Source organism: Rhodamnia argentea, chromosome 2, assembly GCF_020921035.1.
Source record: "Rhodamnia argentea isolate NSW1041297 chromosome 2, ASM2092103v1, whole genome shotgun sequence".
Lineage (NCBI taxonomy): Eukaryota > Viridiplantae > Streptophyta > Magnoliopsida > Myrtales > Myrtaceae > Rhodamnia > Rhodamnia argentea.
Window position 1 is genome coordinate 16,877,070 of NC_063151.1, and position 72,089 is coordinate 16,949,158.

Genomic DNA, 72,089 nt, shown 5'->3' on the forward strand with positions numbered 1-72,089 from the left:
TTATCTAATAAGTTTAGGTTAGTTATAAATAAGTCATTTATTTAATTCTTTTAATTTTCTAATTTTTCATAATTTTTTTTATTTTTCTTTCTTTTCCTTTTGTTTTGTTGTGACAATCAACAAGGTTCACCACTGCCGATGAGGGTTGCCGGTCATGTAAGAGAAAAAATAGAAAGAAAGAAAAAAGGAAAATAAAAATATCAAAATTTGTTTTAAAAAATTATTAAAACTGCCCACACAATGTCTTTAGCAATATATGTATATTTTTGAAAAAATATAAGAAATAATTTTTCTAAAATTAATTTAATATTAAAGTATTTTAACAAATGGATAGTCTATAGAGTCGTATTGCAAGAAAACGAGTCAAAATAAATTAAACGGGTTAATATAAATCGAACCATTTTCGACTCGACCCAACCCAAACCACCTGATACTTTGGATGGGGTCCTCTGATTCTCGACAGGAATTGAAGAGGGAATAATTCATGGGGTTTTTTTATTTTTACTTTTTTTATATTATCAAAAGGTTTCTTTTATTGATTTAATTTCTTCCCACCGACCCACAATATGCCCCTACTTGTCCAGACACAGCACCAAAAAATGTGGCTCTCATGATCTGCAATCTAATATTGTATAAGGAAAGGAAGGTCCTTCCTAGGGACTCCAATCCTATTTTAAGATTATGGAAATTGTCCATTGAGAAGATGAAACACACATTGGTAACCCGCCATGACCATTAGCATAGATTAGCAACGTGTTTTCAGATTAGGGATCTGGATAAAAATTATGCCAAAGGCATGGTCGTCCTTCAATTTGCTTCAAATGAGTACTTATAATTACTTTTTGGAATGCAAAAAAAAAAAAAAAATTTGAACTATTTCCTATGCAACTAGATATTCTAAATTCGGGGGGTTTAATTACGACGCCTTTTCCGTAATTATGATCTAAGTGGTCATGCCTTGTTCTTATCATCTACGGTCGTAAATGTATCAAAAGCCGCTAAGTTTTCATGCATGTGTTTTTGCGGGGTTTATTAATTGATACCAAACTAGACCTAACCTATCCAGAAAAGAAATTAACAAAGCAAGCCATTGAAATAACTCAAAGGTAAACATTCAAGTATCGAAAGAATCTAACTAAAGGTACAAGAAATAAAAACCCGCAACTTGTCGGGGACAAGAAATACACATGAACCCCATAAACTTGAGTTTAAAGCCTAATCCTATCTAGGGTGAATCTAAACTTAAGTATATTATGAAAATGAAGCTAAACAACACTAATCTAACCACCTATTTGGAAAGTGATGCTAAGTCTACATGATTTTATTATTTAGAGGCTAAATTAATCAATGACAAATTATCAGGAACTTAGCCTAACTAAGCTAGATTAAGCTAACGTCACGTTGGACCACCATGGATTGCCTCGCTCACCGATCTTCGAGGTCTCATGGACTGATGGGTACCTGCAAAATAAGCGCAAATTGAATTTGTTAAAATACAATAATCAACAGGTCAAAGATGAAAGATTCAAGAAAGAATGAACAAACACGCAATCATAAGACCCAAAATATCCTATGGACGTTGATCCCTAGATCCTTTGTGGGTACCATATTGCGGACATGAGACTACATACATGAACATCAAGTCGGCTACGGCTTGACATTGCCCCCACAGTGACCAATCACCTCTTGAGTGCTCCTCTGCATTTAGCTCTATAGAACTTTCCATTAAATCTGCACATTTGCAATCTTGAAACAACCACAATCCGCTTTCTTACGTTAGATTAAATGTACAAACAGCATAATAGGCATTAGCTAGACGAGAGTAGACACTAATCCACCGAGAAGATTGAAAAGCCAGCTAAATACCACTCAAGTCTCAAGCAACTCAAAAACTTCCACATAGCTAATCACGAAAAAAAGCGTGCACCTTTTATGTATGGGTAAGCAGGTGGTGTCTGCAAAGAAATGAGCCAAAAATTGGAAGTTGGTCTCAGACTCCAAGTCCATAAGCGAAAACTCCTCCTAAGCCTTTTCATATCTAGCAATTCCAGACCACTATATACGACATATGCTAAAGAAAGGCAGAAAACAAGAACCACTCCTAAATCAACCCCAAATAAAATTGAAATATCATCATATGTACTAATCAATAATAACAGGGACCGAGCTATCCATTCGTCTCGGAGCTATACAATTATAATAGTTAAGTTCCATGGCAGAATTTACAGACACAATCAAATTGTCTCAACAAATGAAAACTCTACAAACCTAAGGATCTTGATGATGAACCAATCAATGTATCAGAAATCCCTTGTACCCGAGCCATTTAAACATAATCACTTGGTCTAAAAAGTCTATTTGCTGCAGCAAAAGGCTCTCGAAAAGACAGTCAATTCGTCCATGTCAAGAGTCTAAATTTCTACCCATTGGAGTACTTTTCTTCCTCGTACACATATCAGGACCCAACCCCACAATAACTACATCTCTATGGCTATAAAAATGAAATTACTCATTGGGTTATATTTCAGCCATCAATCCCATTAAGACAAAAGCAAGCACTTGATGTTGAAATTATCACATTTCAGCCATCAATCAAATTACACATTGTGTTATGTTTTACACTCCTTTAACGATTACTACCAAAAAGCTATTTCTATTCAAACTCAGTGGCATGGGAAGCAAGCAGCAAAAGACCATAACATCATTTGCATAGCAGCAAGATACTAAGGAAGTTTCACTCGCCCTAATTCCGACAGATTTACTGAAAGTAAATAGCGTCCCGTGGGAAATCATGTGATGCATAAAACCAAAAAAAAGTAACCCAATCTGGACAACTAGACTAGATAAGTTCCCCCAGGAAAAGGCAACCTATGTTTGTATAACATGACACTCCCCTAGGAAAAGGCAACCTATGTTCGTATAACATGACACAATCTCACTACCCAGAAAAAATGAAAAAAAATTGCCAATCCTGGGTTTACATCAATTAGGCTGCGTTTGGTCGTCCGTATAAAACTCGGGATATGATATGTTTTATCCTATCCCGTGTTTGGCGTGTGTCCCGGATAGTATAATGTAGGATATAGAGGGGATATAACCTGGATAAAAAAATCCGAGGGAAGGGGGTAGGATAAGGTCGGATAGGATTTCTCTTATCCGTCATGTAAAAACTAACTTTTAGAATGATGATAACTTTCTTGTCTCATTTGTTTCTATTTTCATTTTATTTATGTTTTTTTTTGCAAAGAGGTTTGAAAATCTAATAAAATGTGTATATTTTCAAGTTTTTTTGTGTATCAGAACGTTATTTTTATAGTAATAAGATCGGAATATTTCATGAGCATCACGTAGGGGCATATATGTCATTTATATTGATATACATTTTTTACCAAATGCATGATATGATAGGATATGAGAATGTCCGACTTTAAATCCATGATTCACCAAACAGTGGATAGGATATGACCAAATCCCTAGATTTTTTATCATATCCTATCCAATCCTATCCCGACCGGAAATTCCGACGACCAAACGCAACCTTAGTGGTTTGCATCCAGTGCAGTTGAAACTATAACACTATATTGCGTTTGTGAGATTTGCTAGGCCATTGTTTCTTCCATCATCTACCTAAGGCAACACAACCCTGGGAAGGAGAACAAATGGAAGATGAAAGCTCTGACTATTTCCTAAACGAGATAAGATAAAATAAGATACCGAAGCAAACATTAATTGTCGTTACAGAGGAAACCAGAACATGATACCATGGCATGTGCCGCTCCAAGTTGTCGACGTGTGGGCAAAGGGACACCAGGATGAGGCACTCCAGTTGCAGGGGAGGACTCATGCTGTTTCTCAATGCTTTTGCTGTTCCTCACCTTCACCACTTTCTGCATGTATTTTGTATTGAGGATCTAAAAGAAGTCCGATAAGTACAAAAGATATAAAGAATTTGATGCTTAATGGACACAGATGACAAAACTCGGGATATATCGCAAAGAAGATTTTTTCCCCATAGCTGTAGGCACCAACAACAAACAATTCCTCAGAAGACATCAATTTTAACCAGATTCAATCAAAGTAATACCAGACTTGTAAATACCAGACTTGTAGATGACCGATCCATCGGGGAACCATTTCAAAATTGTCTATACAAAAGGAAAAGCTTCGCGTTCGCCAAACTTAGAGCCCGCCAAAATAGAGTCTACTAAAGGAAGGTTTTTTTTTCTTACAACCCCTGGGGTAGGCAATCTGAACTCTAATTAAGGGAACGCGTGCGTGTGTCCGTGCATATGAGAAACATCAATCATTCTCTCGAGCTCAGTAAACACTCCACAATGTGCAATCATGAGAATTTTCTTCAACACTAGTTTGTGCAGCCAAAGTTACATCAAAGAAATAAGCTGCCCGTGAAAAATAATGCATTTTGCTTGACCAAAAGCCACTATGGTGTACAATTAAATATCAGCCAGGAAGCATATTTGAGAGAATAAAGCGGAAAGGGCAGTCTACTACTTGACTTGGAGCTTTACTATATTTCCATACTCCCACTGAGTTCCACTAAACAGATTACCAAATTCTATTGCCTCGAACTCTTAATATCATCAGTCATAAACCCTTTTAATAACAAAAGAAACGACATTCAGATGCAAATTTTTAGGGGAACATCTTAAACACAATGTACAAATCGTCAGTCAATCAACAAGACTTAATTTCGGGCCAATGGATCTGGATAATTGACAATATTGTTGCGGCCAACATACTTCCCACCTCTCATTAACAGTCTCATCGACGCCGATCCGGTCAAGTAAATTTAGCATTCAGAATACCATCCCAAATAACAGAGTCATTATAATTCGACAAAAAAGAAAAGGAGGAGAACCGTGGGAGGGAGCATTCTCGATTTTTAGAGGCATATTTTAGATAGAGGCCAATATATTCAGCAAATGTTTTGACAGGAACCCTTTTCCCATTCAGCTCGTCCATCACTGTCTTTCCGAGACACCCTGTCAAGTCGATCATGCTCTTTTTCATCAAAGCAACCGCATCGTCTTCAACTTGGCTCGTGTTAAACCTTCCAAGTCTGATTTGAATGAGCCCTTGGGTCCAGTTTTAGCCCGTCTTGCAGGCCTTAATGTCAGGTCCACCCTTAACTCCCATGTGCTTTGAGTAAACCTTTAAATCAGGGGAACAGATCAGCAAAGGAGTTCAACCAAATCGATTTCATTTACCCACTAAACATGGCAGAATATTCACTAGAGTCCAAAATGAGTCGCCCAATAGAAGTTTGGAACCTGCCAATCCCAAAGGCCAGTGTGAGTCCCAGTGCTGAGGAATGGACACTTCTCTGACTTGGATTTGAGGAACTGCATTTCCTGCAATGCTGTCGTGCACAATTCAGTACGCTGAGGAATGGTCACTTCTCCGATTTGGATTGCTCCCTCCTATATTGTATGCTGGGAAGCTTACAAAACAGTCTTGCAAAAAAGAAAAGAAAATAATTTCTTACATAATTTGACCCTTTCTCACACAGCACGAAACCAGCAAAAGAAACGGACATGTAAGATCCAATACACTATCTTGTTGGTTCTCGTTCACATACCTAAGCTATAAAAAATCATATGGAAAAAATTTCTTCGATATTTGATATTTTAACCCTCTCATTTCTATCACCCCATCATAACAACATTCTGAGCTTACTAGCTGAATCGCAGCATACCTTACGAGACTTAAGAACTTCGTTCTCCAACTCAGCTTTTGCACGCAGGTGCCACACGATGCCATGATATTTGTTTCGCATTGGCAAATACAGGGTCCTCAACTGCATCTGACGGCAACGGTACTCCGGCCCCGTGCAAACAACTTGTGGATGGTTTAAACGTTCCAATGCGTGAGCAATATCGAAGGGCCTCACATCACAGAATATGCTGCCTAGTACAATAAAGAAACGATTCCGGCAATTTCATATTCGAAAGCAATACACCATAGGGCTGCTGTGGGCACGACTATGCATAGGGAGCAAAGATGCTTCGATAAGAAGGGTCTGGGCGTGGGTAAGCAGGTGGTGTCTGCAAAGAAATGAGCCAAAAATTGGAAGTTGGTCTCTGATTCAAAGACCATAAGTGAAAACTACTACTAAGCCTTTTCATATCTAGCAATTCCAGATCATGATATAAGCAGTATGCTAAAGAAAGGCAGAAAATGAGACCCATTCTTTAGATCAACCCAAAAAACAAGAAATACCCTAAACATCAATAACGTGGACAGAGTTACCCATTTTTCTAGGGGCTACACAGTTATGATAGATAGGGGGTTCAAGGAAGAATTTGCAGACAATGTCAAAATTGCCTCAAGAAATGGAAACTGTGCATACCAAAGATGTTGATGATTAACCATTCAATGTATCAGAAATCCCCTGTACCTGAGCCATTGAACCATAATCACTCGCAAGAACCTCATAGTCGCGAATGCAAACCTACCTAACTCCTGTCATCATGTAGATAATTAGATGACCAAAGAACAATCATGACACTCAGCTGATGATTCTAAGTTCATTAAACGAAAATTGGTTCAGTACCATCGAGAGTAGACTAGAATCGGTGCAGCTTTATTTCATATGACTTTCTAGTGGATGTCAACGGAAGTAGGTTTATGCACAACATCCCTCTCACACTTGAACAACTGGCTTTGTGAGAGAACTCCAAAAGAAACATGGTTTTAAATTACAAAAGAAAGAAGAAGAAACCTTTGCTGCACGTCTAAGACTCTTGAGTGAGAGGTCAACGACAACAATCCTTCTCAGCGAGGTTGGATATAGTCCACCAGGTATTACAGCAAACTTCCGAAGTTACACCCAAAATCAACCTGTAAAAGCAAGCTCGGAAGCTAAATATCTACTGTCATCCCAAAATTAGACAATTTTGAGCTGAGACAAGGTGAAATAAACAGATGCCAAAGTAGTTGCACCAAATTTCTTATTGTGTTCCATAGCATCAACCCGTTGCTTTGACAGAGGAAGGCTAAAAAGGGCCTGCTCAATCCTGTCCTCCAGGTGCTCGTTTCCTTTTACTGGTTAAAAACAGCTCAATAATGAAGCTGCAATAAAATTCACCGTGCAACTAAAGTCACGGCTCCAAGATCGAATGGTTGTCATCTTCTAATTAGCTTGTTTGAGGCACTAATGCATCCTTGAAAGGTTACAAACCCCATTTGAGAATAAATATGCAACTCGACAAACTAAATTTTCCCCTGCATCACGTATATTTGGATTGTGCATTAAAAGGATGAATGCCAAGCTGCAGAACAAGACACAAATTAATTAGAAAGAAGTTCAGAAAAGAAGAGGCTGATTTGAATAGCAGTGAATCTCGATCAGGGCACGCAAAACAAAGAGGAAAGAAACTTAGACCTTCCTCATCCCACTTATATGAAAACTTTGGCCGAAACCATGGCTCTCAAATATGTGTATAGGACCCTCCACTACAACCCGAACAACACATCATTGGCAAGCCCATTCCCAATGCCCCTGCTACACTCAACTCAACTTTGAAAGACAAGAGTTAGCAAACTTCATGATCACTCTTAGACAACTAGTCAGATGATGTTGCATAAATTTCACAAGACAAATTAATTTGACAGATGGCAACTAAATTGTTGGTTGGCCACTAATCAACTGTTTCGGTTAATGTTCCAAAGAAAGCATCTCTCTCCCAATGAGGATCAGTGCGAACACTAATTTTAGTTTCATGTCTGAGTTTAAAAATAATCAATGATTCCAAGGTATTCAAGCTCCTCTGTTTAATAAACACACTTAACACCCGGCTATTGACATCCTGAGAACGATGATTAACTCAGTCAGATGCAATGAGGAGTCCTTTACTCTGTCTTTGGATTCCAGTATCTTCCTGGGCCCATGTATCCAGACCATAGTCTGTGAAAATAATCACATCCTTAGACTGTAATTTAAATCCCATTATAGATATAGAAAACCAAAAAGTTTGTGCCAGAATCATTCCCAGCGGAAATCATATTGTACTTTGTAATGCTTCTTATGATTATATATCTCCAGACAAAATACTAAATAGTACAGAACAGAGGGTACTCACAAAAATCTATGGGAACATCTTAAAACACAACCAAAATTCGGTCAATGAACATGACTTAATTTCACCCCAATGTATCTGGATAATTTGTGAGTTACGACATCAAATAGAGTGGAAGGGCATCACAGTATTGTTGCAGCCAACGTCACAAATTAAAATGGATATGTTTGATGTGCATCTTGTGAATGGGCAATCAATAATGAGGGAGCATAATGGGGGAATATCACAATCACAAAGGCGAATGAAGGGAGCAACAGGACTTAACGCAATCCACCTATGGAGACGTATTTAGTATGCACTTTAACAACTAACATGAAACCCGAAAGATGTCACAGAAATGATTTATTACGCCCAAGAGGAACTTGACACAAAAGAATCTCCGAAAGAATAAATTTTACCAGCATGATACCACACCCTTCAGCAACTTTGTATCCAGAAATTAGCAAAGTAATCCTTATGAGCCTGTAAAAAGAAAAATAAATAGCAAATCAATAGTCAAATTGCATAATAGAACACTCAGCAAAACCAGCAGTACAGCATACAAGTTGCTCACTCCAGTCATGCTGCATTCATTGACTGCGAGAGAATGACCAGAAACCAAAACTCCATCTGCGATGCCTAAGAATGATCAAGATAAAGTCAGGTCAATGACTTCCAAACACCGAGTAGAAATCTCAAAGAAGATGAAGCAGCTTACCTGATTGCCAATATTAAGGGGTACAATGTTCGATCACCTCTGCAACCTACAATTATGTTCCGCCATATTGAAACCAAGAGAAAAAAGCTATGTTCACAAACAGCGAACAAAGTGTAGGAAGCATAGCTCCATGTGAATGTTTCTCTTTTCTTCATTTAGGTTCAGAAATCGAAGGGACTGTCTATATTCATTTATAGCTGCAAAGTATTCACAAAAATATCAAAGATCCTTTCAGATCAACTCCTACTTTTTTTGTATCAATCAGCTGCTACATGCAAAAAATAGTTTAAATGATCGACATAGTTTAATTATCCCTACCTTGACAATTGGAGGGTTGAATTCAACTAGAAAAGTGGAACTTTCGAGCAAGGATGACTAGAATGAATGAATGAAATTAATTAAAAAGCAGTTACTGTGGGACTCAGCATGATCCTGCAAATGCACATCCAGAAAGCAATGTATACTTATTTGCAATACTAAGGGAAGCATTAACAGTAGTGGCACATGCTCGACAAAAAAAATTATACAGAACAAAATCTATAGAATAGCGAAACCTGGTTTTGTCATTACCGTCAAATGACAATAAGTTAAAGAGTTGACATTGTCATAATCCTTATTTTGCTGCAACCCAAGTATATGCATGATTTATTGCATCTCTTTGTTTTCCATTGCATGACTATGGCCGGGTTTCCTCATGTTGAGTAACTTAGCTCTGTAAAGAAACAAACCATAACGATCTCCGCCAAAGCTCCAATGTCATACATCTGCATCAACTCAGTTTAGTAGGACAACCTCTAAATTTGCCTGATACCAGTAGAAAGTATTCAAAGTACCTGTTGAAACTGTCCCTCACTTAGCCTTACACAGACTACCGACCTATCATTCACAGTCTCCTAAATCCTGATCCAGTTAAGTAAATTCAGCATTTAGAATACCATCCCAAACTAACTAAAAATTTAATAATCCGATAAAAAGAAAAGGAGAGAACCTTGGGAGGGAGCATACTGGTCTATTTTAGAGGCAGATTTTAGATAGAGGCCCACATATTCGATAAATATTTTGACAGGAACCCTTCTCCCATTTAGCTCGATCTTCACTGTCTTTCCGAGACACAGCCAAGTCCACCACGCGTTCATCAAAACGACCACATCATCTCTAAGGTGGGTTATGTTAACCTTGCCAAGCCTGGTTTGACTGAGACCTTGGTCCAGTTTTTGCTTGCGTTGCAAGTCTTAATACTAGGAGCACCTTTATCTCCGATGTTCTTTCGGAAGACCTTTAAATCAGCGGAACAGATAAGTATCAGAGTTCAACCAAATCGATCGCACAGACCAATATAATAAATCACTATCTAACTTCGGGGTTAATCATAGGCCTCTAAGTCAACTTGAAGCCCTAGTGTCATACACTTACGAGAACAATAACAAAGCCTGGAGTTGCAGCAACTCAACGCACGTCTCATCAAACAATGATAGAATTTCTAAAATGAATTTGATCATTTCTCACAATATAAGAAACCAGCACAAGAAAAACGGAACATGCAAGACCTAAAGAGTCATCGCAATCTATCAACAGACACGATATCTTGTTGGTACGAAACCAGCATAGAAAAAACGAATTTGATCATTTCTCACAATATACGAAACCAGCACAAGAAAAAGGGAACATGAAAGACCTGAATGAGTCATCGCAATTTATCAACTAACACGATATCTTGTAGGTACTCCTTCACATTCCTGCGCTACAAAAATTTTTGTGCCACTAATTCCTTCAAGATTTGATAATTTAACCCTCTCATATCTGTCATCCAATCAGAACAACATTCCGAGCTTACTACCTGAATTGCAACATACCTTGCGAGATCTAAGAACTTTTCTCTCTAACTCAGCCTTTGCACGAGACTGTCGACGCCGCGAGATGGCATGATATTGTTTTGCATCGGCAAATACAGGTTCCGCAATTGCATATGATGGCAAGGGCACTTCAGCTTGTTGAATTCACATTAATTGCGGATGGACCTGTGGAAACAATGTTTGGATGATTGAAACGTTCCAAATTCACGAGAAATCAAGGGTCGTCACATAACGGAATATGCTGCTTCATACAATGAACAGACCAATCCTGCAGTTTGTAATTCAAAGGCATTATACCACAGGCTGCGCACCATAGGCCTGCTGTGGGTATGACAGCAATCACAGGGAGCAAAGATGCTTCGATAAATAGGGTCTGCATATGGATAAGCAGGTGGTGTCTGCAAAGAAATGAGCCAAAAATGGAAGTTGGTCTCAGACTCCAAATCCATAAGTTAAAACTACTCCTAAGCCTTTTCATATCCAGCAAAACCAGACCATTATACAAGATATATGCTAAAGAAAGGCAGAAAATAAGAACCACTCCTAGATCAATATTTGGAGGAAATTGATGAAGCCTAGAGCTGTGATTATACCTCTGCTTACATATGCTCCTGGGGATGGCAGAAAAACTTTCCTCATTGAGTAGTTTATGATGCTGGTGTTCTTGCAAGTGGTGAATGGAATTGGCCTGCTATTTTCTTTTTTTTTTTTTTTGCCCATCTTTACTCTCCTTTCTCACTATTTTAAAAGGAGAATGCTTCCCCGACAGCCTGACAAGATCGCCGGTTATTTCAAAACATAGATCCACACCATCACCACATATTTTGCGTAAAGTGCTCATTAATTGGAACATCGTGGAGTCAAAAGTAATGACAGTATTTATATCAGGCTAGCGGCTTCCTATATATGCCTCTTTTTCCCCAAGTGTATATTTTTAAAGAGGGTATGAATTCTCAACTTAGGAGTTAAAATTGTATATTTGTTCGGGTGCCTACACCTACGAGAGCCCCGTCATAACTTGTGTTTGTACTTCTGATTAAAATACAAAGTATTAATTATAAAAAACTTGGAAAAAATAGGTATGGAGTTTTTTTTTTTTTTTGACATCATCAATGTAGTTAACGATAATCTTATAAAAAGTCACGCCTCTAATGTTTGAAGTTTCAAATGTCAGTGGGTTAATTAAGATCTTCAACTAATGGTTCATGGGAAAATTGTCCAAAAAGTTCTAAACCTTTTACACTATTGCCAATTCAGTCCTAAACCTTTTAAGTTTAATCCACCTTCCTTCGGACTAGCAAAAATCAAAATCTCCCTCCTCAAAGCGGATCGATGTCACTATGTTGCTAATTCAATCATTTCGGCCAATTTTTCCAAAATTCACCGACCTGGCGCAATCAACATCGATGTGGACAATTTTTTTTTTATAACATTTCAATATAATGTTTAAATTTTTTTATTACTTGTTTTATTTTTTTCCCTTTTTTTCTTCTAGTTTTTACTTCAACAACCGGCAAGGGTCGTGATCTAGGCGACGCTTGCCTTGCCCGTGGCTATGTTGGCCTCTCCAAAGACAAAGTAAAACCCACAAGAGAAAAAAGCAAAAAAAGAAATATTAATAAGAAAAATTGAAAAGTACATTTAAATACCATTAAAAATTATCCATGTTGGCGTTGGTCACGCCACATCGGCGAATTTCGGCCAATTGGACTAAATTGGCATAAAATGAAAAGTTTTAAAACTGAATTGGCAAAAGTGCAATAAGTTTATGACTTTTTTTTGAAAATTTTCAACATGATTCGACCTCGATATTTAATCCAGTGAAGTTTTATGTTGGGTAATACTTTCCTTAATTAATGTTAATTCCCAAAGATAAATAGTTTATGATTCGTCCAAGTAAGGTATTTCCTTTTCAGATTCAAATGATTATGGACCTGACAGCTTCAAAGCCCAATGGGTTGGCTTATGCAAGCAATTCCTTTCTGGAGATTGCCTGCTTGGACCTGCCTAGCCCGATCAATTTTTTTTTTTTTTCCAAGTAGAAAATAAAATAGACATTAAACGCCATCCTTGTTCTTTGAAATTACAAACTGAAATCCCTTCCATATAGTTTTTAGGCTAAAGCACATTATGAGTGCCAAAACTTGTGTACGGCTCTCACTTTAGTATCAAAACTTTTAAAATGATTATTTGCTGCCAAATTTTTTGAAAAAACGCTCATTGAAATGCCAACTTCAGTTTGAACCGACATAACTCGTCGGAAATCCGACGTGACCTGAAGTGATCGTTCTAAAAAAAAAAAATTAGTACTTATATGATCATTTTGAAAGTTTTGACACAAAAGTGAGCGTCATACATAAGTTTTGACACTTATATAGTGTACTTAAGCTTGTTTTTTAGGAAGTGAGTGCACATTGTAATAGCAACCGGTACTCGAGTAGCAAGAGGGGGATATACTAGTACGACATGCAAAAAAGGGAGCATAATCGGTATAACTTGCTACCAATTCTTGAAATGCGATTGATTGTACGCGGCGATGGGGATTCAGACAAGAATATTTCTCCGCGTATGAAAGATGCATCTTGGAGATTCTTTTTTTCTTTTTTTTTTGACATACACCTTGGAGAGTTTTATGCAAACAACTTGCAAGCAAGAATACTGTAAAGGCAAAGACACTTTCCCAAGTGCTTTTAATAAAGAGCTAATACCATGAAAAATCCCAAATTGGTACACATGTAACTAATTTATGCTAAATTATTTTTTTAACCAGAAAAAAATCCTAAACTGGTATAGTTATGATAAATTTACCACAAACTATTTTTTTTACCACAAAAAAGCCTAAAATGATACACCAGTGACGGATTTACCATAAACTATTTTTTTTACCATAGAAAACCCTAAAATGGTATATATGTGACAAATTTACCATTTGTTAAATTGTGTTAATATCACAAAAAATTTCAAACTAATACATATGTGACAAACAGAGGGCAAAAATCTCAAGCTAGTACACCCATCAATTGCCACGTGTCATACAACTTAGCACTTTAACTATTAGATTTAACGAAAACTAACGAATGGTAAATTTGTCACATATGTACTAGTTTGGGATAACATTGTCATAAGTGTACCAATTTCGGATTTTTTGTGATTAAAAAAATAATTTTGAATAAATTTATCACATGTGTATCAATTTAAGATTTTTTGTGGTATTAACCCTTTAATAAATCGGAAAAACCAACAAATAGATCTTGGCCTTTGCCCTATTTTTTGCTGCTCATCCCCATCGACTCAACCACCACATTTCGCTTCACCCAATCATCATCACTTTGCCTCTGCTTCTCTGATTTCTCTCACATCCCTTTTGTCTCTTCTCATCTCCTTCCCAAGCAAAAAACCAAAACAAATTCACAAATATTTATCAATAAATTAAAAACAAATTTAAAAAAGAGGAGAGTCGGTTCTTTCTCACCAAAACCAACCGGAACCGGACCCCACCTCACTTTCCAACACGTACAGAACAAAAAACAAAAAATTTCAGAAATTCACAACTTTGATTCCCTTGCGACGTTCCAATCCATTCTCTTCAAATTACCCATTTGAATTATATTGCGCATGTTTTTCTTTTTATTACAAAAAAAAGTTGAGATTCAATTGCATTCTGTAATTAGGATTTATCCATTTTGAGCGCGATAATCCGTTTGGCATTGCAAAAGTAATTGCCGACGAGCGCGACGTGATTGATAATGAAGACTAAATTTTCAATGAATAATAATATCAACAAATCTCAAACCCCATGTTACTCAAACATCTAAACCCACTATGGTAATAATAACATAATACGAGTGTAATGCTCGCATCTCGAGGCATTACGACTGGGCCGGGCAGAAAGTGATCAGATAGTCCGACCCGGTGCACGTGCACGTGCTCGTGGCGTCGTCGTACGCGTAGCTGTACGCCGTCGGGCACGCCCTCTTGAACGTCTCCGAGTACTGCGACGGCCCGCACGTCTGCGGCGTCCCGTGGTCGCCGGTGCAGCAGTACTCCGGCGCGTTGAACGCCTCGCACGCGCTCTTGCACGCCACCACCCGCCCCGACGTGTCGGCGACCCGCAGCTCCGCCGGGCAGTCGTCGTTGATGTCCGCCACGCAGCCCGCGTACTGGCAGCCGCCGGTGCCGCCCGTCGCCCGCACCCCCATCCCCACGTTGTACCCGTCCACCAGGCTCACGTCGTAGAAGTCCTGACCGCTGGCGTTCGGAGCGCCGATGGTGAACTCCACCAGGGTCACCGGCGGGGCGCCTCCGCCGGTGCACTTGAGCCCGCCGGGGCAGTCGCCTGTGGCGCAGGTCCCGGCGCCGGACCCGTCGAAGCTGCAGCCGGTGCGACCCCAGAAGCGGCCGGACCAGCCCGGCGGGGCTGGGAACTGGACGGAGCTCCCTGGGGGCAGGATGAAGCCGCCGTCGCCGAGGAGGGCGGCGCCGTTGCCGGAGAGAGAGCCGGGCCACACGGTGTAGCTGCATTGGTTCTGGAGGGTGAAGACCGTCGCCGATACAATAGCACTGCCTGCCAAAAAAAAAAAAAAAAACCAAAGAAATCAGCACAAATCTTTTCGGTCAAGTCTTGAACTTTTCGAGCGAATGAAATCTCTCCATCTTTCACAAATCACAAATTTTGCCAAGATTGAGGGGTTAGATCTTGCTTAACTCAACACTAATCAAATTTACACAACTCACGCAAACAGTAGATTTTGCACGAACAGGGCAAAAGCGCAGAGATGGAAAGCTTCCTAATTGTAATTAAATAACTAAAACTAAGTGAAAATAAGAGTGCCTACCTATTGAGAGGATGCAGAGGAGGAGGAGGAGGAGATGAGATTTGGAGGTGACGACCGCCATTGATGAATGCTCTGTGGAGGAAGCAGAACAGGGGCAGAGACAGAGAAAGAGACGAGGAGACAGAGCTGGGGATCGGTGGGGGTTAGAGCGGTTGTTGAAGGAGGTCGTGGGAGGCGAAGCGAGGGGTGTGCGTGGGTGTTGGTATTTACATGAGGATGACGATGGGTGAGATTCACACACACACACACAGAAGATTTGGTCTTTCCTGTTTATCGGCTCTTCTTGGAGGGGGAAAAAGAGCGTGGGGGAGGATCTAGCAATGTGAATCGAGTCACAATTCTCATGTTTCCCCGAATAAACCCCGGCTCGACAATCACATTTTGCGTCCCAAGAAGGAAATGAAATTTCGGCGATATGTTTTTATAGTTGTTTTATTGTGTTTCTTGATTGATTCGCTCTCGAGGTTATATAAATTGGATATGACATATCACCCGCCTAGTTAGTGTGATATTCCGATCGAGGTATTTCATCATGAATGTCATGATCTTTGAGAAATTACTTTGCTTTAAGGGAAAAAGGGCCAATTTAGAGGAGAATTATAATCGATGCCTATTGTATAAGTAAATACGGTACCTGGCTTATCAGGCATTCATTCTCGTGCATCCAAAAGGAGGAAATCACATCTAACTCGATGGTCACAAGTATTGAATTCGCTTGATGTATCGACATCGATTGAAACCGGTGCTATTGATGATACATTAATTGTAGATACCAATTGGATACACATGCCTGAAATGTGTAATAAGATTTAATCAATGTTCGATATGGACAGAAAATTTGATGCTCATGAGGGTCGGCGCAAAAATCAGAAAAAGAAAAACATAATAGAGGAAGAGAATGATTATTCGTGTCATTTTAGGAAGAAGAGTTGAAATTATTGCCCACGAATATTTAGTACGAACTCGCAATTCACAAATGATTATGAGATTTGATGATATTATCATTGCTCATTTAAATTATAACCTTTTCCATTATTTAGCTATTCACACTCTATTTTTCATTATTAGAATGTGTTTTTTTTTTTTTTCTAAATTCTAACTTGCACATTGGAACTAAAACTCTGCAAGTTGTGGAATCTTGTTTCTGACATTGAACATGACATGATTGTACTGTTCCTGCCGAGGCACATGTCTCTAATTATAGTACAATTACTTCAAATAGCCCCCTAATCTAGTCACGTGTACGTTCCTAGTCTTAATGCCTACTGGTCGGATCCATTAAACATGTTTAACATCGAATCAACACTTTCTTTCTCACATAAACTTTTGTTTAGTCTCATGACTATTGATAGTCTTAAATGGGAAAGAAAGTCTAGAACAGACATGAAAGATCTTTTCAAGAATATTTTGCATCTTCTAATAATTAATATTACTATTAAAGGAATGACATAATTGAGAAAGGTATCTTGTCAAACAAAAAAAAATCAATGAATATTTTTTACTACAGGTATCTTGTTAGGCGATACTTTGATTTCATTCTTGGAGTCGCATTTAATTTTGACATTTGATGGCACTTAACTTTGTCTAATATAAGACAGTTGATACCTTTAAAAGAATTTCACATATTGACGTGTAAGATATAACATTTGTTCACGAATTTTCGGGTACAAACTTACGAAGAGAATTCATTTGAGGTAAGATAAGTGCACCGGAATATCTAAGATTTGTCTCAAAGCGCAATTTAAATCTTAGATCTTACCTCCAGTTTGATTAAGTTCCGAATTTTCTTTTTGTGATATATGCAAATTGAACACGACTAGTTGCACAAATTGGATATGTGTTAGAATTTGTTTTGGTTGCACCGTCGAAAGTATTGATGCAATTATTTTTATATGTTTCAAGTCTACCTTTGTATTGTAACTTGATGTGAAATTACTTGTTAAGAAATATCGAGCTATTTTAATTGTTTATAAGAGTGAAAAGACACTAGAAATGTCATAACTTTCATACATTGCTTATTTTAGCGCCAAAACCTTTCAAACAATCACTCAGTTGCCACTTTAGCGTAAATTATAGTTTCAAATTTGGCGCGGTGGTTAGAAAGTGAGTTGAAAGTTATCTTCAATGGAACGGCACGTACGACATCTTCCTTATTTATCTGATTTTACACGTGAGGAAAAACGCCACGGAGAGCATCTTGGTGTGCAGTAGCTATATGAATTGGAAGCATAGAATAAAGAATGGTCATAACCCTAATCAGAAGAAGGTCTTGTTGATATGGTAGGCAAGAAAGACAGCAGTCGAAGACAGGACCAGTGTGACTTCAATCATGCCGGTCAACTCGCAACTGAGTTAAGCCCTACTGTTTTCAAGAGAAAAATTATCAAAAAAATTCTAAACCTTTCATAGTTTTGTCAATTCAGTCATAAACCTTTTAAGTTTATCGATTTAATACTAAACATTTTCACTTTGTACCGATTCAGTCATATTCATCAAAAATCGCTGAAGTGAACGTCGATCGTCTTACATGGCACTGTCGATGCTAACGTGAATAATTTTTAAATATTTTTATTTGAAAAAATCTAATTTTTTTTTTGGTTTTTTTCCTTTGTTGGCTTCAAAACCGGCGACCTCAGCCGAATTAGAACGGGCAGGGATTGTCGGATCCTCAATGAGAGCCGGCGGGGCTGGTGACCCCGCGAGAACCCCGGGTGAGGGCCGCGAATCCCTTGCGGCGGAAGGTGAGGGGTCGTGGCCCTCGTTGTGCCCAGCGAGGGTGAGGGTCGCAACCCCTCACCTTCCGTCGCGAGAGATTCGCGGCCCTCACATAGGAGCTAGAAATGCCCGCCTATCCTTTTCCGGGGGTCGGCGACCACTTTCGGCCCTAATCCGGTGAGGGTCCTCGGCCTTAATGCCAGCAAATTGAAAAAATAAAAATAATAGATTTTTTTAAATAAAAACTTTAAAAAATTATTAAAAATTGTCATCGGCGGTGCCACGTAGGACGACCGGTATCCATGTCAGCGATTTCCTGCGAATAGGATTGAATCGGCACAAAGCGAAATGGTTTAGGACTAAATCGATAAATTTAAAAGGTTTATGATTAAATTAATAAAAGTGTGAAAGGTTTATGAATTTTTTGATAATTTTCCCGCTTTTAGAAACAAACCAATCATGATTATTTTAATGTATTGTAATAGATCCTAAAAATACACATAATTAACGTAATACATGCATACCAACATTTAAATGCCAGATATATATATATATATCTCACGACTTTTATCTTCAAGAAACCAAATACTTGATTTTACGATAAAAAAACGTCTCAATTTCGATCTATAGAAGAGAATAAATGTACTATGGTGCATGGCGTCATGTCACGTTTTCAAGTCATGAGGTTTGATCTTGCTCTACCCTGTAAAAAGTGTGAAATACTTCCTAAATTATATTCACCACAACTAATGATGTTTAATTTTTCTTTTCCATATATCAATTCGTTGGTATACAGATCTGTTTATGCAATAGCTGAAGTCGGCAAAATTATTTATTTAACCAGTCTATCGAATATGTTTTTAATTTTCAATTTCGAGAGATCTACGCAACCCTCACCGTCATCTTTGAAATGGGAATGGTCCAAAAAGTCCTGAACCTACTATACATCGTCCAATTCAATCGTAAAATATTTCAATTATGCCAATTTAATCATAAACCTTTTGACGATTTGCTGATATAACAATTTGGGTCAATTTACTCAAATAATATATTTAGGACTGAATTGGAAATTTTTTGAAATGTTTAGAATTAAATTGATAAGTCTTCGAAAGATTTAAAATTAAATTGACACGGTTGAAAGTTTTAGAATTTAATTGATCGTAAGTAACAGATTAGTGACTTTTTGGATAATATGCCTCTTCAAAACCCTTTTAGCCCGGATCTAAATAATGCCGACATGCATAGCAGAGATCTGTGCCGTTGTCGGGACTCGGCTGATGTTGAGACGTTTTAATTCACACCCGATCCAAAACCGGAAGGTTTGAACCGACAACTCGTCGTCCAACTCCAACACTCCATCCTTCTTCCTCTCTCTTGTGAAGAAATCTAGCCTAGTGCAGTTCGGTACTGAATTAAAAAAATTGTCGTCCTCGACAGGGTTGGTTCGTATCACCAAGTGGCAAGTGATACTCTGTCTTCGTGCCTCCTCTCACTTCGTCGATGATTTGCTGCCCTCATCAGATCGGATTGAACCTAATCGTCCACGAATCGCACACCTATTAGAGGGATCCTGCTCTGATACCATCTGATGCAACAAGACCCGCTTCGTTCAAACCAAATTCTCAAAAAAGTTATGACTGATTAAGAATATATGCCAAACTCGTATATCATTTAATTGCGGTTTCTCCCACCCGACACCCGCTAGAACATTAGCATGAGTTGCGAGATAAAAAAAAAAAAAACTTAGCATTATTAATCCGTTTCTCGGCAATTAAACTTTTAGAAAAAAAAAGTGTTTTCTAACAAATTATTTTTGGGGGAGGAGTTGGGAATATGGCAAGGGTTACTTCAGCGCCGTAGCGCCTGGAATTGCACGCGTCGCGTCGAATGGATCGGAGAAGGTAGGGTACTCACGTTTTTGACAAAATCTTCTCTTAAATGTATTTTCCCCACTTATCTGACCGTTGCTGAACATTCGGTCTTGTGCATGGCACAAGTCCAAATTGATCTTTCGCAAACGTGGGAACCGCGTTCTCCGTGTTTTCCGGAAGAAACCCCACAAGCACGCCAATCATCTCTGTACCCGCAACGCATTATGACAAACCTCATAAATGAGTTTCTGGATTCGACTCCTTAGCGAGGAAGACAAACGAGCAGGTGATATGAATACGATGCATCAATGTCTTGGATTTTAGCCGGAACTCAGATATCAAGTACAAAGAGAAAATTACCCCTGAATTTATCTTTGACCCGCGAAAGGAAAACTTACTAATTTTGTCCCAAATATCCAATTTTACTATTGGTCGTAAATATTAGCACGAAATTTCAATATGTAGTCCTTATGATCAATTTTCGTCGAGAATTGTTGACATGATGGTTATGTCATTGCCGGCCATCCTACTCAGCACGCCACTAGGTTAGCGATTTTCGGCGAAAATTAATCGGAAGAATTACATTGGAATTGCGCACAAAAGTATCGGACAAGATTGAAAAGTTCAGGACATGATTGATATTCGTACGATAAATTTAGAATTGATTGGACAATTTTTCCATCGTAGAAAGGGCTCAAAGTCAAGCTAAGGCCCCTCCCGCAACAACAGACATAAAGTCCCAATCGACCTTGATTCACGCCGCACATTTCAAGAGGGTTAGTTCAGGCCGGTCAATCTAAAGCAAAAGAACAAGAGGGTTAGTTCAGGAGATCGTACATGCTGATAAACCTAACCATTTCACCTCATCCAACCCAAATCGCACGGAGACAAAGAAATCAAGAACCGAACACACGGAAAGAAGGTGGACAAAACGAAAGCCTCCTTCGTCATCACCCAAATTAATTTTTTGATGACAATTTTTTGACAGCATCTCTCATCTCATCTCCCTAAGCCTTATCAAGATTGTTCATCGGTCTAATCATCCACGCATTGGGATTACTTGCATGAGGGACTTGCGTTTAACGCGTCAAGACAACACTTGCCTTCGTCACGGTCGCTAGGTTGTAGGGTTTCGGGAAGCTTCGTGGTTGCGTATCTTTAGCATGTATAGTCGGAACATCGATAGCCAAGTTAAGATAGCAATTGCGAAGTTAATGTTGTAGGTTTTTGGGAAGCTTCATAGTCACTTGTTTTGCAACTGCTTATAGTATTATGATGTCATATTAGAAAATTTAATCCAAAAGTCTAACATGATAGGTGGTGAAATGCCATATGGATATAAAAAGCATATCGAATACGTCGTCAAGTGATGCGGGATAATATTCTGACATCCCATCTCATGTGCAAGCTGGCAAGCCTGTTTATGAATGACACGTGAAATTTAACCGATGGGGCGTGGATGCACGTACATGAAAGAGATAGCACTGGATTTGATATCGAGTTGAGAATTGTGATAACAGAAAAATATAATATACATGAGTTTATTTATGATCTTTATAGGATGACTAAAGATGAACGGTTCCATGATGGGTGATTCCCACCCTCAAATCGAGAATCACTTGTGTAGTGTCCCAAGGCACTACCTCCTTGCTAATCGTGCTCTATGTTAATTTGATATTATATAGAGTATACTCGACGTATGCTGAAGACTACTTCACACAAGTCGGCCATACAAAACTACAAGTGTATAGCAGATAGATGGACACGTCTATAGGATATGGCCTTACACTGGTTCCACTACCTATCCCATAGACAGCAATATTATCTAATATCATAAACAACTGATTATATACACACACAACACATTTTCGGTTGTTTACAAAACATTCTCATCAAACAATCAAACAACTAGGAGGATTGCAAGGCAGAGGAACTGCTCCCGTCTGCTAACACCATCTGTGTGCTTCAACGTCACGAATTTGCACCACATAGCTCCATAAGCTGAAATATCTCATCATGGCTTCATCCCTGCTACGAATCTGTAAAAGTTTTACGTCCACGAGAGTAGGCCTAAGCTCCGCGAGTAAAGTTCTAACAGGCCAACTATCGAAACGTCAACCAATTAACAATCATGCCATGTACACGGATGGGACTATTGCCACCAAACCTCCCCAACTACACCTTATTCACCTCGAGGGCTTTCGGCCTCTGAACCAACTTTGCTCAATCCAAGAATCAGCATCCGTCGACTATCAATCTCATCAATCCGGAACTTGAAGGGCAGAGTCCAACTCATAATAACCACATGCAGATCAGCTCGAGGTTCTTCACTCGTCCAACTCACAGGCGCCAAGAACTATGCACGGCCGATCACTAATCAACACAAAGATACGACAAGGATATTAATCAAGTCCAAAGATACGACATGCAAAACACTTCGGCACTTCACAAGCCCAAGCCGAACCTCACTTCCTTCAGCCACCACAATCCGCCACAAAATCTCGACGATCCATTCATAAATTCCACTAATCTGTCACTCAAGGACGTTAATCAAACAACATGCAAAGAAGATCAACAATCCAGACAATCAACAGGGTTAGAAATCTACTCGTCTTAGTTATACGCTCGCAAACCCCCACGGAAATCGTCGCCGATCCCTCAAGCTCATCCTTCCTGTTGAGAATCAGAGGCGCAACGCTTGCTATCAAGTCTTGATCCAAAAGTTTGATTGACAACTCTTGAAGGTGAAAAACTCACTTGATAGTTTTCACACAAGAGAAACACTCAAGGAAGGAAATGAATGAACCACTTTATTTGTTGAATTCACCTTGTTCACCTTACAAAAACGATTACAAGACTCGCCTATATATAGGCATCTTACATGACTTTTCGACTACGCGACCTTTCGACTAACTCATTAATACATCTAAAATTTCAAGAAGGTAGACACCTAGAAATACAAACAGTCATCATTGAGAATTTAAAAAGACTCTCGAAAGGAATGATACAATAATGACACTTAACACGTTCGTCGGATAGACGTCCATCGGAAACCAAAAAGTTTATCGACAATGAACAGTCAAGACTAATCAAGAAGGATCTACAGATAGGCGGTGACTTCTTCAATACTCCCCCTCACCGACTACTCTATCTAAAGACAAATCTTGCGACCATACCAAGTTGAGTTCGAAACTCTTCAAACTTTGCGGTTCCAAGACCTTTGGTGAAGATATCAGCAACTGGATCACATGTCTTGGCGTATTCCATCTTTATGTCGCCCTGTAACACCTTCTCTCAAAGAAAATGGTAGTGTACTTCCACATGCTTTGTCCCGGCATGGTGTCGCGACCCTCCTCGGACGAGGAGGGCTAATGGGTCGCCCTTCGGGTCCGGTTGCGTGTGGACTTTCGGACGCGGGCCTCTCCCAAGGCCCATTACCCAAATCGCAACGGAGGACAAAATCGAGTCGACCTTTCGGTGCGGTCTAGTGACATGTGCTACGTGTGCATGTCTCGGAGTCGCCACTAATCGTTTCGTGGAAGGTATGATTGGAAACCCTATCGAATAGTCGGGAGTTTCTATTCGATTCTGCAAGAACCAGAGAAGTGGGTTCGGGGGCTTAGTTACGTCAATTATCTTAATTGACGCCCTTTCGGTACCTAAGTTGAATGAATTTTTCTAATCTCGGATTTCATGCAGACAAGTGGGGTACGGATCCTAATCTAGGAGTTCATGCAAATGGGAGTGACTATCCTAGCAATCACAATCAATTAAAGTAAGTGCGCAAATCGGGGAATCCATAACATGCGGATAAAGCACATCAAATCGGCATAGAATTCCTAATATAGCCCTATTGGCTCAGAGAAAAGGTATTCAAAGCATATGAGAAGATTGGGAGTGATTTGGAAGTGATTCGCCCATGAGGGGTAAAATCGTAATTTTGAGAAAATTTTGGGGACGATTTGCCAAAAAGGGAAAAATCATCATTTCAGAAATAATGTGGAATGAGAAATGTCAAAAATAGGATTGGCCATTTAAACATACCTATTTCCTAATTTTCGACATTTTTTAGAGGTCTACAGGAATTTTTTTGAGACAAATTACCCCTAAAAGGTAAAATTGTCATTTTTGGAAAGATCGGGAGAAGAAATCTCAAAAATAGGATTGGCCAGTTGATTGTGGCCATTCCTCAATTTTTGAGAATTTTTGGAATTTTTGGGAATTTTCTACAATTTTTCCTAATTTTTTTTTCGATTCTTTTATGATTTTTTCGATTTTATTTTATTTTATTTATTATTAATTGGACCGGGTCAACCTGGTCAACGGACCGGGTCAACCCGGTCCACGGACCGGTCCGCCAGGTCCGGACCCGCGCCCGGACCGGCGTTCCCCAAAAAACGGCACCGCTTGAATCTCGGCGCTCGCTTTTGAAAATTCTCGCCTAAAGTCTATCGACGCTCAAGATTGTGCCCCGTGGCGCGAAAACGACGGTGAGATCGCATGACCGGAATCAACGGTTCGGATTGAAGTGGAGTTTAATCTCAGCCGTTTACCTCGATTACTAAGATTGACGGCTCGGATCGAATGACACAACCAATCATGACCGTTCGATCCGGAATCGCGATCGACGGCTCGGATAAAAGGAATCGATTGAACCTCAGCCGTTCGATCCGGCTATTTTATTTTTCGAAAATGATTTTTATTTATTACTTGAATTTCCGAAAATTTGATCCAATGATCGAAATGGTGACACGCGGCCGAACCTGGGCCGCACGATCACAAAATTCGGATTTTATTTTTCGAAAAAGGAATAATTTCAAAAAATGATTTTTATTTTCAAAAATAACAAGATCTCGACACGTGGCTTCCCTTGAGCCGTCGGATCGAATTTTTCTGTTATAACAAAATTGCCGACGTGGCTGCCACGTCGGCGACACGTAGACATTGACTCGGTCAACTTTAGTTGACCGGTCAACATGCTCGCTCGAGAAGACGACCGACGCCGGCGAGAATCGCCGACGCCTTGCCGGAACTCGATTCCGACGTGCAAACTCGCCCGAAATCCCTCGATTTTTGTATCAATCTAAACCTCATTTGTTCCACATCAACATATACCTAAAACTTGATGAGAATAGCAGCAAAATAGCCATGAACGAAGCTTGAAGGCTCTCGGCCATGGCAGATAAACAGTGCGTCATTAGTCTAAAATCAAGCCAACAGACACCGCGAATAGGTTTATGGAGGTCCAAAGAGCTTACCTACGAGCCAGATTGGCCCGTGAAGGTCTGTGAAAACCGTGAGACCGAGTTGCGGGTTCGGGTATGCCAGCGGAATGGAGGTCAACTCAGTATGTTTTTGTGCAGAAATCACGCGAATCAAGCACCGGAACGCAAAAACGAGAACATAAGAACCAACAAGAACCAAGAATCTCGAAGAAACAACAACACATTCGAGATAGGTAGTCGGAAATTGAAGCTTCGAAACAATGGCGAAGCTTACCCGTTTCGCAGGTTGCGTAAGAGTTGGCTGGGCTTCGCCGATTCCTAGGGTTGAGGTGAAGCTAAAGGAAATGGCGACGTCGCCTAGCGTCGCTTGGATTATCGTGAGCTGAAGCTCCAAGCTCTCTGGTTGCAGAGCTTCGATGGCCTCCCAATAACGATTCTCTCCCTCTCTCCCTTTCTGTTCGTTTCTCCCTCTCTCCCCCCTATTTGCGAGCACTTTTTTTTTGTTTTGTTAACTTCCCTCTAACCGTCGGCCGCTCCAGAAGCTTCTCGAAGCTTCCTTGTGGAATAACAGACTCAAGGAACGGACTCTCTCCCTCTCCTTTGCGCCCGTGAACACTTGGAGAAGATGATGAATAGTGCCGGGTCGCCGGGTCGGATCCGCTCGACCCGACAGACCCGGTTCGTGCAAAAAAGGGCTAAATTGAGGTAGCAATTAGCATTTTTTCACAAAATTGATGCCAAAAATCACTTTCCCACCATGGATTTCTTCTAAAAATGTGATTCTTGTAAAAAATTCCCTTGAAATTGAGTGAAAACCCCAAATATTGAATGGATCCGAAAATGATTTTTACAAAATTGGAGCCCTTAGTGAAAGAATTAGCATCAATTGAGCCCGTCATTAGATTTAGAAGGTGGAAAATTATAGGATAGGGGTCATGGGGTTCCATGGGTGTCTCTTTGGAAGATTTAATTTCGGATTTGGCATTTTAGGGACTAAAGTGAAAGAATTTTCTGTGCAATTAAGTCCCTAATTGCCGAAATTGAGCAAATTAAGGCGCAATTGGATCAGAATGTGAAATGGAATACTAAAGAATCATGTCACAACCCTCAATAGTGAAGAAAGAAAAATAAAATGACACCAAATGGTATTTTATGTCTAATTTGATGGGGGTGCATTTGTGAAGGAACACACAAATCCGAATTGGAATTTTCAAATTTTAAGAGGTCAAAATGAAAATAAAATTAAAATAAAAATACTGACTATTTTTCTGTATTTTTGTGACCTCGACTGATATTTTTCTTGATTTTTGGGAATTTTCCTATTTTCTGAAAAATATCAAAAAATGCGAAAAATATGAAAGATTATTTTTTGATCAAAAATGGTTCCTTGAGCTTGGCCAAGGCTACCAAAGTTGATTTTTCAATTTTCTAATTTTTTGTGAATTTTTTTATGAATTTTCAAAAATAAATCGAAAAAAGATTGATAAAAAATGAGGTGTCAACACATGGAAAATTGGATTCTCTACCAAGCTTATAGCAGATAGATTATCACAATATAATGTCGTCGAATAATCTATCGATTGATAAAGATCATCTAATAACCGCACTAGCCACGTACTCTTCTGAGCCGCCATTGCTGTTGCTCTATATTCAACTTCTATCGTAGACAGGAACACAGTCAGCTGTCTTTTACTGCACTAGGATACCACCGCTGATCCAAGATTAAATGAGTATCCCGTAGTCGATCGCCGTGTATATCGATCTCCAGCAAAGTTGGCATCGCAATGACCGACCAACCCACCCGATGAGGCTTTCTTATATAGAAGCCCAAAATCAAACATCTTCTTTACATACCTAAGTACACGCTTGGCTGCATCCAAGTGAGGCTTCCGTGGTTTCTTCATGAATCGGCTTACTACTCCCACCGCAAAAGCAATGTCAGGCCGAGTTATGGTTAGATAAATTAGACTACCTATCGGTTGCCCGTACATGGTCGAGTCTTCTAGCTCTCGTCCTTCATCGGCACACAGCTTTGCATTCCCATCTAATGGAGTGGAGATAGGTTTGCAATTAAGCATCCCGAATTTTTTCCAAGAGATCTCGTGCATACTTCTGTTGACATAAGAATAGTCCTTCCTTTGTTCGATCAACCTCGAGCCCCGAAAAAGTGTTTCAGCTCTCGAAGCTCCTTCATCCGAAACCGCACGGAGAGGTTGGCTATAATTTGGCATATCTCATCTTCATTATCTCCAGTGATGATGAGGTCATCCACATAGATTAATACAACTACAATCTTTCTATCTTCTGCCTTCACAAACAAGCTTGAGTTTGCTGGAGCTACAGAATAATCACCTTTCAACAAGAATTCTGCAATCTTTCTATGCCATGCTCTCGGGGCTTGCTTTAAGCCATAGAGTGCTTTCTTTAGCTTGCAAACATATTCTGGATGAGTTTTACTCTTGAAACCATCCGGCTGCTCCATATATATATATATCGATCAAGTTCTCCATGCAAAAAGGCATTCTTCACATCCATTAGCCACAGATTCCACAACTTGCTTGCCGCAAGTGCTAATAGAACTCGAACTATAGTAACCTTTGCCACCGGGCTAAAGGTTTCTTCATAATCGACGCCATACTTTTGTAAAAATCCTAGAGCGACTAGACGTGCTTTATATCTCTCTATCGACCCATCTGGTCGAGTTTTAAGTTTATAAACCCATTTACGGGATATAGGACATACCTCTTTAGGTTTCAGCACAAAGTCCCATGTTTCATTTTTCTTCAATTCCAGGATTTCTTCTTCCATGGCCTTCCTCCAATCTGCACCCCGTGAGGCTTCCTCGTATGTCGATGGCTCAATCACTCCAACATCTTCCCTCAATGCTGCATTGGCATATTTAGGATTTGGTTTCTTTCGCCTTGTCGATCTCCGAAGTGGAGGCTCCTACTCTTTGGGTTCTTCTGCCTGATTTGGCTGAAGTTCTTCTGTCGTTCTTGGACGCTCACTAGATGAACTCTTTGATTATGGTGATTGTGCTCCAACTTCCTCTTCAATCGGCTGATTCTCATCGTATTCTTTCAATCGTTCTTGAACCTCTTCTTCGATATGCTGTGAATTTGACAATTCGATAGCTTGAGGTAACCACCATGATGATAGTTCGTTGAACACCACATTTCTGGAAGTATAACACCTCCATGTTGTAGGATTACAGCACTTCCACCCCTTCCTTTGATCACCATAGCCCACAAATATGCAGCAAACCGCCTTCTTGTCGAATTTATTGTGAAGATGATCTGGTACAAATGCATAGCATACACATCCGAAAACTCTAAAATGACTTACCACAGGTTTGTGATTCCAAAGCTTTTCATATGGTGAAATGAAGCCGAGCCTTGCTTGAGGTAATATGTTAATCACATGCGTTGATGTCTTCATACACTCAGCCCAAAATTTAGGAGAGACATTCTTTGCATGAAGCATGCTCCTGCAAGTCTCCGCTAGATGCTGATTCTTTCTTTCGGCGACTCCGTTTTGTTCAGGCGTATACGGACAAGTGAACTAGCGATGTATCTTGCACTCTTGCAAATACTTTGTGAATTCATAGAAAGTATATTCTCCCCCATTATCGATACGAAGCCAAAGAATTTTCTTGCCTACTTCACTTTCTACTTTTTCTTTAAACTCCTTAAATTGTCAAATGCCTCCGATTTTTCCTTCATAAAATCAATCCAAACGTACCTGGAGAAGTCGTCGATGAATGTAATCATGTATTTTGATCCTCCGAAGGATGGATGCTTCACTGGACCAAATACATCAAAGTGAATGAGTTCGAGAGGCATATTAGCTTTGAATGTCAATTCCGCATATGGAAGCTGATGTGCCTTTCTGCACCGGCATCCGGCACAAACCACATCTTCTTGAGATTCCAACTCGGGGAGACCGTTCAACATATTTTTCTGAATCATCGCTTTCAACCTATGATAACTTACATGTCCAAGTCGCGCATGCCACAAGTCAGGTGTATCATTTTTTCGAGTTTTGTTTACGTATGCCGTTTGTGCAGACATCACGTAAACGGACTCTAGTCGACGCCCCTCCATGATCGGTCTACTAGTGGGTTTTACACTACGATACACCTTAACATCTCTTGGACCGAACACTACATAATTACCCGAGTCCGTGAGTTGTGATACGGACAATAAATTTTTCTTCATTCCTGGCACGTGATATATATTTTTCAATTCAACCCGTTGTGAATTGAATTGGGGAGTTATCACCGTTTTGCCGATATGAGTAATCGGCAACCTCGAGTTGTCCGCAGTAATAATTACACGTCCACCGGTATAATCAAGGATGTTTAACAGCTTGCCTTGATCTCCGGTCATATGATTCGAACACCCCGAATCAATAATCTAGTCAATATCATAATTAATTGACTTATTACTTAAAGTGATTAAAGCCATCGTATTGTTTAACTTGGCGGTGGAAGAGGTAGCGAGCTCATCTTGTACCTCCATTGCAAATGACGCTTGGAAATCCCATTCCTCGTCGCTATCATTCTTCTTTGATGCTGCAACATTTCCTTCAACTCTTTTTGATCGACAATCCCCGGCAAAATGACCTTCCTCGCCGCAGATGTAACATCGTCCATTACGTCTTATGTTGCTTTTATCGTCATTGCCTTCTTTGTCGCGATTTCGCCAAGCTCCTCCTGGTTGAAGACTCGTCTCTTCTGGTCGCTTTTTTCATTCTCCACGAGCCGGTTGCTTTTGCCATTCTCCATGACTTTTCCTCGGCTTGCCATCTATATTGTCAGCATCGATTCTCCTCTAACCCTTGAACCCTCTTTTATTAGTAAAGAGAGCACTTTTATCCCCCTTAATTGAGACCGTAGACATTTGATTATCTAAAGTCTCTTGGTTGGCCAAAATATTCTCTAACTCGGTCAGAGTTGGCTGAGTTGCCCATCCACGAGTAGCCGTAACAATACCATTATGTTTCGGCTTTAACCTGTGAATGATAATTCTTCTCATTCTTGTTTCTGAGATGGCATTATTAGGATCTAGCTTTGAAATTTTGTCACAAATAGACTTAACTTTGGAGAAATATCAACTCACTGTCATATTTTGCTGTGACACCGACAAGAGCTTATTCTCCAACCTTTGCAACTTGGCATCATTCGACCTCACGAATAACGCTGTCAAGTTATCCCATGCCTCCTTGGGAGTCTGCGCACTCTTTATGTGCTGCATTAAGTTATCTTCAATAGTTACAGCAAGAGCGTAGAGCGTAGAGAGTCTTACCCGCTTTGATGTTCCATCTCCTTAGCTCACCATCGTTTGTGGGTGCCATGATGGTTACCGCCAACAATATCCCACAAATCTTAACCCTACAAATAAAATTGCATGCGGGTACTCAAATTATTATAATTGGAATTGTTGAGCTTCTTAATGCCATTCGTCGAATTTGATATTTCTACCATCCGATCGGAAAAGAATACTTGCCAATAGACCAAGTAAGGCTGGTCCCAAGCCAATCACCGACAGTCCCAATTGTGCATCGGCAGAATTTCGATGTACTCCAATCCTCGATCGCTTGCTCACGTACAAAGGTCCTTGACCATCGTCTTCACGAACCATGCTTCGCCACTGGATTCACGGTCCTTGACAACCGTGCTCCGATACCAAATGCTGAGAATCGTAGGCACATCGCTTGCTATCAAGTCTTGATCCAAAAGTTTGATCGACAACTATTGAAGGTGAAAAACTCACTTGATAATTCTCACACAAGAGAAACGCTCAAGGAAGGAGATGAATGAACTACTTTATTTGCTGAATCCATCTTGTTCACCTTACGTAAACGATTACAAGACTCGCCTATATATAGGCATCTTACATGACTCTTCGACTACGCGACCTTTTGACCGACTCATTAATATATCTAAAATTCCAAGAAGATATACACTTAGAAACACGAACAGTCATCATTGAGAATTTAAAAAGACTCTTGAAAGGAATGATACAATAATGACACTTAACACGTTCGTCGGATAGACGTCCATCGAAAATTGAAAAGTTTATCGACAATGAACAGTCAAGACTAATCAAGAAGGATCTGGAGATAGGCGGTGACTTCTTCACTTCCTTCCTTACACGGCGCGAGCAAGACGTGAGCAGGAGAACACGGGTGAGAACCGAGAGAGAAGCCGTTGGGAGGGGGTTGCCGAAGGAGAAGTAGAGGAGAGAGACTTGAGGTGATCTTTCCCACAGACAAAGAGAGAGAGAGAGACTTTTACAGGGAGGGGTGGGTTGCCACATGAAGGATACATGGAGAAAGGCAGTGCCACTTGTCCATTTCTACTTAACACTTGTCCAACATGCTCTCTTTCATGTGTCTTCGGCCCACTAGGAGAAAGTAACACTAATTATACTAATTCTCCACATATTTAACTCTATGGGACGGAAAATAATTATTGGGTGCCCTCGTAGTTCCGTAATTAATTCTCCGCACCATCAACTTAAGTCCCAAAAATCCACCACACTAGTGATTTAAAACCCCCCGAAATCGCTTTCACCACTAATCTAAGCCCGATAAATACTATTCCACTTATAAAGTTCATCCGGCGAAAAATCGGGTCGTCACAACCCACTAGGGTCCGGTTCCATAAAATGATAGCCATAAATCACCTACTCGTTCCATAGACCCACCCGAGAACCGAAACCATCAGTTCGATCCGATTTCCAGAGGGGTCTATGAAATTGATCCTATTGAGCATCACATCAATTAAAAGAGATTGGACGTGAGTGAACCAATGAAACCATTCCCAATTTTTCATGGGATGTGTTGGTGGTGAACTTGATGATTTCTTTGACAAATTCAGAGAAAAAAACAGCAAGTGCACCACCAACAAAGATCACAAATCGTCCTTTAATGAGTAATGAGCTTGCCACAAAGTTCCAAAGCTTCATCCATAATCTTACATCACCTATAACACATAAAAATAAGTTTGCCACAAATTCGCAGGAGCAAGCAAGCAAATGACCACTCCTGAGCCACAAAAATAAACCAACCTCTAAAGCTTTAAGGTGAATTGAGCTTGGGAGTCAAGTGATTGAGAATTTGAGGGAGATATCCTGGATTACAAAATACATACATCTATATTATATAAATAGGTCTGGGTGGGTCGTTTCCATCTAGAATCGGGAATCCGACCGGTACCTGCTGGTTCTAGAAAATTGAAATCGGAAACATGTGGGAATCACCCAAAACTGGCAGATTGGGTACGGTCCGATCCGGTTCAGGTGGATCCAGATTTTTTTGCTCACCTCTAAAGATGACTATCAAAAAGTAACAAATTGTCAATTAAAATTAATCAAGAACGATCATGGGAAATATACATAACTTTTTAAATATCTCACAATCATATGGGGAACTAACCAACCGCATGGATTAATTAGGAGAATAACGTGTAATCAGAGCTCCGTGTGGTAATGTGCTGCAAATTGGGCCTAAAAAGTAAGTGGCAAGAAAAGAAATTAAAATTATGGGCTGCTTTTATTTCCCGAAGAATGATTTGAAAAATATTTTTGTGAAAATGATATCTTGTATCTCTTGAAATAATTTGAATGCAAAATGTTTTCATTATTAACATCAATTTATGTCTAAATATTATTATGTACGATGAAAATATATTTTGTCCATTTATTTTGGTAAGCAATACAAGTGACAATTTTTTTAAAAAAATACTTTCAAATCATTTATTTTTCGCAAGACAAAAAAGGATCGTAGAGTACAACAATGAAGGTGTTCAGTTCTAAACCTTCCAATTGTACTAATTTAGTCCTAAATATTTTGACACCTTGCTAATTTAATCATAATACTTTCAATTGTGCCAATTCAATCGTAAAACTTCTAATGATTTGCCATTTTACTAATTTAGCCCTAAACCTTTCAATAGTCATAAAATATTTTAACAATTTACAAAAATTTGTGACGTACGGTTTAGTCAACATTGGTCGTCTCACATGACACGACCAATATTGACGTAGATAATCTTTGCAATTTTTCTTGAATTTTTTCCCTTCTTTTGCTTCCTTTTTTTTAATCCTTTTTTTTTCTTTCCGTTTTTCCCTATGCTAGCCATCGCCTCATCCATAGCCGGCGAAGGTGGGCGGCCCAAGTAAGGGCCATCTTCACTAGCCTTGGGCAAGGATCGCTCTTGCAAGTCGAGTGAGGGAAGCCTTCGCATGGGCAAGGTTCCCCCTCACTGGCCTGGTGAAGGCTGCCCTTATCGGGCTTGGGCAAGGATTGCCCTTGTCCGGGTTGATGAGGGCAACCCTTGTCGGCCTCGGGCTACGGCAAGGGTTCCCCTCTTCCGATCCGACAAGGGTGGCCCTCGCTTAAGGCCAACGATGGCCAGGAGAGGACAAAGGGGAAAAGGGAAAAGAAAAGGAAAGGAAAAAAATTCAAAATATTCCAAAAGTTAAAAAATTATAAAAACTATCCACATCAGCAATTTGCAGTCAAAATTAATCTAAAGAACTAAATAGATAAATTGTTAAAAAGTTTAGCTAAATTGACAAATCATCAAAAGTTTTAAGATTAAATTTGTACAAATGAAATGTTTAGGACTTTCCCTCTCCTCCTCCACCCTTTAAGGTTTCTGCTGCCACCAAATTCCTTCTTCGCCTCCCACTCCCCTGATTGTCTCAACCTATTTCCTTTTTTCTGTCTGTTTCTCGCCGTCTCCTTCGTCTTCTCTACATTCTTCTTGGTTGGGTTTTGTATTGGAAGCTAATTCTGGTTCACGCTTCTCTAATCATCAGCCTCTAGAAGAAGACCGTCAAGTCGAAGTCTTCGACTCATCATCGATTTTCTTTTGCTAGGGTTGTCTTTCCTTTTCTCTCCCACTATGTTTTGGGAGTTTAGGAGTATTAATTATTTTTTCTAGCTGATCTTAGATGAATGTAGAGACCAGTTCGGCCATTCATCCAGTTGGCCACGGATGAGGATGCTCATGACATTGGTCCACAAACTCTCCGAAATTAATGCATTCTCCTTTCCCTATTTAGATTTAGGTCTAGATCCAGAGATTTTACTCTCCCAATCTAGATCTAGATATAAATCTGAGAATTTCTTACAGGTATCTGATCTGTGTTGTTTCAACATACTGATGTTGGTATTACTGCTCGGCGATGGTGATGGAGACATTGAACTTAGACGCGCATCGCAAGCCGTTGCAATTGGTGTGCACTTCATCAAGAATTTTCTCATCCATTCTTTCGATCTTGGAATTGGCCGCCATATAATGAATTTAAGACTTTTGGGGTAATTTTTTGCGTTAACTAATGTGCACTTCCTCAAGGATTTTCTCGTTCATTCCTTCGATATCGGCTCAGATCTTCACAATGTGATCGCGCGTTCGATTTTTTGGCGTTTTTTGGAGGATTTGGGTGAGTTGGTGGCAAGACTGTATTGAATTTGTTGATGAGGTTTGGTCTCGAGGGCCCTTAGCCTCACGAAGAAGGTTAGAGGGTAGGACATAGAAGTGAACATCGGAGTGAGATGAGATAGAGCGAGCAAGGAAGGAGGAGCAGGCTATTCCATCGACTCAAATACCCATTGGAATAACTTGCTAGATAATCGTAGGAAGCATCAATAGAAATCCGATCTGCGAGAGGAGCGACGACTGTGACATGTACAATGATAATCCCCAATGGAATTCAAGGGAGGGAAGTAGTCACGGCGTCATAGAGGCAAGAACGAGAGCAACATTGACTATTTTTAAAATATTATCCCACATCGCTCAATAGCTAATCTAATATGTTTTTTTTTTGTATTCATATAGTCTTCCTCTACTTATCAGTAAAACATTTTGAATTGAAAATTCTAACTTCTACCACCGAGATGAAAGCAGCAGACAAACATTCCAAACTAGCAACCGTAAGAATTCTTCTTAGACGTAACTGGCAGGAACAATGGCGAAGTCATAGTGGCAGGAACACCAACAGATTTATAGCCAGCAAAAACACTGAAACTCATAGCGGCATGAACGCCAATGAGATAGTTGTTTGAAACAGTAATCGGAGACCTCTAGCCACGATAATATGGTGGCCATCCCGGCGTAGAGAATTGGCGGCGGATACACCGTTCGTGTCGGGGGACGTGGGCCAAGAGCTGCACTCCGAGCGCAGCAAGTCAAAACTCTCTAAAACATCCCCATTGTGCATGAATCACTTAGGATCTTGAACCTGTATTAAGTCATTCATGCAATGAGCTTGGATCATATAACTTACAAATTTTGACATGATCTTGCCTCTCCCGACTCTGATCTGTGAATTGATGAGTGATGGTGCCAACTTCGAACGAAGAAGCGACGATACCGGTGGAGAATCATTGCTCCTATTGTTTGATCTCAACTCCTCCTTAAGGATGGATGTTCTAACTGATCATGATGGCCGTGAGCCTCTAAGATCGATGAAGTTTCATGCAACCGAGGTGAACGATGGTCTTGTTTCTAAGGCTTCGTCTATTTCGCGAAAAATGAATAATTTGACAAATATTTATCTAAAACAATTGCTTGTATCGCTTAGAATAATTAATCAATGAAAAAAAATTCATTATCGACAATCAATTTATATCTAAATATTTTCGTGAATGAAGAAAATATTTTTTGTTCATTCATTTCTCTAAGCAATAAAAATAATTATTATTTTTAAATACTTTCCAAATCACTTACTTTTCGAGAAACAAGCATTTCACAACCCTTTCGAAGGGGGTTCATCAAGTAAGGTATTTTTCCAAAAACATGAACATCAGTTTGATCGTCAAAACGATCCAAAAGGTTCAACACTTCAAGGGCGAGGGCACTCCCCGGCTCCATACCTTATGCAACGGTTTGAGACATTTCGTTTTAATTCTTTTTAATCTAAGTATTCTTTAGAAGTCGCCATTAGACATTTTTTGAGATCGGCTAGAAACTTTTGGCTTTTTTTTTTATTGCTAACTTAAAAGTTCTAGCGAGCCAGGTAGATACCACGTTAGATTATCGGCGAAGCTCTTCGGAGTTGGCACTAAAATAACTATTTAAAAAAATTAGCACTTAAATGGTCCGAAAAAAAAATATTGACACTAAAGTGAGTGCTGTATACAAATATTGACACTTTTAGTGTCTTTTTGCAGAAAATAAACTCACAAAAATATTTGCATGTTAACTTATAAGTGATTTTATTACTTTTTTTGGCTTTAAAATGGTAAGTCAAATTGCATTTCCACTTTAGGAAAACAACCAACTAGTTAGAGACACCGAAAGAGGCTAAGAGCATTAATTAGACAATTACCGTAAACAAATCCCTGGCCATGGAGAACCAAAGTGACTCTCCCTAGTTAAAAAATTAAAAAAACTAAAAAATAAGCTAAAGAAACTTTAAAAAAAAAAATGGAAAACCTTTGTTGCAGCTGCTACGGTTTGGAACCCATCGCCGCCGCCGTCGACCACCGCTAGCAAGGGTGGGGTAGTGGTGGCGAGGGCTTTTGTGCCCCCGACGCTGCAACGGAGGCTTCCTTATTTTGTTTTTTAAAAATTTTTAGGCTATTTTTCTGTTCAATTATAATTTTTAAAAAAATTAATTATTTTCAAGTTGAACAATCCACGTGGACGCCACGTGGATTTATTTATTTTTATATAAAAATTGACACGTAATATTAAAAAAATTAATTTAAAAAAGTGCCACATGTACTAGTTGGCTGAAATTAGCACTTAAGTAATCGTTTTTTGTCAGAATTGGCACTTAGGTGATCGTTTTTTCTTCAATTCGACACTTAAGTAATTCGAAAAATAATATTGGCATTAAAGTGAGCGCTATATACAAATATAGGCACTCTAGGCGTCCTTTTGCCGTTTATTTTCATAATAATCTAAACTAGTCCTAGCCTTATCTAGAAAAGAAAGTAACACACAGTGTATTGAAAAGCAGTGCCAGAAATAAATTCTCAATCGACATTAAAAGCGTTTATCTAAGCACGGAAATGGAAAACAACCCACTACTCATCGAGCAAAGAATAGCCATCGCCTCGTCGTGGAGCCTCGAGACGATCCCCGGAATCATGCTATGTGGAACGAAAGCGAGCCTAATTCTAATCATTTGACACTTAGGCAAAAGTACCCTAATTACTTATTAAAGGGTGAGGCTAGGTCTAACCTTTTTAGTTTATTATCAGAGGCCTCAACTAATTAGAACCTAAATCGAATTAACCAGGCAAAGTTATTACAAAATATAGAAACCCGAGGGGACATCGGTCATTTACCACTACCGGCTCCACGCGGTTGCCTCCTTCATGGACCACCATCTCATGATATCGGTTTCATTCGGCATTCAAGCCATTCGACAAAGTAGACAATCAGCGAAGTTCATTCAATTAAACGAGGACTCGATTCGAGAAGCCAAGCTAACTCCTGAAATTCGATCGACCCAACAGCCATCCAATTGTCTAAGGGTTCATTAATTAAGGTTAACCACATCTAGCCTCCGCTTGCGTGCACAATGCAATTGGCTAGTATTGTTTAACCCCTAACTAAATTTGATGCAAATAAAGTTGGCAATCTCTGTAATATTGCGTAATATTGCATAATTTTAGGATTTTAGATAATTTCGTGATTTTAGTGATATTTTCGTAATATTGTGTTTCCTAGGTTAATTAGGGTTAGCACCATATATAAGGATGTTTATGGTTTCGAGTGAATGAGACTTTTTGATATTATTTTATCGATTGATACTCGTATTTGAGAAAACAAATTGTTTCTCATTATCAATTCCAATTTTCCTGTTTAGCCAATTTCCGTTGCGTTTCGGCGTCAAAATTCTAATACAAACACCGGGTCCTAACATTCATCTAGAAATCAAGCACATGCAAGATTAACTAAGTCATGAAATTAGGCTATTAGACATAGGAAATCAAGCAACCCATTAGTGGCCCGGAAGGGCAACTTCTTCATTTCTTTTTAAAAATTCTTAGGAATCTAAGACGAACCTGGGCTATCAAACCCCACGTGGCAACCATCGTCAGCTTAACGTTTCTGAATCTAAACCACTTAAAGTAAAGAAAAAAGTACTACAATATAAGGCATTAGGTCTGGGCCGGGCAAAAAGTGATCAAATAGTCCGACCCGGTACACGTGCGCGTGCTCGTGGCGTCGTCGTACGCGTAGCTGTACGCTGTCGGGCACGCTTTCTTGAACATCTCCGAGTACTGCGACGGCCCGCACGTCTGCGGCGTCCCGTGGTCGCCGGTGCAGCAGTACTCCGGCCTGCTGAACGCCTCGCACGCGCTTTTGCACGCCACCACCATCCCCGACCCGTCGGCAACCCGCAGCTCCGCCGGGCAGTTGGCGTTGACGTCCGCTGAGCAGCCCGCGTACTGGCAGTCGCCGGTGCCTCCCGTCGCCCGCACCGCCATCCCCACGTTGTACCCGTCCACCAGGCTCACGTCGTAGAAGTCCATGCCCCCGGCGTTCGGGGCGGCGACGGTGAACTCCACCAGGGTCGCCGGCGGGGTTCCTCCGCCGGTGCACTTGAGCCCGCCGGGGCAGTCGCCGGTGACGCAGGTCCCGGCGCCGGACCCGTCGAAGCTGCAGCCGGTGCGGCCCCAGAAGCGACCGGACCAGCCCGGCGGGACCGGGAGATGGACGGAGCTACCCGGGGGCAGGGCGAAGCCGCCGTTGCCGAGGGCGGCGGCGTTGCCGGAGAGAGAGCCGGGCCACACGGTGTAGCTGCATTGATTCTGGAGGGTGAAGACAGTCGCTGATACAATAGAATTGCCTGCCAAAAAGAGCAAAAGAAATCAGCACAAATCTTTTTGGTCAAGTCTTGAACTTTTCGAACGATGAAGTCTCTGCAATCTTTATTGAGGGGTTAGATCTTGCTTAATCCAACACTAATCAAATTGACACGACTCGGGCAAGCACTAGATTTGGCATGAACGGGGAAAAAAAGTGCAGACATGGAAAGCATCCCTTTCCTTGGGGCTAGTACACACCTGTCGAGAGGATGCAGAGGACGAGGAGGAGGAGATGAGATTTGGAGGTGACGACCGCCATTGATGAATGCTTCGTGGAGGTTGAAGGAGGTCGTGGGAGGTGAAGAGGGGGTGTGCGGCGATGTTCGTATTTATATTGTGGATGATGATGGGTGAGATCCACACACACACAGATCGATTTGGTTCCCTATTTTCTCGTGATCTTCCTTCCTCTTTATCGGCTCTTCTTGGAGGGAAAAAGAGCGTGGGGGATCTCATCGCTACGTGAATCGAGTCGCAATTCCCGGGGTTTCTCTAACCAAACCCCGGTTCGACCATCGTTTCACGTCCCCTGTTGGCAAGAAGGAAATGATTTTCGCAATATATCTCGATTGCTATTTTATCGCGTTTCTCAATTGATTCGTTCTCGGAATTATATACGTTAGATATGACGTATCGGTCGCTTGATTAACGTAATATTGTTATCGATATGCCACGTGATGAATGTTGCGATCTCGGAGAATTTATTTTGTTTGAATGGAAAGAGGCCCGGTTCGAAGGGAAAATTATCATTGATGCCCATTGTATAAGCGGATATAATAAAGATTATATTAAACACAGCATAACATTCACGCGTTTTTAATGTCGTGCTTAGATTTTTGGTACCGGCTTATCGGGCAATCATTCTTGTGCATGCATGGGAAAAAAAAATCATTTGGGATGTCTGATTGAATGATCACGACGTCAGCACCAAATTCGCTTGATGTATCGACATCGGTTGAAATTGAGGCTATTGATGATATATTAATTGTAGATACTGATTGAATACACTTGCTTGAAATGCTTAATAAGATTTAATCAATGTTCGATATGGAACTAAAATTCTGCAAGTTGTTTTGACTCTTATCTCTGACACTGACGTAGAACCCGACATGATTGCACTAATTAGAGTATAATTATTTCAAAAAGGCCCCCAAATCTAGTCACGTGTGCCATCCTATGCTCAGGAGCTTAATGCCCATTGGTCGGATCCATTAAACATGTTTAACATCCAATTAAAAATCTGTTTGCATTAAGGAATTGGGACAAAGTTCAATTCGTTCCTAGAGAGCCCCAACCCTAATTCCTCAAATTGGGGCAAAAACACCATCAGAAATTCGCCATGTGGAGTCCAGGAAGTCGATGCCACCGAGACCCCCGGTGCATGAAACGGACGCCGGTCGCTGTGGTAGAGGAGGCAAAGCCGATGGCGAGTAGTCCTGGTGGAAGAGAAACTCGTGGAGGTCGGTTACGGAGGAACTGATCCTTCACAAAAGCGACGGAGGAGGAGAATTAGCTGAGAATTCCGGCCAAGAGAACGGCAATTCGCGAAGGAACTGGAAGCACAGAATCAAGAATGGTCATAAGCATAACAAGAAGAAGGTCTTGTCGATACGATAGGCAACAAAGAAAGAAGTTGAAGACAGGACCAGGGGCCCTGTGACTTCAATCAGTCCGATCAAGTGACAACTGAGTCGAACCCTAATGTTCTTAGGGACAAGCCAATCATGATTATTCGGATCGTAATTTTAATATATCTTACTAATACACAGGATTAAACTAATACATGCATGTCAACATTTACACAACACGACTTATTATGTTCAAGAAAGTAAATTCTTGATTTTACGATAAAAACATCTCGATTCCATTCTATAGAAGAGAGTAAATGTATCATGATGCATTGCACCATTTCAAGTGGATAGAGAAAATTACCAAAAAAATTCTAAACCTATTGTTATTGTGTCAATTTAGTCATAAATCTTTTTTTTTTTTGTCAGTTTAGTCCTAAACATTTTGCATTTATGTCAATTCAGCCCTTCTAGCCAATCTTGACTGAAAACCACTAACGTGGCGCGAACGGTGCTTACGTGACCAACTTTTAATGATATTTTAATATTTTCAATTTTTTTCTTTTTCTTTTTTGTCTTCCTCCTTTGGCTTGCTGAGATCGCCAATGTCGAGCGAGGTCGCATTGAGCGACGTGCCTCACCAAGATCCAAGGACGCTGACCTCGCTCGGCCATGGCGAGGCGGGCCCCTTGCCCAATGACAAGGAGGCCCACCTAGCCATGGCCGAGCAAGGCTCACTAGCGTAGGTGGCTAGCAAGGGCGAACTTCGCCGGCCAAAGGAGGAAGAAGAAAAGAAAAAAGAAAGAAATAAAAAAAATTAAATATTAAATTAAATATAAATATAAATAAAAAAAAATCGTGAAATATTAAAATATCATTAAGAATTGGCCACGTCAGTAATTTTCGGCCAAAATTGGTCCAAAGGACTAAATTGACACAAATACAAAATATTAGGAGTGTATTGGCACGAATGCAAAAAGTTTAGAACTGAATTAGAACAATTGTAATAAGTTTAGGACTTTTTTGATAATTTTACCCATGTGGACGAGTTATGATGTTTGATACTGCCCCGCCCTCATAGAAAGTGTGAAATACTATCCAGATTATACTCATGTTTATGGAATACATGCATATCAACGTCCAAATACGATAACTAACGATGTTTGATTTTTTTTTTTTTTATATCAATTCGGTGGTATGCGGATTGGTTTTCGGATACTTTGACAAGTTCACATCCCCAAAAAAACTATTAATTTAACCAATTCCTTGATTTTTTTAGGACTAAATTGACAATTCATCAAAAGATTTAAAATTAAGTTTGCGCTATTAAGAATTTTAGTATTGAATTCGTTGCCGTACGATAAATTTAAGACTTTGTGAACAATTAACCGGGATCTAAATTATGCCGACGTGCACAACAGTGATCCGTGTCGTTGTCGGGACACAGCTAATGTCAGGAGGTTTTAATCCACACCCGATTCAAAAACCGGAAGATTTGAACCGACAAATAACTAATCCTACCTCATCGTCCGACTCCAACACTCCATCCTTCTTCCTCTCTCTTGTGAAGAAATCTAGCTAGAGCATACTGTCGGTTAATTTCTTACCAATTGAAATTTCTAAAAGAAATAATTAGTGCAATTCGGTATCGAACTATGAATGTAACGACTCAACTCGTTCTATACGGGGCCAAATTCTCGAAGGGAATTTTGAATTAGTCATAAACGGGGGGTGACCATATGGAGGTGTTAACTTCTAAATCGTTGAACAAAGCCTTCTTCTGTTCAATGTGGAACTCTGAGATGCGACAAATCCGCCAATTAAAAAGTTATCGTCCTCGACAGGGTTGGTTCATATCACCAAGTGATACTCTTTCTGAATGGGTGCATGTCTATTCTCGCCATCTTAGAGATCCGTCCGGAGCTGCACCTTGTTTGAGCCTCCCCTCACTTCGCCGGCCATTTGCTGTCCTCATTGGATAGGATCGAACCTAGTCATCCACGAATCACACATCTATTGAAAGAGGTCCTGGTCTAATACCATCTATTACGGCATGACCCAAAAGGGTAATGGCCAATCAAGAATATACGTCGAACTCATATATTACTTAACCGCAATTTATCCCATCCAATGCGAGAGTTTAGGACATTGGCATGAGTCGCCAGATCAAAAACTTAGCATTGTGAACATGTTTTTCGACAACTAAACTTTCAAAAACGTGGGAAGATTTTGATCTTGTGCATTGGCACAAGCCCTAATTGATCTTTCACAAACGTGGGAAGCGCGTTCTTTGCGTTTTCCTGAAGAAACCCCACAAGCTAGCCAATCATCTCTGTACCTGCAATACATTGTGCCCAATTCCAAAACCTTATAAATGCCCTTCTGGATTCGATTCCCTAGTGAGAAAGACAAACGAGGAGGTGCTACGAATGCGATGCTTCTGTGTTTTGGATTTTAGCCAGAATTCAGACAGTAATTATAAAGAGAGAATTACCCCTGAATTTATCTATGACTTGTGAAAGGAAAAGTTACTCAATTAGTCTTGAGCTTATTGTGTGGATATTAATTTTATCTGAAACTATCTAATTTTCCCAGTTTGACCCTAAATCTTGGCGCAAAATTTGAATATGTAGTCTTTCCTGCCGATTTTTGTCGGAAATTGCTGATATGGAGGTCCCATCGGTCAGCCGGCCGTCTTAGGCGACACATCGCCACGTTAGTGATTTTCGATAGAAACTAGCCGAAATGATTATATTGAAATTTCGTGCAAAGATTGAAGATAAAATTGACAAAATTAGTAAGATTGGATGTGGATTGACATCTATACGATATTTCTAAGATTGATTGGGCAATTTTTCTCTTGTGACGCCTCGCACAGCGACACACGTAAAGTACAAACCGACCTCGACTCGCGTCCTAGCACGCATTCTAAAAAGCGGGGTGTCCAAGATGGGCAAGCAACAGGCCGGTCGATCGAAAGCAAAAGAGCAAGAGGGTTAGTTCAGGAGACCGAACATGGTGAGCACGACCTTCGTATGCGTCTCATCCATCGATCATCTTGTAGCCGAGAAACCTAACACGATTTCACCTCATCCAACCCAAATCGCGCGGAGACGAAGAGAACAACAACCGAATAGAAAGAAGTAATCATCTACGCAAGAGGGGCTTGCGTTTAACTCGGCAAGACAACACGTGCTTTCGTCACGGTCGGTAGGTTTGTAGGGTTCCGGGAAGCCTCATGTCTACTAATCTTTTGCATGTATAGTTGGAACATCTATGCCCAAGTTAAGATAGCAATTGCGAAGTTGACATTGTTTGTTTATGGGAAGCTTCATAGTTACTTATTTTTCGCAATGGCATATAACTCTTTGATATCTTGCCGAAAAAAATCCAATCCAAAAGTTTAAGCAGATAGGTAGCGAAAGACCACGTGAATATAAAGAGCATATATGGTCCGTCGCCAAGCAATGCAAAACAATATTTAAATACTCCATCTCTCGCGCAAGCCGAATTAGAATCGACGCTTGGGATTTGACTGATGGGGTGTGGATGCACTTATGCGATTTGATATTGAGTTAGAGAATTTGGATGACATTATAATATAATATTTCGCACATTATCAAATGAAGAGTGCATGAGTAGCCTCTTTATAGGAAGATTATCTAGAAGTAGAAAAATGTCGATTACAATCAATTGAGAACAATTACGGAAATTATACAAAATTTCCTAATCATAAATGGAAATAACCGACCTCATGGATTAATACAGAGGAGAATCATGTGTAATCAGAATCCCGTGTAATAATGCGTGGCAAACTGGGCCTAAAGTAAGTGGCGAGGAAAGAAATTTTACCTGTGCGCTGCTTGTGTTTGATGGAGAATGCATTATTTGAAAATTATTTTCTTATAAATAATCTTTTATACATCTTGAAATAATTTGAATGAAAAATAATTTCATTATTAACAACATTTATGTATAAATATTTTTATAGACAAGGAAATATTTTTCGGCCGTTCATATGGTGAGCAATACAAGTAATTATTTCTAGAAAAATATTTTTCAAATCATGTATTTCTAGCAAAACAAACGGAGTTGTAAAATACAACAATACATGTACATGTTAACCAAAATAAAATTATTCAAAAAGTCATAAACCTATTTACGGCGACCAATTCAGTCTTAAACCTTCAATTAAGCCAACTTAGTACTTAATATTTGACAGCTTGCTAATTTAGTCATAAATCTTTAAATTGTGCTAATTTTAGTTTTAAAACTTTTGATGATTTGCCAATTTACTTCCATATATTATAACAATTTACCAATTTAAATATTATAGCAAATTTTTACTGAAAATCATTGATTTAGTGGCCTAATTAGTGCCGGCCGTCTTAGATGGCATGACTAGCACTAACCAAAACAATTTTTGAATTTTTTTTTTTTTGTATTTTTTTCTTTTTTCCTTTCCTTTCCTTTCCTTTTCTTTGTTTCTTTTCTTTTCTTTGTTTATTTTTATTGTTCCCTCTACTAGTCATAGCCGAGCCTCGTTCATGGCTGGCGGAGGTCGCTAGCCTAGGCAAGGGCCGTCCTCATCGGCTTCGGGCAAGGGACTCCCCGGCCTGGGTTGTTAAGAACAGCCCTCGTCGAAGCAGGCAAGGTCAAAGTTTGTCTAGGCAACGGTTCCCATCACTAGCTTAGTGAGGGCCGCTATGTCACGACCCGAACCCCACGAGCCCGCTAACATCCCCTCTGGCACGACTGTATGCGGTTCTCCAGGATCCAAAGGCCAACGAAAATAACACGTGCGGGAGCAGAAACAAATCCCCGTACGGATACCAATAGCAATATGATGACTTGGGACGGAGGATGGTACCTTTCTTAGTATTCACCAAACTGGCTGCATAGTCAAAGCAGACAATACAAAATTATCAATTTCTTGAGGCTACAAAAGGTCACATCCGAATAGAGCTTAATAGCTAAGTCCTCCCAAAGATGGCTTCCAATGTCACTCCATGGCGATCACATAATCCATCACTTGAGACCTGAAAATGTTAATCCTACAACAGGGTGAGAATAAATCTCGGTAATAAAGTTCCTAATCCTAGGTTAGGACGCTAGTGCCTCCAGACACGTCCTAGGTGAGCAATTCCCAACAATTCTTTCTGCGAGAGGAGCGACGATTGTGACATGTACAATGATAATCCCCAATGGAATTCAAGGGAGGGAAGTAGTCACGGCGTCATAGAGGCAAGAACGAGAGCAACATTGACTATTTTTAAAATATTATCCCACATCGCTCAATAGCTAATCTAATATGTTTTTTTGTATTCATATAGTCTTCCTCTACTTATCAGTAAAACATTTTGAACTGAAAATTCTAACTTCTACCACCGAGATGAAAGCAGCAGACAAACATTCCAAACTAGCAGCCGTAAGAATTCTTCTTAGACGTAACTGGCGGGAACAATGGCGAAGTCATAGTGGCAGGAACACCAACAGATTTATAGCCAGCAAAAACACTGAAACTCGGAGCGGCATGAACGCCAATGAGATAGTTGTTTGAAACAGTAATCGGAGACCTCTAGCCACGATAATATGGTGGCCATCCCGGCGTAGAGAATTGGCGGCAGATACACTGTTCGTGTCGGGGGACGCGGGCCAAGAGCTGCACTCCGAGCGCAGCAAGTCAAAACTCTCTAAAACATCCCCATTGTGCATGAATCACTTAGGATCTTGAACCTGTATTAAGTCATTCATGCAATGAGCTTGGATCATATAACTTACAAATTTTGACATGATCTTGCCTCTCCCGACTCTGATCTGTGAATTGATGAGTGATGGTGCCAACTTCGAACGAAGAGGCGATGATACCGGTGGAGAATCATTGCTCCTATTGTTTGATCTCAACTCCTCCTTAAGGATGGATGTTCTAACTGAACATGATGGCCGTGAGCCTCTAAGATCGATGAAGTTTCATGCAATTGAGGTGAACGATGGTCTTGTTTCTAAGGCTTCGTCTATTTCGCGAAAAATGAATAATTTGAAAAATATTTATCTAAAATGATTGCTTGTATCGCTTAGAATAATTAATCAATGAAAAAAATTCATCATCGACAATCAATTTATATCTAAATATTTTTGTGAACGAAGAAAATATTTTTTGTTCATTCATTTCTCTAAGCAATAAAAATAATTATTATTTTTAAATGCTTTCCAAATCACTCACTTTTCGAGAAACAAGCATTTCACAACCCTTTCGAAGGGGGTTCATCAAGTAAGGTATTTTTCCAAAAACATGAACATCAGTTTGGATCGTCAAAACGATCCAAAAGGTTCAACACTTCAAGGGCGAGGGCACTCCCCGGCTCCATACCTTATGCAACGGTTTGAGACATGTCGTTTTAATTCTTTTTAATCTAAGTATTCTTTAGAAGTCGCCATTAGACATTTTTTGAGGTCGGCTAGAAACTTTTGGCTTTTTTTTTATTGCTAACTTAAAAGCGCTAGCAAGCCACGTAGATATCACGTTAAATTAACGGCGAAGCTCTTCGGAGTTGGCACTGAAATAACTATTTTTAAAAGAAATTAGTACTTAAATGGTCCGAAAAAAAAAATATTGACACTAAAGTGAGTGCTGTATACAAATATTGACACTCTTAGTGTCTTTTTGCAGAAAATAAACTCACAAAAATATTTGCATGTTAACTTATAAGTGGCTTTATTACTTTTGGCTTTAAAATGGTAAGTCAAATTGCATTGCCACTTCAGGAAAACAACCAACTAGTTAGAGACACCGAAAGAGCATTAATTAGACAATTACCGTAAACAAGTCCCTGGCCATGGAGATCCAAAGTGACTCTCCCTAGTTAAAAAATTAAAAAAAACTAAAAATTAAGCTAAAGAAACTTTAAAAAATAAAATGGAAAACCTTTGTTGCAGCTGCTATGGTTTGGAAGCCATCGCCGCCGCCGCCGGCCACCGCTAGCAAGGGTGGGGTAGTGGCGGCGAGGGCTTTTGTGCCCCCGACGCTGCAACAGAGGCTTTCTTATTTTGTTTTTTAAAAACTGTTAAGCTATTTTTCTGTTCAATTATAATTTTTAAAAAAATTAATTATTTTCAAGTTGAACAGTCCACGTGGACGCCGCATGGGTTTATTTTTTTTTTTTTAAATTGACATGTATATTAAAAAATTAATTAAAAAAAGTGCCACGTGTACTATTTGGCTTAAATTAGCACTTAAGTAATTGTTTTTTGTCAGAATTGGCACTTAGATGATCGTTTTTTCTTTGATTCGGCACTTAAGTAATTCGAAAAATTATATTGACACTAAAGTGAGCGCTATACACAAATATCGGCACTCTAGGCGTCCTTTTGCCGTTTATTTTCATAATAATCTAAACTAGTCCTAGCCTTATCTAGAAAAGAAAGTAACACAGAGTGTATTGAAAAGCGGTGCCAGAAATAAACACCCAATCGACATTAAAAGCGTTTATCTAAGCACGGAAATGGAAAACAACCCACTACTCATCGAGCAAAGAATAGCCATCGCCTCGTCGTGGAGCCTCGAGACGATCCCCGGAATCATGCTATGTGGAACGAAAGCGAGCCTAATTCTAATCATTTGACACTTAGGCAAAAGTACCCTAATTACTTATTAAAGGGTGAGGCTAGGTCTAACCTTTTTAGTTTATTATCAGAGGCCTCAACTAATTAGAACCTAAATCGAATTAACCAGGCAAAGTTATTACAAAATATAGAAACCGGAGGCGACATCGGTCATTTACCACTACGGGCTCCACGCGGTTGCCTCCTTCATGGACCACCATCTCGTGATATCAGTTTCATTCGGCATTCAAGCCATTCGACAAAGTAGACAATCAGCGAAGTTCATTCAATTAAACGAGGACTCGATTCGAGAAGCCAAGCTAACTCTTGAAATTCGATCGACCCAACAGCCATCCAATTGTCTAAGGGTTCATTAATTAAGGTTAACCACATCTAGCCCCCGCTTGTGTGCACAATGCAATAGGCTAGTATTGTTAACCCCTAACTAAATTTGATGCAAATAAAGTTGGCAATCTCTGTAATATTGCGTAATATTACATAATTTTAGGATTTTAGATAATTTCGTGATTTTAGTGATATTTTCGTAATATTGTGTTTCCTAGGTTAATTAGGGTTAGCACCATATATAAGGGTGTTTATGGGTTCGAGTGAATGAGACTTTTTGATATTATTCTATCGATTGATAATCGTATTTGAGAGAACAAATTGTTTCTTATTATTAATTCCAATTTTCCTGTTTAGCCAATTTCCGTTGCGTTTCGGCATCAAAATTCTAATACAAACACCAGGTCCTAACATTCATCTAGAAATCAAGCACATGCAAGATTAACTAAGTCATGAAATTAGGCTATTAGACATAGGAAATCAAGCAAACCATTAGTGGCCCGGAAGGGCAACTTCTTCATTTCTTTTTAAAAATTCTTAGGAATCTAAGACGAACCTGGGCTATCAAACCCCCCGTGCAACCATCGTCAGCTTAACGTTTCTGAATCTAAACCACTTAAAGTAATGAAAAAATTACTACAATATAAGGCATTAGGTCTGGGCCGGGCAAAAAGTGATCAAATAGTCCGACCCGGTACACGTTCGCGTGCTCGTGGCGTCGTCGTACGCGTAGCTGTACGCTGTCGGGCACGCCCTCTTGAACATCTCCGAGTACTGCGACGGCCCGCACGTCTGCGGCGTCCCGTGGTCGCCGGTGCAGCAGTACTCCGGCCTGCTGAACGCCTCGCACGCGCTTTTGCACGCCACCACCCTCCCCGACCCGTCGGCGACCCGCAGCTCCGCCGGGCAGTTGGCATTGACGTCCGCCGAGCAGCCCGCGTCCTGGCAGTCGCCGGTGCCTCCCGTCGCCCGCACCTCCATCCCCACGTTGTACCCGTCCACCAGGCTCACGTCGTAGAAGTCCATGCCCCCGGCGTTCGGGGCGGCGATCGTGAACTCCACCAGGGTCGCCGGCGGGGTTCCTCCGCCGGTGCACTTGAGCCCGCCGGGGCAGTCGCCGGTGACGCAGGTCCCGGCGCCGGACCCGTCGAAGCTGCAGCCGGTGCGGCCCCAGAAGCGACCGGACCAGCCCGGCGGGACCGGGAGATGGACGGAGCTACCCGGGGGCAGGGCGAAGCCGCCGTTGCCGAGGGCGGCGGCGTTGCCGGAGAGAGAGCCGGGCCACACGGTGTAGCTGCATTGATTCTGGAGGGTGAAGACAGTCGCTGATACAATAGAATTGCCTGCCAAAAAGAGCAAAAGAAATCAGCACAAATCTTTTTGGTCAAGTCTTGAACTTTCCGAACGATGAAATCTCTGCAATCTTTATTGAGGGGTTAGATCTTGTTTAATCCAACACTGAACAAATTGACACAACTCGGGCAAACAGTAGATTGGGCATGAACGGGGCAAAAAGTGCAGACATGGAAAGCATCCCTTTCCTTGGGGCTAGTGCATACCTATCGAGAGGATGCAGAGGACGAGGAGGAGGAGATGAGATTTGGAGGTGACGACCGCCATTGATGAATGCTTCGTGAAGGTTGAAGGAGGTCGTGGGAGGTGAAGAGGGGGTGTGCGGGGATGTTCGTATTTATATTGTGGATGATGATGGGGGAGATCTACACACACACACAGATCGATTTGATCCCCTATTTTCTCGTGATCTTCCTTCCTCTTTATCGGCTCTTCTTGTTCTTGGAGGGAAAAAGAGCGTGGGGGATCTCGTCGCAATTCTCGGGGTTTCTCTAACCAAACCCCACATCTTTCACGTCCCCTTTTGGCAGGAAGGAAATGATTTTCACAATATATCTCGATTGATATTTTATCGTGTTTCTCAGTTGATTCGTTCTTGGAATTATATATACGCTAGATATGACATATCACTACTTTGATTAACGTAATATTGTTATCGATATGTCACGTGATGAATGTTGCGATCTCGGAGAATTTATTTTGTTTGAATGGAAAGAGGCCCAGTTCGAAGGGAAAATTTATCATTGATGCCCGTTGTATAAGCGGATATAGTGAAGATTATATTAAACACGTTATAACATTCACACGTTTTTAATGTCTATCGTGCAATCATTCTTGTGCATGCATGGGAAAAAATCATCTGGGATGTCTGATTGAATGATCACAACGTGAGCACCAAATTCGCTTAATGTATCGACATCGGTTGAAATTGAGGCTATAGATGATATATTAATTGTAGATACTGATTGAATACACTTGCTTGAAATGCTTAATAAGATTTAATCAATGTTCGATATGGACAATAATTTGATGCACATACGTGTCAGTGCAAAAAAAAAAAATGTAATGAAGATGGAGAAAGTATATTTGTGTCATTTTAGGAAAAAGAGTTGAAATTTTGGCCCACGAATATTTAATACAAACTCACAATTTACATAATTATGAGATCCGATGACATTTGAGTTGCTCATTTTAAATTATAACCTTTTCCATTATTTAGCTACTAGACACACACTATTTTCCATTATTATCATGTGGTCTTTTTTTTATAAAAAAAAATATATTAACTTGCACATAGTAACTAAAATTCTGCAAGTTGTTTTGACTCTTATCTCTGCCACTGACGTAGAACCCGACATGATTGCACTAATTAGAGTATAATTATTTCAAAAAGGCCCCCAAATCTCGTCACGTGTGCCATCCTATGCTCAGGAGCTTAATGCCCATTGGTCGGATCCATTAAACATGTTTAACATCCAATTAAAAATCTGTTTGCATTAAGGAATTGGGACAAAGTTCAATTCGTTCCTAGAGAACCGCAACCCTAATTCCTCAAATTGGGGCAAAAACACCTTCAGAAATTCGCCGTTTGGAGTCCAGGAAGTCGATACCACCGAGACCCCCGGTGCATGAAACGGACGCCGGTTGCTGTGGTAGAGGAGGCGAAGCCGATGGCGAGTATTCCTAGTGGAAGAGAAACCCGTGGAGGTCGGTTACGGAGGAACTGATCCTTCACAAAAGCGACGGAGGAGGAGAATTAGCTGAGAATTCCGGCCAAGAGAACGGCAATTCGCGAAGTAACTGGAAGCACAGAATCAAGAATGGTCATAAGCATAACAAGAAGAAGGTCTTGTCGATACGATAGGCAACAAAGAAAGAAGTTGAAGACAGGACCAGGGGCCCTGTGACTTCAATCAGTCCGATCAAGTGACAACTGAGTCGAACCCTAATGTTCTTAGGGACAAGCCAATCATGATTATTCGGATTGTAATTTTAATATATCTTACTAATACACAGGATTAAACTAATACATGCATGTCAACATTTACACAACACGACTTATTATGTTCAAGAAAGTAAATTCTTGATTTTACGATAAAAGCACCTCGATTCCGATATGTAGAAGAGAGTAAATGTATCATGATGCATTGCACCATTTCAAGTGGATAGAGAAAATTACCAAAAAAATTCTAAACCTATTGTTATTGTGTCAATTTAGTCATAAACCTTTTTTTTTATCAGTTTAGTCCTAAACATTTTGCATTTATGTCAATTCAGTCCTTCTAGCCAATCTTGACTGAAAATCACTAACGTGGCGCAAACGGCGCTTACGTGACCAACTTTTAATGATATTTTAATATTTTCAAAATTATTTTCTTTTTCTTTTTTGTCTTCCTCCTTTGGCTTGCTGAGCTCGCCATTGTCGAGCGAGGTCACATTGAGCGACGCGCCTCACCCAGATCCAATGACGCCGACCTCGCTCGGCCATGGTGAGGCAGCCCCTTGCCCAATGACAAGGAGGCCCACCTAGCCATGGCCGAGCAAGGCTCGCTAGCGTAGGTGGTCGGCAAGGGCGAACTTCGCCGGCCAAAGGAGGAAGAAGAAAAGAAAAAAGAAAGAAATAAAAAAATTAAAAATTAAATTAAATATAAATAAAAAAAATCGTGAAATATTAAAATATCATTAAGAATTGGCCACGTCAGCAATTTTCGGTCAAAATTGGTCCAAAGGATTAAATTGACACAAATACAAAATATTAGGAGTGTATTGGCACGAATGCAAAAAGTTTAGAATTGAATTAGAACAATTGTAATAAGTTTAGGACTTTTTTTGATAATTTTACCCATGTGGACGAGTTATGATGTTTGATATTGCCCCGCCCTCATAGAAAGTGTGAAATACTATCCAGATTATACTCATGTTTATGGAATACATGCATATCAACGTCCAAATACGATAACTAACGATGTTTGATTTTTTTTTTTTTTTTTATATCAATTAGGTGGTATGCGGATTGGTTTTCGCATACTTTGACAAGTTCACATCCCCAAAAAACTATTAATTTAACCAATTCCTTGATTTTTTTAGGACTAAATTGACAATTCATCAAAAGATTTAAAATTAAGTTTGCGCTATTAAGAATTTTAGTATTGAATTCGTTGCCGTACGATAAATTTAAGACTTTGTGAACAATTAACCGGGATCTAAATTATGCCGACGTGCACAACAGTGATCCGTGTCGTTGTCGGGACACAGCTAATGTCGGGAGGTTTTAATCCACACCCGATTCAAAAACCGGAAGATTTGAACCGACAAATAACTAATCCTACCTCATCGTCCGACTCCAACACTCCATCCTTCTTCCTCTCTCTTGTGAAGAAATCTAGCTAGAGCATACTGTCGGTTAATTTCTTACCAATTGAAATTTCTAAAAGAAATAATTAGTGCAATTCGGTATCGAACTATGAATGCAACGACTCAACTCGTTCTATACGGGCCAAATTCTGGAAGGGAATTTTGAATTAGTCATAAAAGGGGGTGACCATATGGAGGTGTTAACTTCTAAATCGTTGAACAAAGCCTTCTTCTGTTCAATGTGGAACTCTGAGATGCGACAAATCCGCCAGTTAAAAAGTTATCGTCCTCGACAGGGTTGGTTCATATCACCAAGTGATACTCTTTCTGAATGGGTGCATGTCTATTCTCGCCATCTTAGAGATCCGTCCGGAGTCGCACCTTGTTGGAGCCTCCCCTCACTTCGCCGGCCATTTGCTGTCCTCATTGCAATGCATTGTGCCCAATTCCAAAACCTTATAAATGCGCTTCTGGATTTGATTCCCTAGTGAGGAAGACAAATGAGTAGGTGCTACGAATACGATGCTTCTGTGTTTTGGATTTTAGCCAGAACTCAGATAGTAATTATAAAGAGAGAATTACCCCTGAATTTATCTATGACTTGTGAAAGGAAAAGTTACTCAATCAGTCCTCGGCTTATTTTGTGGATGTTAATTTTATCCGAAACTATCTAATTTTCCCAATTTGGTCCTAAATCTTGACGCGAAATTTCAATAAGTAGTCTTTCCAGTTGATTTTTGTCGGAAATCGCTAACATGGAGGTCCCATTAGCCAGTCGTCCATCCTAGGCGGCACATCGTCACATTAGCGATTTCCAGTAGAAACTAACCAAAATGATTATATTGAAATTTCAGGCAAAGATTGAGGTCAAAATTGATAAAATTAGTAAGTTTGGAGGTGGATTGACATCTATACGGTATATCTAGGATTGATTGGGCAATTTTTCTCTTGTGACGCCTCGCACAGCAACATACGTAAAGTACAAACCGACCTCGACTCGCGTCCTAGCACGCATTCTAAAAAGCGGGGCGTCCAAGATGGGCAAGCAACAGGCCGGTCGATCGAAAGCAAAAGAGCAAGAGGGTTAGTTCAGGAGACCGAACATGGTGAGCACGACCTTCGTATGCGTCTCATCCATCGATCATCTTGTAGCCGAGAAACCTAACACGATTTCACCTCATCCAACCCAAATCGCGTGGAGACGAAGTAATCATCTACGCAAGAGGGGCTTGCGTTTAACTCGACAAGACAACACATGCTTCGTCACGGTCGGTAGGTTTGTAGGGTTCCGGGAAGCCTCATGGCCACTAATCTTTTGCATGTATAGTTGGAACATCTTCATAGTTACTTATTTTTGGCAATGGCATATAACTCTTTGATATGGTGCTGGAAAAAATCCAATCCAAAAGTTTAAGTAGATAGGTGGCGAGAGACCACGCGAATATAAAGAGCATATATGATCCGTCGTCAAGCAATGCGAAACAATATTTAAATACTCCATCTCTCGTGCAGGCCGAATTAGAATCGGCGCTTGGAATTTGATTGATGGGGTGTGGATGCACTTACACGAAAAGGATGACGCTGGATTTGATATTGAGTTAGAGAATTCTGATGACATTATAATATAATATTTCGCACATTATCAAATGAAGAGTACATTGAGTCTGTTAGTAGCCTTTACAGGACGATTACCTAGAAGTAGAAAAATGTCGATAAAAATTTCGATTACAATCAATTGAGATCAATTACGGAAAATATACAAAATTTGCTAAATACAACTACCAATCATATATGGAAATAACCGACCCCATGGATTAATACAGGGGAGAACAGTGGGCAATCAGAACCCCCGTGCAGTAATGCGTGGCAAATTGGACCTAAAGTAAGTGGCGAGGAAAGAAATTTTACTTGTGAGCTCCTCTCTTTTTTTTATTTTTTATGGTGAATGCATTATTTGAAAATCATTTTCGTATGAATGATTTTTTATATAGCTTCAAATAATTTGAATGAAAAATAATTTCATCACTAACAACAATTTATGTATAAATATTTGTATAAACGATGAAATATTTTTTGACCATTCATATGGTGAGCAATACAAGTAATTATTTCTAGAAAAATATTTTTCAAAACATTTATTTCTAGAAAAACAAACAGAGCCGTAAAATACAACAATACATGTACATGTTAACTAAAATAAATTTATCCAAAAAGTCATAAACCTATTTATGGCTGCCAATTCAGTCCTAAACCTTCAATTATGCCAACTTAGTACTAAATATTTGACAGCTTGTTAATTTAGTCATAAATCTTTAAATTGTGCTAATTTTAGTCTTAAAACTTTTGATGATTTTTCAATTTACTCCTATATATTATAACGATTTACCAATTTAAACATTATAGCAAATTTTTATTGAAAATCGTTGATTTAGTCGCCTAATCAGCCGACCGTCTTATATGGCATGACCGACACTAACGTAGATAATTTTTAAATTTTTATTTTTTTTAATTTTTTCCTTTTCTTTTTTTCTTTTCTTTTCTTTGTTTATTTTTATTTTTCCTTTTTCCCTCTGCGAGCCATAGCCGAGCCTCATTCATGGCCGACGAACGTCCCTAGCCTAGGCAAGGGCCTTCTCATCGGCTTCGGGCGAGGGACTACTGGGTCTGGGTTGGTAAGAACCGCCCTTGTCAGAGCAGGCAAGGACAAACTTTATCTAGGCAACGGTTCCCATCAGTAGCTTGGTGAGGGCTGCCATCACTGGCCTTAGGCAAGGGTAACTCCCGTTTGAGCTGGTGAGGGCAACGGTCGTCGGCCTTGGGCGAGGGCGAGGGCGACGGTTGCCCTGGCCTGAGACCGACAGAGGGAAAAAGGAAAAAGAAATGGAAATGAAAGGAAAAAAATTCGAAAATTACAAAAATTAATAAAATTGTAAAATTGTCCACGTAAGCGATTTTCTATCAAAATTGATCGAAAGAACTAAATTGACAAGTTGCTATAGGTTTGGGAACAAATTGGCAAATCATCAAAAGTTTTAAGACACAATTGACAAAATTGATATGTTTAGGACTAAATTGATAAGTTGTCAAAATATTTAGGACTAAATTGGTGCAGTTAAATGATTTATGACTGAATTGACCACCGTACAATAGGTTTAAGATTTTTTGGATAATTTTTCGCGTTAATTAATGTGCACTTCGTCAAGAATTTTCTCCTCCATTCCTTCAATCTCGGCTCCGATCTGCACAATAGGAGCACTAACTGCGGGAGGAGCGACGACTGTAGCGGGGTGCGATGGAAACCCCCATTGGAATTTTAAGTGAAAGAAGTAGTCATGACGTTGTAGAGGCAAGAACGAGAGCAACATCAGCTACCACCAAGATGAGAGTCCGCAGAACAGACATGGCATACCAGCAATTGTAAGAATTCTAGCGAGATGTAACCTGCAGGAACAAAGAGGAATGCTTAGAAAAAGTGTCCAGCCTATTATATTGGTACCAATTTAGTCATAAATATTTTAATTGTGTTAATTTAATTCTAAACATTTTACATTTATGCCAATTAAGTCCATTCGGCCAGAAATCGCTGACATGGACATTGGTCGTCGTGACGAGGCCGGCGCTATCGTGAACATTTTAAATATTTTTTAATTTTTGATCATTTTCTTTGGTTTTCGTCTTCTTCTTCTTCTTTTTTTTTTTTTAACTTTTCTTTGTTTTTGGATTGAGGGCTAGCGAGGGTGTCACGGCCCTCGCTAGTTCTAGGCAAGGGCTATGATGCCCTCACGGGCTCCGGGCGAGGGCGCGACACCCTTGCAAGCCAAATTGATGGCCGCAAGCTCTCGTCCAATACTAGTGAGGGTCGACCCTCAACAAAAAATGTGTATATATATATATTAGAGCCGATCGCGTAATGTAAAACAACCGACAACAATATCAATGATTTTCGGGCAAAATTGATTGGATGGACTCGGTTGACACAAATGTAAAAATTTTAGAACTAAATTGATACAACTATTAGAATTAAATTAACATCAATAAAAAAAAAAGATTTATGACTTTTCGGATCCTTTTTCCACTCACGCATAGTGGCGACGACACCATCTCTAGTTTTTCGAAACAGTGATCGGAGCATCTCCAGCCACGATACGTTGTGGCCATCCTGGCGTGGAGAATTAGCAGTGGTTAGGCTGTCCAAGTCGGGGGAAAGTGGGCCAATGATAGGCTCCCTCGTGTTAAAAGGACACGAGCCGACACTAAACCCCTTAGAAATGACTAGGTGATAGGCCGAGTCATCCCTAACCAGCGTTGCTCCAGCCCACTAAGTCAAAATTCTCCGTAATATCCCAGTTGGAACGGAAAAACTAGTAATCAACATCTATCCATAGATGGATTTTAATCCAACAAGGCAACGTATTTCCGTGGCAGACACTAGTTATAGGCATTTGGTATGCTTCACACTCATTATGGTTTCAATATTTTTTCTATATGCAGTTGAAATATCTATAGATTGCAAGGACAGGATAGCTAATAATCCCCGGCATGGATTAATAGAGATGAAATTATCGTGTAACCAGAACTCGGTGTGGTAAAGTGTCCGAGGAAATCCGGCCGGCGGAAAATGAAAGTGACAAGGGAAAAGAACCATACTCAATTTGTTTTGAGAAAACTTGAATCGCTTGAAATGGTTAATCAATGAAAATATTTTTATTATCATGAACACTGAAAATCTTGTTATGATTGATAATATGATGCCACATTAATAAAATATCGACGTTATAATAAGTTCGATATTAATGCGTGTGCGGGCGAGTGATTCCGTATTCATCGTATTCATCAATGGCTGGAGGTATGTACTGTTCTTTCACGTTTCCCCGTTCGTTCCCGATTATGCACGAAGTTTTTTTCGTGAATGAGGAATTGGGATCATTAGTTCACTGTTTAGCCTAACAAATTTTTTCATTCGTTCACTTTTCATAAACGATACAAGCGAATCTTTTTAGGAAAATATCTTCCAAAACGTTCATTTTCGCGAAACAAAGGGAGCCAATATGACTATGCTTTTCTTCATCCCTGATTGAGGAGGAAAAATTTAATCAAGCATGTCTTTTATTGATGAATTCGATATATGAACATCAGTCAGTATCAAGATAGACTTAAATTAAAAGTCCATTTGCTGTGATTCGTTAATCACCAATAGAGGAAATCGCGACCCCTTTTGAAAGAGGGCCACACATACATGAACTCCCCGGAAAATGCTTGATGGCATGAATTTTTCTTTGAAATAGCAAATGGGTATCTATGATTTTACATTACGTGAATTTGTATGATCATATCAAGTGATACTATCAGTAGTCTCTTCCTATTGTGGCTAAAAAAGGAAAACAGATTTTACAAAGCTACAAACCTGAGGAGGCACTTTATACATCTACTCTTAAGAAAATCATAGGTTTCAAGTACATAGACATATAAATCGTTTTTACACTTCAGCTGTTCATGAAAAATATTTGATGTCATTATAACATATGTGAAGTTATGAGACGTTATTGTGACTATATATCTGATGCGGGAGCATCCAATTCATCGAAACAATCTTTGAGTTCCGAAATAGCTCCATTGACAAGTACCCACTTGGCCCATTGACAAGTCTAGCGACGTTATGTTCATTCACGCCAAGTTGGATTATAGCTATAACTTACTATGGTGGGTGGGGAGTATAAATATAGCGATGTCTAAATTGCGAAAGTTATCGATTTTTCCTTGCAGATTGAGGTATTGATACACCAAGAAAATTGCTCGCATATTTGGAGATATCCCAAGGTGTTTATTTGTTGATCAAGGCTGAAGCACGAATTTGTTGAAGAATCAAGGCTTCAAGTCTTCGTGTCTTTATTGCATTTCTGGCTTCTAGTTGTTTTAATGCATTTCTAGTTAGTAGGACTTTAATTGCTTTCTAGTTCCCAAGTGTCTTTACTTTTCGAGGAGTCCCTATGTTGTCTAGTCCCAATGTTTTTTTATTGTTATCTATTTCCTAAGTCCGAGTCCCTCTATTTAATGAGGAGAGTTCTCTATTGTAATGCTAATTGTTGAATAAATGAAAATTCATCTTCGTGAGTTGAATTATAAACCTTCGGCATCTTTATCCTTAGAGAGTGAACTACTCCTTGGTGGTGAGCCAAAAGCTCTTTATCCTTGGTTAATGGTTTAACCTTTAGACCGTGGTAGCGATCTTCTATCCAATCCCAATCTTTATCCTGTGTTGGTGGTACGTCCTTTATGCCTCGATGGTGATTGCATTCTATTGATTCCTCACTGTTTTTATAAGCTCTCCCATGCACTAATCCTCGAAAAACCCCCATACATTTCATTCCATCCTAGCCATTTGCAACACATAATCCGCAGAAATTCCTACCGATAGAATCACTCACTCACGCACACATCAATATCGAACCTATTATAACGATAAACACTTGAATATAAAGTTAGGACCGCTCAATGTAAAGGATTTAGCTGTGTTTTGTTATTACCTTGTTCTATATATAATGAGAAGCTAAAAAACTATCGTGTTTGTTTGTATGAAAATAAGAAGACACCAAATATTTGGAATATAAATGAAAAATTGATCTGAAAATATACAAAATTAACTAGAATCGAAATATTTGTTCCTGACTATAATATGACATGGGCCACATGTTATAAGAAAATTACCAAAAATGTTATAAACTTATTGTACTTATGTCAATTTAGTCATAAACCTTTTTAATTGTGCCAATTAAATCATAAACCTCTTCACGTTTTACAATTGAATCTATCCGACTAGGACGGCTTGCATGGCAAGATTGGTGCTACTCAGACAATTTTTGTTAATTATTATTATTTTTGTTAATTATTGCCAATTGGAAAAACGTGAAGGAGATTTAATACTCAATTAAGACAATTGAAATGTTTATGACTAAATTGACATAAGGACAATAGATTTAAGACTTTTTTTTTGTGATATTCCTTACATGTATTTAAATAATTTCAAGCACGGTCATATGCTTGAAATTACAAATGATCGTGGACACACCGAAACCATATCAACCTCGTCCCCCCACTCTCTTCTCTTCAGTTGATGGATCGTCATCTAGCAAGCCCACCATTCTGTCGTGATCGACATCGTTCCCAATGCTCGATTTTACTGAAGGACCAGCTCGATTAGGGATCGAATTGCACAAAACTGATATTCGCAGACCCGATTGCATATTTTGCAAGAGTTAGGGACCGTCGGTGCATGAATCCCCGCCATTCTTTTGTCTTGTTGTGTCTCATTATGCGTCTAATTGTATTAAAAAAGAGCTTAACACAAGTCAAATCTATATTTAAAAGTCGCGAAGGTCAGCAGTTTTTAGAGAAGGGTTTGTAAGGGCTGAGCACAGACAGAGCTGTCCTGCGTGAACTACTCACAAAGAAGCCCAAACACAGGAGGCTTGAAGCCCTAAAATCTCATATTGAAATCCTGTGCTGTGTACATTTGCTATTTGATCACCTACCAACAAAAGTATGATGTCTTTTTGGAGGGCAAGTCTCACAATCTTGAATATCATCACTATTGTCTAGATCAAAATCGGCAAGCCAATTAGCAAAAATTCACCTCCCTAAGTACACAAGACAGTAAAAAAAAAAAATCAAAAGAATTGGATTATTCCTAAGGCTGGTGTCCACGTTGGCCAATAGTGGTCAAAAGGACTATATTGACTAATCGTAAAAAGATTTAAGATTATATTGATTAAATTGAAAAATTGATAATTTAATTGACATCCGTATAATAAGTTTAGAACTTTTTTAATAATTATCTCTAAGTATTTGCTAGCTTCGCCACGCATAATTCCAATTGGTCGAAAGCAACCCAAGATTGCCTCACGAGGCCGCTTTTAATAAAATGAATTTTGAGGAACGAGGGACTTAATCCATTCATTTGACTTTTGCCTTTTCCCTTTCTCTCTATTTATCTATGTAGAAAGTAGGGATAATTACCCCGCTTTAAATTGTTTATTGAATAATTTAATTCTTGCAATTAACTTACTTAATGGTTTTTAAAATGTTTAATTTTCTTCCATTAAGAAATAATTGATACCTAAGTTGGAGAGTAACATTCAAAACCAAATTTCAGCACTTAAATTGATATATTGCACTGATTCACAAAATGTAAGAATCTACATAACCATATTAGTGAACAACAATACTTAATGGGCCTAATGCCTTAAAAAACCTCCGACTTTAGCTCTATAAAAAATCTCTAATTTTAAATAAAGTCTCAATTCTACCATAAACCTTTTTTGTCCCATAAAAAATCGCTCATGTCCCAATTCTACCCTAATCTGTTTTTATCCTATGAAAAACTCCCTTTAAGTCTTGTCCCAATTTCATCGTTTAGTCCCAATTATATCGTAAAATCTTTACAGTCTCATAAAAAATCACAAATTTTTACTTGAGTCACAAATCTGCTCCCATTAATCCTCCATCCAAAATCTCTCGTTGACAATCGAGAAATGGAAAACTCCCAAGCACGAGCTATTCGAATGTTCCTCGTGCGAGCTCTCCGACCGTGAGAGATGAAACATTCTCAAGCATAAGAAATTGAAGACCAAACACAAAATCACTAAGGATGATGTTGACTAAGGGTTAATGGAGGCAGATTTAGTACTCAAGTAAAAGTTTATGATCTTTTATGAGAAAAAAATTAGAGTGCAATTCAAAATGGACTTAAAGTTATGATTTTTTATGAGACAAAAAGAAGTTTAGGGTAGAATTGATATTAGACATAAAGTTGATGATTTTTTATGAGTCAAAAGAAATTTAGAGTAGAAATTGAAAATCGACCTAAAGTTAATGAATTTTTTATGAGGTAAAAAAAAAGTTTACAGTAGAATTGTGACTGCACCTAAATTTAGAGGGATTTTTTATAAGACAAAAAGTAAAATTGAGACAACAGCTAAAGTTGAAGATTTTTTTTAGGGTATTATACCTCATTCAATGCGTCAACAAGAGCAATGTTCTCTCCGTCCTTGATTAGAGGGCGCGTTATATGCCGTCGACACCGTTCACATGTAAAATTAACTGAGATTACAGGTGGGCGATCTCCATCTTTACAACCCTATTCATGATGGATCTTTACTATTACTTGCTAATTATTACTTGAGAATCATCGCTGATTACTTTAACTCCAATAGATGTTATTCTCTCTTTTCTAATGTAGCTGAACGGCCGTTAGAACAACAACGAAATGTCGCAAGGATCTCCATCGGACCACGACATTTACTAACTTTGGACGTATTTGGAGCACGGTTGGTCAATGTCCACACGAGGACAAGAAGTAGATTGAAATATAAAATTAGGAAAATCTCGGGTAGCTTTTAATTGATAATTAGGAATATCCCATTTAGTCGTCACCCCCAAATCACCACCATCAAAACTTGTTAATAGTGCAAGGAATTACATACTTTGGGTGGGGGGCATAGTGGTGCCAATTTATGTTCGTGTCTAAATTATGTTCCTATAATAACATCTCATACGGGGAATCTATTTATACATCAATAATTTTTTTTAAAGCAAGCAAACTTAAAATAAGTAAATTTTCGATTTACCCTTAAATCTTTTGTAATTGTACAAATTCAGTTCATTCAGTCAAAATTAACTTAGTATTGATATATCAAAATAACCGGCTTGGACATTTTACAGATGGCGTGCCACGGTGGCTATAATACAAAATGAGAGGTCCGTTGCATCCCGCTTTGTAACCTGACCGGTGATTGCGGTCTTGATTTCTTGTTCTGACGTGCGTGGTCGGTAGTCACACGATACGGGACAGTTGCGACATATGAATTGGACTAAAGTCAAAAAAAAAAATTGGACTAAAGTGTAGAAGACATAATGGTAGACCGAGGACTTTGCAATATACAGAGCGGCTTCTCTCCCCGTACGTCTGAATATTTGACCACAAGGACGCGGTCCCCATCGGACGGTTGAGAATGGAAGGCCCGACATGGGGCCCCCGCCCAGAGGATGCCAGCTGGACGATGATGACCCATTGGTCGTCTTGGGCAAGTGTAGATTCCTTTCTATATCCTCGCAAAAATCAACTGGAAAATTAATCGCCCTGAAAATAGCGAAAGGGACGATAAAGAGACGATTTTCACGCTTTGATCCGATTCATCCATGGCGGATTAGAGAAGGGGTTTATTCGTTGGGAATCGCCGGTTGCTTCTCTCGTCTTCGCCATTTGGATCGATCGATCGATCGTCCCGTCCAAAAAGGTCAGCGATGTCTCTGTTTATTGCGTGTTCGAGCGCTTCTGTTCTGATTGAAGCGTTTCAGCTTAGTGGACATGAAATCATCCTCGCTGTTGCTATTGTTGTGGTCATCGATCATTAGCTCGCTTGTTGTTGGATATGGGTTGATGCCCAAATCTGTTTGTGTTTGGTAGGAATGATCTTGGGCGTTCGGTTATGAATCGTCGTTGTTCTTTGCTCATTGTTAGATATAGAGGTCGATGTCGATATTTTTTGGCGTTTTCGTGGATGATTTTCGGCATTTCGGATGGTGGGTGGTGATTTGTTTGGCTTGCGATAGTGATTTGGCGATCTCGGAAGGGATTTCTGGTGTTAGCATTTGTTTGGATTGAGGAGATTGATTTTTCGATATCTGATCCTTCAGAGGATTTGATCTTCTGAGCATGCTTCTTGATGAATCTGTAATGTAAAACCCTTGAGTTCATTTTGGTGGGAGATAATTGCTTTCAAGCAGTGCATCTAGTAGTCATAAATTTCCAGAAGATTTATATTTGCCAGGGCAACCGATGTTCTTCTTAAATTGGCTTCAAGCCTTGTTTGAAACTTCATATGGTGCAGTACTTTGAAAACTGCCACTTCATGTTTTTCATTCGATCTTAATGAGGGTTGTGACTTGTGATTGGGTGTATAGGCAATTGTATACTGAGCTATCTCAAGAATGGCTAGTGGTTTTGGGGAATCCTCAAGCAAGCCACCCCAAAGCCCTTCTTGCTCAAGCAACAATAACAGTGATGCCGGTAACTTTGAATGCAACATCTGCTTGGACTTGGCTCAAGACCCTATCGTGACTCTGTGTGGACATCTTTTCTGCTGGCCTTGCCTTTACGAATGGCTCCGTGTTCATTCCCAAGCACAAGAGTGCCCGGTTTGCAAAGCCCTTATCCAGGAGGAGAAGTTGGTTCCGTTGTATGGCCGCGGGAAAAGCTCTACTGACCCGAGATCGAAGTCCGTTCCAGGTGTTAACATCCCTCACCGCCCAACAGGGCAGAGGCCTGAAACAGCTCCTCCTCCTCCTCCTGAGGCGAATCTTTTTCACCAGCATGGACTAGGGTTGAGGGGTGGCTTGGGTGGATTCGGGCCCATGGCAACTGCAAGATTTGGGAACTTCACATTGTCTGCAGCTTTTGGTGGTCTCTTCCCATCATCATTGTTCAACTTCCAGCTCCACGGGTTTCCTGATGCTTCCATGTATGGTGCATCCCCTGGATTTCCATTTGGATATCCCCATACGTTTCACGGTGGCCATCACCACGCACATGGATACCATCATCACCCGAGAGGCCAAAGACAGCAAGATATTCACCTGAAGATGTTGCTTCTGGTTATTGCTGTCTGTGTGGCTTTTGCACTCTTTCTGAATTAGAAGTGATTGTGCAACTGATTGCTCAAACAGCTAACCAATTTCTAGGTTTTCCTTTTATCTTAAATGTAAATGTTTGTAGTGCATTGGGGATTAAGCCGTCATCTCGTCAAGGAAATTGTCTATAAGCTATGTCAGTGGTGTTAAAAACCTATATTTAGGATTTGGTAATTGGATAATATTCAATCCTGTATTCTTTGAGTCAATTTATGGAATTCGTCGCCTGGTTTGAGACATGAAAAATGGATCAATATGGCTCGGAGGAGGTTCTCCAAGCACTTGTGCATTCTGATGTCTTCACCTTTCCGGCCTATCAGTTGAGCCTAGAGATCATTTTGCTGGGATAACAGAAGCATGTTATGTGCTGATCTTCTTTATCACATCCTCTTTCGCTATTTTCACCCTGTGCACAAGGGCATCTGTGGTAGCTAGTGTATTGGTGTGCAGCAGTAGCGACTCAGTTTAATTTGGCTTTCTTATTTATTCTGGATCATCGTTTCAATCCAACTAATGTGTGGCTGACCCTCAATATTGTCTCTGTCCTAAGGCTACTTGCTGATGCAATTAAAGGCTGCAGCCACCTGTTTTTGGGATAAATGCGGCCTGCTAGATGGTGGAATTTGGTAGTTTACATAGATTTTGATGGCACGAGCTTCATAACATTTTTACTCTAGCACATTATCTTGTACACCTTTGAGATCATCTGCTCCTCATCCCCGAAGAAAGTAACAGGACCAGGACATATGTAAGCACAATGAGGAAGGGTTCTAATATTGAGAGGTCGCGGAGTGGGATTACTTGAATCGCATCAACGATTCCTCAAACTGTGGACAAGAGCACAGGTCAGGACTTACAGGAATTCTTTGGAATAGGTACAATTAAAGACCTTCACCTGTTGTTTATGTCAACTTCTAAAGATTATGCGCTAGCCTCTCTATGGTCTCTTCCATTTCCGTAAATAATTCCCGTTGGAGGGCATGTTGACCTGATAAAATTAGTTCTGATGTCAATGCCATAGACAATTCAAAGGCCATCGAGTTTCTCCTGCTTGTGCGGTTGCTTTGATTTGGAAGCACTGGTATGTCTTTTGAGCTCGTCATTCCTATCTGGAGCTCTCACCAGCAGAAGCCAGATGACATTTGCATGATCAGAAGACTTCAGGACATTGTCATTTGTAAGGGTCGAATGAGGTACTCTATCATTTACTGGAATGGATTCTGATATCCAGGAAGATGTGATACACATGAATTTGAGGCATCTTCATTGTCTATGGTAGCTTAAGATGTCTGTCTAGTAATTAAATTCATGTAAGTCTGGCATTCTCCTACTCATTCAATTGGTGTTTGGTCTAATGAGAAACGCTCTTCTACTCTTAAGGCAAGAAAAGGATACTTGCTAAGTTTGTGAAATACTTGACTGGACTTGTTGATGGTGGACCAAGGGCTTTTTGTTCTTTCGTCCACGTGGTCGAAAGTACCGCGAGTCCCAAAAGATTCAATGGCTATAACTTTTCCTGGTTCTTGGAGAGTGTGATATCTCTGTCTCCTAGACTTTCAAACCAGACTGGTTGGTCCAGTGCCAGGACCATCCGGTCCTTCCGGTTTGGTTACCGGTTCCTAGGTGGGACTAGATTGGACTGGACCTGAACTGATCACCCCTACGTGAAATGTCGGATCGGCGGCAATGGACACTGTCTATTGTCTAAGATTGTACAGTGTACAATACACAGAAAAAGAGAGCGACCATTAAAGCTAGTGACCAGCCAAAGGCGCAATGGCATGATCTCCCATCACCGGCATTGACAATGTGACAGTTCTTCACTTTCTAGGAGGTGATGGGTCAAATGAAAAGGGCTTGTGGAAGGTTCACTCTTTTGTTCTTTTGCTGTTGCCAGTTTCTTGTTCTTGTTCTTCTTCTTCTTCTTCTTCCTCCTCTTCATTTTTAGACATTTTTCTTTTGCAGAGTGATGGGTCGAGTGAATTGGGAGACCCCACACGGTTGTGGACTCGGTTCCTAGGAAGTACCGAAGTACAAGGGCTTTGGATCTTTATCCCATTCGTCCTCCATTCTTGAACACACCCACCCTTCAATGATTTCGCATTCAACTTGTCCACAACTAGGACCTCTTTCTAGGGCCACTGTCCTAACGAGGAGATGGAGACGGTTTGGAGGACTGGACCGGCCTACCTCATGCTGAGGTAGGATGTCCCGCCAAGTGCTCGACGGAACACCTATTCGATCTCTCGCACTCACGGAATTTGGCCTTGTTCCCCAAATCTTTCGTTGAGCTTCCTCAACTGGGTCTGCTTATTCGAACTTCATGGTCAACGCCTAACCGATGTTTTAGCCGTGTCTGACGGCCGCGAACCGCAGGAGTGTGGGTGGCTCACAGAACCGCGGTTTCGATCTTTATTCAACTTTAGGTGACTAGAAAATGAGACAAGACTGAACAGAGATCTCTTGAATTATCCATGTACTGGCTCGTAGAACATTATCTAGACTCGTTCCAGTGAAACTTGATATCCATATTGGACCGCACTCGGGAAAGATGCGAACCAGCACACGTATCTTGTAGTTGCTGTAAAGCTGTTTTGAGGCTGACACAGTTTGAAGCAGAAACTGCGTACACGTGTTCTCGCAGAGCAGAGGGAGAGGAAAAGAAAGTGCATACATGTCATCGAGAATATGTAATTGACACCCACCTGAATTTTCGGAAAGGATAATGACACAAATAGTTCATGAATTTTGACACAATATATAATATGACCCTTGAATATTTTATTTATTCAATGTGATCTTTGAACTTTAGCATAATAATATTCAATGTGGTTTTTGAATTTTTAAATTGTTTAATATGGTCTCTGAACTTTTGGTACACGTTCAATATAGTTCCCGAATTCTATGAAATAATTCAATATAGTCTTTCCATTAATTCAAAATCTAGGACTAACGCCAAATATTTTCATATATTCAATGGGTTAAACTGAACATGTACCAAAAAGTTCATGAATTACATTGAACAAATTAACAGTTTAGGAGGCCACATTGTATATTGAGCCAAAGTTCATGAATCATATTTCACATCGGGTCACGGTTCAGGAACCCTTTTTGTCATTTTCCCTAAACAACAACGAAGGCATGAAATGGGCCACCCGGATTTCAAAAGGAGTCTGAATCACAACCACCAGATTTAGACTGGCCAAGTGGAAACGAAAGAAGATTAAAGAAAGAGAGAAAGGGAAATCGAAGAAGCAGAAAGCCCAGATTTTGACTGAAGCAACATGGCTGAATGAACAGGGAGGTGGCAAGCGTGTGTTCAAGAAGATGGGAGACTTGGCCTCAAAGCAACTACAGGTGTTTCTAATTCGGCTCGTTTTTTGTAAAATCGTCAGGAATTTGATTGCTAAATCCCACCGCTCTGGACTGTGATAGTTCAACACCTGAGAAGAAGGAAGGGGGAAGGTCGAAAACAAGGAATAAAAAATAAAAAATTTTGAGGGTCGTCGTTGTTATTATTTTCTTTTGTTTCTTGTTCATTTGATGATGAAACATCAACAACCCTCTTATGCTCTTTCAATTCTTCCCTGTGGAGTGAATTAGTTCCCAAGCTATTTGCGAAGTTGCCTTTGTCATGGAGCAACCAATTCGTTCACAGGAACCACCCCAAAAGCAGAAAGAGGCAAAGTGAAATTAGAAAGGGAGACCCCCTTGTGTGGAATGGCCTTGATTCCGAGGAAAGCGCTTTGTTCAAATTGCTCATTAGTTAAACGGTATACAAGTTCATATGGGATCATTAACTTCCTCTTCTCTATCCATGAATTGGTAGCAAATTAAGAAGCTAATTAACCGGCATCGGGGTCGAGCATTTCGGGATTGGATTGGTTCTTTGGGTCCCCTATCTTCGGTCCACTCTCTTGAGTAAGAACTGTCTGGTCAGACAAATATGTTTCGTTTTGTGTCCGTTAGCAATCAAGTGGCGTCCGGACCGGTTTTCAGGTGCCTCAAGTACTCCACCTTCACTCGCAATTTTAAGGATGCGCTCTCCTACATTGGCTTGTTGCATAATATTTTACATAAATACAAAAAGAAAGTCATAACAAGGTAGGTTTGGAAAATCGTGAAAAGGATAGCGAAATCAGACAAAAAGTAAGAGAACGTGAAACAACGAGAGATGAAGAAAATAGACGGAAATGCCAATTTCGGAAAGCTCGATATTCAAATCAATTACGACATTATAACAAAAGCAAAAATTGATTATCTTGGCCCATATCTACAGGCAAGGGGAATTACGTTTTTAAAGTATCGCAATTAAATGAAGACAATTAGCCTCGGACCCAGATGAAATCTAACATAACAATAAACTAGGAAGCTAAATCAATAAGGTGGTTGGGAGACTTCTGTCCTGTATCGACTGTACAAATTTTCTTATATTAGAGCAAGGATGGCATGAGGATAGCTTACCTATAAATAGGATTATGAAAAGAGAGGACTTTAGAAAATGATTAAAAATGATTAAGGCGAAAGCAACTTTTGACTACATTACCTAATTTACTTAACTCATCTCCAATTCCCTCCAAAACAATCATCTTCTATGTTCCTTGGGCTATCTTACATGCTAGGGTCAAAAATTCCGAATCAATACACTCGTGATAAATTTATTTCAAATTAACTTTTTGACCATAAAAAATTTCAAACAGGTATAATTGTGATAAATTTGCCCCAAACTAATTTGTTGACTACCAAAAACCACAAACCGATGCACATGTAATAAATTTATCAGCATTTAGTTTTCCCTAAATTGAGTTAATATCACGAAAAATCATGAACAGGTACACTTATGATAAAACGGAGGGTAGAAACCCCAAACCGATACATCCGCTAAGCGCCACGCGTCATCTAGCTCATCAATTTGATGGTGACATTTAAGGAAAACTAACGGACGATAAATTTATTATTGGCGTACCAATTTGGATTTTTTACGGTCAAAAAATTAGCTTGGATAAATTTGTCACAGGTATGCGGGTTTAGGATTTTCGTGATATTAACCCTACCTACTATTCAGAGACAGAAGAGGACCCATCACCAAAGGAGAACCTTCAAGACCTGCCATGGCTGATGTGAACTCAAACAGACTTGCATTGACCAAAAATCTCTCTCCTCTCTCTTCACCGGTCACCCCCAATCATCCAACTCCCCAATTTTTCCCGAGTGTTTTGTAATTATGTCCCTTTAGATCAGAGAAAATTCTTGTTTACTGCCCAAGCCTTCATGTCAATTAAAAAGCAAAATCTCAAGTTTGTGGGGTCGGTCCATTCTTTTGAAGCTCTTATCCTATAAAAAGAACATTCGTCCCACGTAATACACGCCCTCCTCTCTCTTTCCTTCCTTCCAAATCCTGACATAAGTATGCCCGAACAACCATCCCTCCTCCTCCTCCTCCTCCTCCTCCTCCTCTCATCCGTTCTCTCATCCACCGCCGCCGCCGCAACCATAGCCACCCGACGATTCAAGGAGGCCCCGCAATTCTACAACTCCCCGGAATGCCCCTCCATTTCGGAGAGCAGCCACGAAATCGAAGGCGAGGCCGAGAAGCCTGGCGCGGATGATGACGACGACGGCATCTTCATTTGCTCGGACACGGCGGTCCACGTCGCCATGACCCTCGACACCGCGTACATCCGCGGCTCCCTGGCGGCGATCTTCTCCATCCTCCAGCACTCCTCCTGCCCCCAGAACGCGGTCTTCCACTTCGTCGCCTCCACCTCCGCCGACGGCCCTCTCCTCCGCTCCACCATCTCGGCCTCCTTCCCTTACCTCCGCTTCTGGCTCTACCGCTTCCAGGACGCTGCTGTCTCGGGCCTCATCTCGACATCCATCCGCTCCGCGCTTGACTGTCCGCTGAACTACGCCCGGAGCTACCTCGCCGACCTCCTCCCTCCATGCGTCCGGAAGGTCGTGTACCTCGACTCCGACCTCATCCTCGTCGATGACATCGCAAAGCTTGTGTCGACGCCGCTCGGGGATAGCGCTGTCCTCGCCGCCCCAGAGTACTGCAACGCCAACTTCACAGCCTACTTCACGCCGACCTTCTGGTCAAACCCTTCACTGTCGTCGACCTTCGCAGGCCGCAGGCCGTGCTACTTCAACACTGGAGTGATGGTGATCGATCTCGACCGGTGGCGACGCGGGGACTACACAAAGAAGATAGAGGAGTGGATGGAGCTGCAGAAGAGAATGAGGATATACGAGCTGGGGTCACTGCCCCCGTTCTTGCTGGTCCTCGCAGGGAGGATTGCAGCGGTCGACCACCGGTGGAACCAGCACGGTCTCGGCGGGGACAACTTCCGGGGGCTGTGCCGGGATTTGCATCCCGGGCCGGTGAGCCTCTTGCATTGGAGCGGGAAAGGGAAGCCGTGGGCCCGGCTCGACGCGAACCGGCCGTGCCCATTGGACGCCCTCTGGGCTCCTTACGATCTCTTGCAGACTCCATTCTCTTTGGATTCCTGAAAAGAAAGATCAAACATGTTGTCGAAAGATCTTACGTCGGGCCTCCTTAGCCGGAGGAGGATCGGTATCGGACCCGGCGATCCGCACCTCTCACGGCGATGAATCGCGCATCACATGCACCCATGACTGGAGTAGAACTTCAATTCTGGATCGGGAAAATTGCTGATGAAGGCCGAGATGGTTTCACTTTTGAGCATTTGTTCTTCAAAAAGAATGTGAAAAGTTGTAGATATATAAGAGGTCTTGATGTGTAATTGCGTACGACGGACGATGAACACAGAATCAATAAAATGTTTAGGATGATGCAGAGAAGTTGTTTTGGTATTCTTAAAACACATAAAAAAAAAATGTACATTTGAACCTCTGTAGAGAAAAAATAAGAGAGTTTTTTCTTTTAATTTTCCACGAAAAATTAAATTAAAGTTCTTATTTTCTGTAGACTTATTGTTTTTCCCAATTAAATTTCTTGGGCAATTTTTAGCAGCTCGAAAATTAGTCTTGCTACGATACTCGTTCATGCATCGATTTTGAGAAGTTA

General features: G+C 40.2%; 5 protein-coding genes across 7 annotated transcripts; 2 read left to right on the forward strand and 3 right to left on the reverse strand.

Moving 5' to 3' along the window:
* Window positions 1–14,396: 14,396 nt before the first annotated feature.
* Window positions 14,397–15,719, reverse strand: LOC115757542 (pathogenesis-related thaumatin-like protein 3.5). Its single transcript, XM_030697825.2, has 2 exons — window positions 15,485–15,719; window positions 14,397–15,213 (listed from the first exon to the last, which is right to left on the reverse strand). Exons 1-2 carry the CDS (start codon window positions 15,543–15,545, stop codon window positions 14,519–14,521), a joined length of 756 nt encoding a protein of 251 aa, XP_030553685.1. The 5' UTR covers window positions 15,546–15,719; the 3' UTR covers window positions 14,397–14,518.
* A 22,640-nt stretch (window positions 15,720–38,359) lies between these two features.
* On the reverse strand, window positions 38,360–39,557 carry LOC115757523 (pathogenesis-related thaumatin-like protein 3.5). The gene is made up of 2 exons (XM_030697781.2): window positions 39,333–39,557; window positions 38,360–39,115 (listed from the first exon to the last, which is right to left on the reverse strand). Exons 1-2 carry the CDS (start codon window positions 39,391–39,393, stop codon window positions 38,424–38,426), a joined length of 753 nt encoding a protein of 250 aa, XP_030553641.2. The 5' UTR covers window positions 39,394–39,557; the 3' UTR covers window positions 38,360–38,423.
* A 9,679-nt stretch (window positions 39,558–49,236) lies between these two features.
* LOC115757522 (pathogenesis-related thaumatin-like protein 3.5) lies at window positions 49,237–50,320 on the reverse strand. The gene is made up of 2 exons (XM_030697780.2): window positions 50,209–50,320; window positions 49,237–49,992 (listed from the first exon to the last, which is right to left on the reverse strand). The coding sequence occupies exons 1-2, from the start codon at window positions 50,267–50,269 to the stop codon at window positions 49,301–49,303; spliced, it is 753 nt and encodes a 250-aa protein (XP_030553640.2). The 5' UTR covers window positions 50,270–50,320; the 3' UTR covers window positions 49,237–49,300.
* A 12,966-nt stretch (window positions 50,321–63,286) lies between these two features.
* Window positions 63,287–65,309, forward strand: LOC115757529 (E3 ubiquitin-protein ligase RNF185). Of its 3 annotated transcripts, none has more exons than XM_048274880.1 (2): window positions 63,287–63,648; window positions 64,289–65,309. In XM_048274880.1, exon 2 carries the CDS (start codon window positions 64,343–64,345, stop codon window positions 65,045–65,047), a length of 705 nt encoding a protein of 234 aa, XP_048130837.1. In that variant the 5' UTR covers window positions 63,287–63,648; window positions 64,289–64,342; the 3' UTR covers window positions 65,048–65,309. The 3 variants fall into 3 exon arrangements, with proteins under 3 accessions (XP_048130837.1, XP_030553655.1, XP_048130838.1); XM_030697795.2 differs by having other exon boundaries at window positions 63,288–63,647; window positions 64,314–65,309; XM_048274881.1 differs by lacking the exon at window positions 63,287–63,648 and adding an exon at window positions 64,117–64,236 and having other exon boundaries at window positions 64,316–65,309.
* Window positions 65,310–70,314: 5,005 nt separating this feature from the next.
* Window positions 70,315–71,860, forward strand: LOC115757539 (probable galacturonosyltransferase-like 1). The gene has a single exon (XM_048275152.1). It carries the CDS (start codon window positions 70,451–70,453, stop codon window positions 71,549–71,551), a length of 1,101 nt encoding a protein of 366 aa, XP_048131109.1. The 5' UTR covers window positions 70,315–70,450; the 3' UTR covers window positions 71,552–71,860.
* Window positions 71,861–72,089: the final 229 nt, after the last annotated feature.

What these genes read in the sequence shown, in the direction of transcription:
- LOC115757539 (XM_048275152.1), top strand. Translation starts at nt 70,451, where the DNA reads ATGCCCGAACAACCATCCCTCCTCCTCCTCCTCCTCCTCCTCCTCCTC.
- LOC115757523 (XM_030697781.2), bottom strand. Translation starts at nt 39,393, where the DNA reads ATGGCGGTCGTCACCTCCAAATCTCATCTCCTCCTCCTCGTCCTCTGC. An exon ending in CCTCTGCATCCTCTCGACAG is followed by an intron (nt 39,116 to 39,332) that starts GTGTGTACTAGC and finishes TCTTTTTGGCAG; the next exon opens with GCAATTCTATTGTATCAGCG.
- LOC115757522 (XM_030697780.2), bottom strand. Translation starts at nt 50,269, where the DNA reads ATGGCGGTCGTCACCTCCAAATCTCATCTCCTCCTCCTCGTCCTCTGC. An exon ending in CCTCTGCATCCTCTCGATAG is followed by an intron (nt 49,993 to 50,208) that starts GTATGCACTAGC and finishes TCTTTTTGGCAG; the next exon opens with GCAATTCTATTGTATCAGCG.
- LOC115757542 (XM_030697825.2), bottom strand. Translation starts at nt 15,545, where the DNA reads ATGGCGGTCGTCACCTCCAAATCTCATCTCCTCCTCCTCCTCCTCTGC. An exon ending in CCTCTGCATCCTCTCAATAG is followed by an intron (nt 15,214 to 15,484) that starts GTAGGCACTCTT and finishes TTTTTTTGGCAG; the next exon opens with GCAGTGCTATTGTATCGGCG.
- LOC115757529 (XM_048274880.1), top strand. Translation starts at nt 64,343, where the DNA reads ATGGCTAGTGGTTTTGGGGAATCCTCAAGCAAGCCACCCCAAAGCCCT.